The 64,711-nt window shown below is 31.4% G+C and overlaps 2 long non-coding RNA genes across 2 annotated transcripts; one reads left to right on the top strand and one right to left on the bottom strand.

The window, feature by feature from the left end:
- Positions 1–4,171: 4,171 nt before the first annotated feature.
- Positions 4,172–16,467, bottom strand: LOC143053447 (uncharacterized). Its single transcript, XR_012971351.1, has 3 exons — positions 16,409–16,467; positions 6,677–8,234; positions 4,172–5,476 (listed from the first exon to the last, which is right to left on the bottom strand). It is a non-coding gene; the product is annotated as an uncharacterized LOC143053447 (long non-coding RNA).
- Positions 16,468–38,178: 21,711 nt separating this feature from the next.
- On the top strand, positions 38,179–43,387 carry LOC143053445 (uncharacterized). The gene is made up of 3 exons (XR_012971350.1): positions 38,179–38,228; positions 39,665–40,127; positions 41,357–43,387. It is a non-coding gene; the product is annotated as an uncharacterized LOC143053445 (long non-coding RNA).
- Positions 43,388–64,711: the final 21,324 nt, after the last annotated feature.

The following is a 64,711-nucleotide window of genomic DNA, read 5'->3' as shown; positions in this document are numbered from 1 at the left end:
ATATTGAAATATTTTCAATATGTCAAGGCCGTTTAACCCTTACAATGCCGTAAAGCCTATATTTAGGCTTTCTGTACTCCTTTCAAATGCCAACGGGCTTTATTTAAGCTTGGCAACGGTTGCCTATTTCGTCTGTTCTGTAACAATACACGGTACGTCACAGATTTGTAGGGTATTACATTGAGGTTCGACACGGGGTTTAAATACTATAGAATATTTCAGTTTATTACAACTATCAGACTTCTCATTGCCGCCGTCATAGGACATTGACGAAATCTTCAAATATGACGTCAGAAGTGTAGAAAGCATCGTAGAATAATGGCCGTTTCAAGAAAAATGTGAAAGAAGCAAGCAGGACAACTAACCGTCAGTCTTTTTAAAGCACTCATAATTGTTCTAGTCAAGTAGAGCAGGGTTTTATAAGTTAAAAGAAAATATAGAATTTGTTCGGATTTTAAATGATGACAGATTGCGATGACCCGTATAGTCATGATAATTGTAAATTTCTGTGTCATTTGGTCTGTTGTGGAAAGTTAACTTAATGTTTACATAGTCAAGTACACCATTAAAGACATACTAGGTCAGGAATGTGTATTTAATATATATAATATGCGGAAAATATGCATTTTACCTCGAAATAATAGGTTTTTCTATGTACGAAAGTGATCATTATTTGGACTGAATTGTGACAGACAAACATAGAATGAAAAAAGACATGTTTGTGTGTGCACTCCTCCCTCCCCCACATAGGACAGTGGTGAACCGGCACACAAATTATAAAAAAATGTCTTATTATTGACAATTATAACAATGCAGTATTACAATTTAACAGGAAATTCACTATGGTATTCGGAAACAAGTTGGTAAAAACTTTTATAAATCTTGGTGCTTTATCACTCGTCATATTGAAACCAAAACAATTAACAATCAACAACAAAAAAATAAGACACAGTGTAGATCTGACAGTATTCGCACACTGAAAGCTAGTTCAAAACCACACAACATAAACTGTTCATGTCATTTCCGAAATCCCCAATAAATTTAAATGTTTTTATGATAGATATCGCATGCATGTTCAAAATCAGCTTCTTAAACTGTTTATTATATACATGTACATTTTAAAATAGTTTGGATTTCAATAACATATACTTGATATCAAAAATAGGCCTAAATGTTTGATTTTTGATATTCAGGTTTAACTGATTTTTTTTATTAGGTTAAATTTGAAATAAAAATGCATCGCTTAAAATAACTACGGAACCCCTCAAATACGAAGAACCCGCATTTAATTCTTCTGCTGCACCTCGGATCAAAACGCTTTAAAAAAAACCAAGATAGTTGTTGTTAGCACGGTACATGCTCGTATACCTCTAGCTGTGCCCCTCTCCGTGACGGTCTCTCATTGTGGACGTCATAAGAGGTACAGTTGTTTTTTGAATACCCAACGTTTTTCTTGGCAAAGTATGGAATTGGCGTTGCAGCGTAAGGGTTAAAATGTTAATTTTGATAACAAACATTACGCAGTTACGTTAGTGCACATAGTTCATTGAGCTACGGGTGCGTTTTGTTTAATGAAGACAGGTCAGTTGAATTATTTGATTTGATTTGGACACAAAAACTTAAAACCGATTTGATGCGTTTTCGAGATGATGTACTCAAAAAGACCAAATATATCCATTACCTGAAATTACCTATTGAATGACTGAATGAAGAAATATCTTTTAATGAATGAATGAACGCATGAATGAATGAACGAATGAATGAATGAACGAATGAATGAATGAACGAATGAATGAATGAATGAACAAATGAATGAATGAATGAAGGAATGAATGAATGAATGAATGAATGAAGAAAAGCAGGAAGGAAGGAAGGGAGGAAGGAAGGAAGGAAGGGATAGATGGATGGACGGACGAAAGAATCGGCATACGACGAATAAAAATCAATCCACAGAACATGTCTTTTTAAGTTATTCTATAATACAAATGTTGGCGTTACATTCTGTATGCAAATATTTTTCAAAAGCAGTAACTTGAGACTAATTAAAAAACTATTTTGTGAGCAAAAATCATCAAATATAAAGCTTTTACAAAAATCAAGGATTCAAAAATGACAAATTCCAGCTATATGCATGCCATTTATTAGATCGACAGATTTTAAAAATAAACGATCAGTGGCAGTATACAGTCATTTCATACTGACTTCTAGAAGAGTTACAAGGGTTATAAATAACCATCTTATTACGATTCATCGGATAAATTTCCCCATTTTGAACTTTCCAATTTTCCATGTAGCAATTTTATAGCAGCAACTGCACATACAGTATATATATCTCAGCTGAAACAATATACCATAGCTTGCTTTTACTATAATTTTTATGCCCCACCTACTATAGTAGAGGGGCATTATGTTTTCTGGTCTGTGCGTCCGTCCGTCCGTCTGTTCGTTCGTCCGTCCGTCCGTCCGTCTGTCCCGCTTCAGGTTAAAGTTTTTGGTCAAGGTAGTTTTTGATGAAGTTTAAGTCCAATCGACTTCAAACTTAGTACACATGTCCCCTATGATATGATCTTTCTAATTTTAATGCCAAATTAGAGTTTTTACCCCAATTTCACGGTCCACTGAACATGGAAAATGATAGTGCGAGTGGGGCATTCGTGTACTGAGGACACATTCTTGTTTAATGAATGTGTTACCTACGGGTGCGGGAATTCTCGCTACATTGAAGACCCTTTGGTGGCCTTCGGCTGTATGCTCTATGGTCGGGTTGTTGTCGCTTTGACACATTCCCAATTTCCTTACTCAATTTTATTGCTCACAATGAAACTATAAATCAAGGATTCTTAGTGCTAAAATTGAACTAAACCTCCGAAAAATTTACACACACCATCACTATTTGGTTGACTGTTACGGAATATCAGTTTCGTGTGTATTGACGAATTTGTGGCAATTGCCGGAACTGCAATCCTATTTTCTTTGTGTTTTCTTGAATTTACCTTCCAGAATAAGACCTTTCACTGGATTTCTTCTGCTACATATTACACAGCATTTTTGTATCCCCTTCTAAAACCGCCGGATTTTAGTATGTTATGTGTTGCATAGTCGGCATTATTATTTTGTGTTTCGTAAACTGTTGTTCTTTTTTAATTTTTTGCCATGGTGTTGTCAGTTATGAGTTCTGTGTTTGAATATTACGTTTGGTTTCTGTTGTACGTGTTATGTAGTTATTCTCAGCAACAAACATATTTAATGATCTTTATGGTCATAACGGTTAAAGAGTTAATGCCAAAAATTAATTTGACCTGTACTATAAAATTATGACAATTATTACAATCTGGAATCAAGAATATGTCTTGGAAATGATAGAAATTCTGATATTAGTTAATAAAATGATAAGTATTAAAAAGTAAACGTTAAAAGCAAACATCATTTGTAGTGTATTGGTCAAAACAATGTGTTGAATTAAAAAGATTTGTTTTTAAAACGGCCCTCTTATTATTACCCAAAAACAATTAAGAAGCAGATGTCATATCTTATTGTACGATCCTTGACATTATGTTTGATTCTATATATTGGATAAAGCAATACCCTTAGTTTACCAAAAGTCATAACAAATCCCCTCTGTAAGGTCGCAATTTGGAATACATATTGAATGTGAATTTCGAAACCATCATTTTTGGAATAATATGTATTTGATAACATACGTCATAACGTTAAAAGATCAAATATATGTTCATGCGGTACTTGTTTCATTATCCGGTGACAAAATGTGCGAGGAATCATCAAATAGATGAAAAAATTAGCAATTGAATAGTATATAACTGATAAGCTCCTCATCCAGAGAGTACATGTAGGTATCATAATAAAAAATGTTCACAGTTGTCTACAGTTTGAGTGTTTAATGAACGTTTTGATGTGTAATATATGTAAGACCGTTGAGACACCTATTTGATTTTGGAAAAACGAAATAACAGATATAATTGACTGTTTGTGTAGCGATCAATAAAGTTTAAATGTTAAATAAATACATCAATACATGTTTGATCGGTATTACAAGAAGGTAATAATACTTATGCAATCATCATGATCATCATGTTCAAATTTCTTGTATTAAAAAGGGCAACAAATTTCCTATCAACGCAGGTTATATATATACACAAACACATAAGGTATTTTATATTCTCATATGTCAACCATATATATCCTCATACAGAATTTAATGTATTCAGGATAAATACAAAGTGAAAATTTAATGTTGAATAATCAAATAACTATTTTCATTTATCACATGTTTATAAATATATAAAGGCACAAATATAACATAGCATACGAATTTTCCAGACTAAGCTCCTTATTCACAACAAAAATACTAAACAAATAACATGCTGATTAGGAAAAAAGTAAAATCACAAAAATACTGAACTCCGAGAAAAAGTTAATTGGAAAGTCCCTAATCACATGGCAAAATCAAATGACAAAACAGGCCAATAGTGAACGGACAACATCTGCCACACCCCCGACCCGGCACAGGCACCCTCAAATGCAGAAAACGGCCTAAACTGACTCTACAGCGCCAAACCTCTCACTCTGCACGAAATTCTCACCGAATTCCGTTATATTTACAACGATGCGTGAACTAAACAGACATACTAGATAGAATAGTCAAAATAAGTGTACAGCAGTCATCACCGTGTTACAATTTTAAAAGAAACAATTTTACAAAAGAGCACAAAGCATCTATCAAATTAAAAACACATTCATTGCTTCGCGTGTCTGGTGTCAGTTAATTCATACGCCACACGGGAAGACATTTTGTCGTTCAATGATTATACAAAACAATTTTATAATTTCACATGGAGAATGTTATTATACAGGGTTAAAAAATCAAAAGTATGTTAGAATTAATTTTAGAAATAGACCGAGATTTAGAATTGTCACGAAGTTCTTTAAAATTTATAAGGAACTTACACTAAATAGTTTCAAATAGTTTTGAACAATACTTTCCTGTGTAGCCAGCATCAGCCATTCTTGTTCAACGCAATCAAAAACAAATTGAATTTCAACCACCAACAAAAACAAATAGAACAGAAGTAACACTATCACAACAAGTATGAGAATTGCAGCCAGAAAATTAATACATTTCCCACCGCAATTTTCACATTGCTGTTTTCTTTCTTGAATAACAATAGGCCTTTGTTGTGGCATAGGCTGTATTGAAATAACAGCTGGTGGTGTTGGTTGCGGTGGAGTGGTTGTACAAGGTATTGCAAAGGCAATACAATTTCTGTCACATATCAAACATTCGCGACATTTACATTCAAACTTTGCTGGAAAACACCCTAGAATACAACATTTACAAGACTGGTTACAAGATAAACACTGTTCACATTTACAATCACAAGCTTGTGTGTCTTGGTCCGGGCAACATCTCAAAATGCAGCATTTAAAAGATTGTTCACATTGCCTTTTTTTTCGTGCCCTGAAAAGAGAAGGTGTGGTTTCTTTTTACATTTTGGTATATTTTTCTTAACTCAACACAAAGTGGGAGGTTGTTCAATAACATCTCATATGAAAAGTTGTCGTGCAATATTTTGTAGATCATAATAACGAACAGGGAATGGTGCCTGTAAATGGAAATATGATACCTTCAATAAGGTCCACGACTATGCCTAGTTAACGACTTCATACGGACAGTCCAGTATCAACCATTGGTACCAAGTATCGAATACGGACAAGATACTTGATGAATCGGTTTCTTGATATAGGCCTTTTCCCTTATTTTACTAACGAAATTCCTCTGTATATGTTTTCATGAAATTCGCATTCTGCATGTCGGTTGACACTAGATCTAGACGAATTTCAGAAGTTTGGCTGTTTTTTGTTGTTTTGTTTTTTTTAGGGGGGGAGGGGTTAATGTTTTTTATCATATTTTTGCATTGATAACAAAACAATTTGATTTTGATCAAAATTACAGTATTCATTTGTTTAGGTATTACCATTTACTTATGTTTTTTTCTTTTTTGATACTTAGTGTGTTGCTATGAGCATGTTTTCTCCAAACAGCAGACTTGATACCTATAGTTGTTAATGTCTGTGTCATTTTGGTCTTTTGTGGATAGTTGTCTCATTGGCAATCATACCACATCTTCTTTTTTATATATTGATAAATGAAATAGAAAATATTTGCATGTTTCATTCATGTTATCTTTATCCAGGGCCTTTACTACGCAATTATTATCAATTATCACACAATTACATTGACGCTAAAGTAGATAGTTACTTATAACACTTTGTAATATTCAACAAAACCAAATACTATGACTATGCCTTTCTATCATACTTACTCCTAACCATAACGTTTAGAATGTATACTTGTCATTTTTTTTTAAATTGTCCGTTAATAAATTTATAAATTATTAAGAAACTAAGATTTCAACTCCCTCAGGCAAAATTGACTTTAGATGAATTTGGCTATTTATTTTAGGTATTTTTTACATATATCTCTTCAACGAATTCGGTACTTATACATCCTCGGATTTCAAATGTTTGGCTTTGAGCGTAAATCCAGAGCTTCAGACGCATGAAATTACTAAACTTGTTGTTTTCAATTTGTCACCAATTTGACCTGTTGAAATGTTACAAATATTGTTTTTCATGAATGAAATATCTAAATATTTACCTTTTTTGATCGCCAACTTTCGATTCACAAACATCACAATCACATTTACAATTCTTGGCGATGTAGTAAACCAGTATGCAGGGCGAAAAGGGGATTAGTAAGACAATAAACGGTAACAGAATTATCTTAAGGCATGTTTTGATGTATTCACTGCAAGATCTGCGACAATCTCTTTCTCTTCTAACGATCTGTCGTGGACTTCCGGTTTTAATGGGAGATCTTGGGACAGGCCTAAGGTGTTGACGAATTGGATTTTTTCGATAAACAGTACAACATTTGCAACTTGTGAAAAATCGCCATGATACCTTAGAAAAGGAAAATAGTCCGTTTAGGGCAATTAATAAGTCAGTTAAATCCATAGTACAGTCCAATGTACAAACATCATAAAATCCCATAATTAACATTATCTGGGAAATTTCAATGAAAAATAAAAACACAAACGTTTCTACATATTCGAGGTTAATCTTTGTATCTTTCGGATTACCTTTTATTTCGTTATAGAGTTGGTATATAATATGTAAAATCTGAACCACCGATAAAATCGTTGCTACTATGATAAAAGTAAGGAAAATAAATTGTATGGTTTTACCAGTTCCTTCGCATTCGATAGTAAATTCTACATCTTTTACGCTTCGGTCTGCAGCGATTGTATAGTTTCCTGTTTTGTTCATTTCAGAATATTCCATCCAATCAAACACCAGATCGAGGATAATAAGCACAATAGAAATTATATGTTTTGCTAGGTTAAACATCCTACGTCTTTCAAAATGAGGCTTCTTCTTCGATTCATCATTTTCTTCTGCAATTTGTGTATTAATCGGCGATTTTTCATGTTCTTGGTCTACGTTTTCTGGTATATGTCTACGTTTTAGAATATTAGAGTGTCCTGCTGACTCTGCTGATAAAATAGCTGATGTAGTGCTTGCCTCTTTGGTCACCTCTGATGTTACCCTTGTTTTCAGATCTGTTGTCTCCAGATTCTTGTCTTCTGGTGTACTGCTTATCTCTAGATCTGTTGTCTCTATTTTCGTCAACGAATCTAAATTTATAGATTCTGGTGCAATGCATATCTCTAAAGCCATTGTGTTTGATGATGCTATTTTTTCTGTGTCTTTTTCCTCTAAAGTCCTTTTTTCTCTATCTGGAACTGGATTAACTTCAGTTTGAAATTTATTAATTTGATTAGTTTCAGAGAAGCAATCGGCTGATTCCAAGTCATAATTGGCAACGGTCTCTATCGACTGTCTTTCTCTATCAACTGTGGTCTGGTCTAATGTAGTGCTTTTCTTGTTAATCCCCTTGTCCATTGTTTCTTTATTCTGTGTTATTTTCTGTTATTAACACCAATAATTTGTCTTTAAATCTTGATTTGCAGAGGAGTTCACTTCCTTACTTCAATTTTCCTTCTTAAAAACAATGGAGATATCATACTATTGATTCACCCATAAGTATGCATATCATCCTCTTTCATGTTATAAATTGCAGAGAGAACTTTTTTTCTGTTTGATGTCTGTAGTTGTGAGATTAGGATGTACTATGAACATTTGAATTATGCTACCTAAAAGTAAATACAATAACAGTTTGTATTGCCTTTTTTAGTATGTGAAATGTGGTAAACACTTAGGCATCGTTTATGGTACACAATCTACGTAATACGAATATGATCGAGTGATATAGTTTGTTTGGGTGATAAAGGTACTTATTTGCGTCTGTTTGAAGTAGGTTTACTAACCCTGATAACCAAGAAGTCTGAATGGTTCATGTACAGAGATTAAACTAGAATTGAGAATGGAAATAGGGAATATGTCAAGGAGACACCAATCCGACGAAAGAGCTGGCCTTTAAGGGATCATATATTTATTCTTACAAGGAAGCTCCAAGCATGCTCGGAGGATGCTCAGAGCTTTTAAGTATGATTACCCTCGGCAGTTTATGTGACAATAGTTATCTTGATCCATTAAGATGTCAATCAAATCTATATCAACTCTATAGTAAGGAAAGTAAGCATTTTAGAGGAAGCTCAATAAAAACCAGTGTAAATATCTGGTCTATTCAAATACATTTTGCATGAAATTCACAACTACAAATAGATTAGTTATTCTTCAACAGTACTGTGTAATGCTCGGAAATTAATCTCAAGTATCCACAAAGAGTAAAAGTATTTTCAATATTTCTTATTTATATTTAATACTCATTCCTTTTTTTGTAATAAAAAAATTCTTCAATCTCAACATTAGACGATACGATTTAAATATACTTTGAATTAAATAATATGCCATCAAGACAGATTTGAGGCTCATCATAAATGACTTGTAAGTTTTATTAAATAGGTCTATGTTCTTTTCATGGACTCTGGCGTCTTTCACTTTCGAAACAAATGTGCAGAAAATGGCGTTACAGGGGAAATTTTGATATTTAATTCATCCTAAATAAATAACCTTATTCAAAGCATATTTTTAAAACCGACTATCAGTTCTTTGCAAGTCACCATCTTTACCGAAAAGTCCTAGTACGTAGCATGACATGTCCGTTTATCGTCAGTGTTAAAATTACTTGTCAAGCTTATGGATGTTCTACCCGCCCAAGTAATGAAAGAGGCCTATATTGTTTTCTTAAGCTTTACTCAGCTTTACTAAGATTGATTAAAATCTTCAAAAAATAATTTAATACAAGACATCTTTATTTTTTAGTGGGTTTTGTATAATTATAAGAAATATTCTGCGTATAATCATTAAGGGCATACAATTCAGTTTTGATCCCGTATTTCCAGTTTGATGAAAATTTCCATATAGGCTATTTTTTGCCTGATGAAATCAAATATGTAATAAAAAATATACCTTCATGTGCTACTTATTGAGTTAAATGAGGTCGAAATTTCATATATCTGCTCAAAATTCGGAATGGTGGCCGTATTATCCCTTTCGAAAGAAAGCCACAACTTTTTTGTTTTCAAAGATAAACACAAATTGTTTTTTGTTAAATAATTTGTAATATCTGTATTTTATAAGTATCCTAAAAAATTTATGCATTTTTTATTCAGAAATAACTCGTATTTATCAAATGGTCATGAATTGATAAAAACAAAAACGTATTTGTTTGCTGTATATTTATCAAAATCAAAAAAAAATGCACTTTTTACAGTTTTATAAAATTTGGTCCACGTAATCTCCCTGCAAAATGAAACAAAATGTCGTTTTACAAAATAGGGGTCCATGCACTCGTTTTCAAATTAAATCAGTTTGAATGATAAGAATCAGTCGAAAAATGCATCTTTTTCTCGATATGTCATAGTTTGACGTCGCGAAAATAACATTTTACGTTAGCAACGTCATTACCTCCCCTGTAACTGTATTGTATGCCCTTAAGTCAGGTTTAAGACCTGTTAATGACAGAAGATCGAACATAGGTTTTAGCTCGTTGTTAAATTTACATATTTGCTGTGAGGAGATATAGTATCAAGTATTATATAGGAACTATTCTATAATTATGTCATAGGAGTCGGCTCAATAAAGTGAAAAAAGTCCGGAGATACTTATTCTGGGGGAATTATTAACTGAGATTTATCCATGTTATCGTTATGCTCTTATTTAGATTTTAAAAAAAAAAGTGTTGATTTGAAATCTTTTAACAATATCTTTTTTGTAAATTCTTTTTTTCTAACGCATAGTTTTTGTTTATTTAGAGATTTTTCCAAATTTGACCAACATTCATATAAATTGTCTGAGGTAATCATCATGGCTTCATAATAACCAGGGTTTTGTAAAAGTGACACATTATGGTATAATAACGGTCGATTTCCTGGCAGGCTTGTTAATTTAATGCATGAACAAGGTACATGAATAACGTGCGTGATCGCGAATGAACCAGATGTGCACAGGTAAAATTTATATATGTGTAATACCAATAAACTCTCCGTGACATACATCCTGTGTACAACTGTGTGTCACGATTGTGATAGTAGTATATAACAAATACGTATAATAGTATTAAGATGTTATTTCAAGTTGTTTCCCGCGGTTCAGACCACTCAGGGGAACAAAATTTAAGAGTGGTTAAGAATAGGCATAGGTCTTATCCAAATGTTATCTATTTTCAATTCTACTATTATTTATATTTCAGCACCTATTTTTCCGATTTCTATATTTTTTGGTCCCGTTTTTTCAAACCAGTACATTTCGTCTATACCCTCACATTATGATAACGGAAATAATTTTCATTGATCAAAGTCTTGGACTTTGTGTCTTGTAATTATCTGTGAAACATTCGGAATACATTTGTGTCATTCAAAATGTATGAAAAGTTCAATATCACAGCTGCTCACCCTTCCACGAATATGTTGAATTGCTCCCTCCTCTTTTTCCGATTTTGGGAAGTCAAATTAAAGTACGACTTATTTCTCATTCTAGATAAACAGTTATATTTCGAAATAAATGTGCCATTTTTTTTAAATTGTTTATTCATTTAACATGTGAAATAAGAATATTAATAAGTAAACTTCGGACTATACAAATCCAGAATATACCGCGAAGGTTTGCTTTATTCTTACAAGAGAGGAGCCATGAAAAAATTGTCAAATAAAGACAAGCACGCTCAAGTCAAGAGAGAGAAAAAGTAAAATAGTAAAAAGTAAAATCACAAAAATACTGAATTCAGAGGAAAATCTTATCGGAAAGTCCATAATCACATAGCAAAATCAAATGACAAAACACATCAAAAACGATTGGAAAAGAACTGTCATATTCCTGACTTGGTACAGGCATTTTCAAATGTAGAAATGGTGGATTAAACCTGGTTTTAAAGCGATAAAACTATCACTTTGATGACAGTCTCATCAAATTCCGTTATAAACTTAAATTTGGACAAGCAAAATTAACAACCTTTGATCTCGAGTGTATTGGTAATAAATTAACGTGTTTTAAAATATAAATCAAAATGATATCAGATAATCTTATTTGGCCTCCCACTGATTGATACTTCAACACAATTTTTTTGTAGATAAGATTGAAGCAACAGCAGAGGTCCAGTTTTAAAAATGATAATCTATATAATTTTATTAAATTAACCCCGGACCTCACTAAGTTTTAATGCCAAACGCTAGTAGTATTTATTTGGTCATCGCTTTCAAATGTCTAAATTTAAGTGTACCCGCACACTTTTTGACTAATAAGGACAAATGCTTTGGTAAAACTAGTTGTATTTTCCCTTTTTTATGAGACATTAATAAATGAAAATAGTGTATATAATTTCATTGTGACACCTGAATTTAGTTTCCTTACTTTAACCGAAAAATTGTTTATTAACTAATTTGGATTCAAATAAATTAAAGCACTAACTATAATTATAATTCCACGGCGATTTATTCGTTATTATCACCTTGAAAATGTTTTGTATATTAAACGCGACCTCTTGTCTTATAATCCACTGATCCAAATAGACAGTCACACCTTGCACGGTTGGCCCTAGAGGACATCTACAAATAACATTTTATCTTTTTACAAGCCTCCAACGGGTATTGCCAGAGAATAATAAACACACCGTATAAACCTAGTCATAGCAGTAAAAGGTCAATTAGCGTTCACCTATATATTGTCTTTACAATTTAAGTTATATACTTTCATTTTTCACCATATCAGTCTGAAAAAGCATATATTAAAACAAAGAAAATAATAATATTTGTTATCATGGTTATGCTGTCTACAAAAATAAATCGTAATTCGGTAAACATTGAAAATTTAGCTCATGAATATAAACAGTTGCATTTCTGTTCGTTTTATTTTCTTTTATTCGGGTGGTAATTATATATGAAATAAGTCATCAGCGCGCTTACGATTATGTTTTAGAATGATTAAAGACATAGACTTTAAGTGTTTGTATTCAAAATCCCGTCATGCAATACAAGGAGAAAACGTCACGACCTACAGGAAGTAGCCAATATTATTTTTGTTATCAATTATTGATTTTCTTCTTATTACTGCACATATAGCGAAAAAAATTTGTGAATATGTATTTTATGTCATAATGAATATATTTAAACTATAAGTAAACAAATCGCGAATTTTCCTTTTAAACAACTAGCTTCAATGATATTAATGTCAATCTAAACTTTGAGATAACAATCCTTTATGAATTCTTCAATCTCTAACTTCAATTCAGAACGATTCTATATTGCACTCAATTTCCAACAGTGTATATGTATCATGTTTATTTGGATATACTTGACAAAGGAGGTTTAAATATACTTTCATCACAACATCAACACTTGTTAAAAAATGTTTTTACTTTTATGTTATTAGACAATTGTTAAATATTAGTAATTAGTGTAAGTTTTCACATTTTGATAAATTTGAATCCACCTATTTGCATAAGACAATTTTTTATTAAATCTATATGTTAAAATTGTACCTTGGATGGAGAGTTGTCTCATTTGCTCTCACAGCACATCTTCCTATATCTATTATCTTTTTTATTAATGTTTGAGTAAGTCTTAACATATAATTAACCGTACACATTCACACCAAAATCAAACAAAGCCGTAGAAAAGACATAAACTTCTACGAAGTGTATTTAATACTTTCTGCTACTTTACAGTCAATATGTGGCAGATGATCTTCATTAATCCAATCAAAACAATTTTATTGATCACTTTCACACCCAAATCAAACAAAAAATCGTGGAAAAGACGAAAACTTCACCGAAGTGTATTCTTAACTTCCTGTTACTGACCGATCAGTATTGATCATATGATCACAGCCTAACCAATCAAAAAGTATAAAGTGAATGTGATATCATTTGTATGAGACTCTGTGAATTTTGTATCACTTCTCTTTTTAATAAGCTGTATGGTCAATAGTTAGACGTTAATAGACAGTTTATTCTTGCTATTATTTTTCTCGTTTGATATGTTTTACATTTTTCATTTTTAGATTTTTATATCATACACGTAATTTGCGATCCGTTATGCTTATTGTTGAAGACAGCAGTGTGATTTACATAAACTTATATCAATGCAATTTTGGTATCTGTTGGATTACTAGCATTCATGCCATGTTTTCAAAATTTTATAATGAAACATATTTCTGACAGGCAAACCTAAGACAACAATTCTATTAAGAGAGGGAACGGTGTTTTCATCGAGATTCGCTAATTCAATTTTTTTTTATAAAAGTGTGATCTTTTACACGACTTAAATGGAAGAAATTACAAAACCCCTGAAGATCATGGAGGCACAAGTAACTTATAGCTAAGAAAAACTACAACATGTAGATTATTTACTTTTTTATAACATTTAAAGTCGATCAGTAAATATAGTCTACCGTCTATCATTTCTGAAATAAACACGTAGTTATGAAGATAACAAGAGAATCGCCGAAACGTCATATTACTTCCTAATTCTCAACAAACACGTTTGATAGATTTCAATTGATCTAATCGAACAGTATTGATAAAATCTGATAATATAAAAGTAGTGTTGTGTTTTTATCTAGTAACTATCGTTTTAAATTAAATTGGATAAAAGTAGATTATATGGGCTACTGTATGGAGTTTAATTCACGAAAAAAATTTCTGACACACATTTAGAAACGGCCAGAGAAGAACAACAATGTTTCTCATGTTTTTTCCATATTTCATCGTGCTGCCCTTATTCACAAAAAAAAACCGCACTAACACTTCAAACGTTAGCAATAGTTTGATTAGTCTTTGAAAATATAATGCGATAATGTATATTCACACGACGGACATGAATGATTGGTGGCTGAACGGATGAAGGAAGTATACCTTGAAGTGCAAAGATATCTCAAATTGATCTCAATGTAAAAGACAAAAATAATTTTAAAATATATTTATTTTTTTACCGTAAAACCCTGTTTCAGTGTTCGATTGTTTCCCTCCAAAATGTTTCATTACTTAGAATATTTCGACAGATCGGGCGGAGGTAATGTTTCAATTTGCATAAGGACAGTCAATTCGAAGATGGGTGTGATAAGGATGATTGCTGTTATATTATTGTTACTGATTTCGAAACACCCATTAGTGTTACCAAACAGATATATACAGAAAAGAACTAAGTGTATGATAAGGGATGAAATAGTTTTAACTTATAGCATTAACATGCGCTAAGGCAGTTTTTTTTTTTTTTTTTGAAGTATCGGCTATTGTTTTATTTTGGTTTGAAACTTTTTCTGATTGTGAGATTTATTTTGAACGTGTTTTATAAAAAAAAATATATATATATAACAAACGAAATATTTAGACCCTTCATGTCCTAGCTTAAATATGATCAATTTCATTTGCAGCTTATCCCCATGCATCCCCTTACAATCATTCGGAATATAATAAAGCGAAAACGTATTGCAAAACGTAATAAAATAACGACATATGCATTTAAACTGATTGTGTCAATGTTTTACACTCAATTTCACAAATTCCCAAAAGGTGACAAATTTTACAGATTTTTAAACTTTGCTTTACAAGAAAATCAATGTTTTTTTCTCATTAATTTTTATTGCGAAAACATATAATATAAGTGTTTACATATTTTAATCGGATGATCTATGACCATAAATGCACACTTATTAATGAGTTTATCCTAAAACTCCTGTCCCTATATGGACTGGTCTATGGTGTACGAACTAGTTTAACTCCGGCCAGTCAAGTGAAATAAATCTAGTAGTACATGAAAATTAATTTCGACAACTTTAATTCCAATATTCCAACAACATTTCTTATTTTCTCTTTTATTTTTAAATTGTTGTGATTTATCCATTTAATCAACAGTTACATCTTATAATAAACAATTTTGATAAAAATTTGCTGCTTTTTTCTTTCATATTTTTAGTGGTCATTGATAAATGAAATTTAAATGCCATATCCTTTACTATGTTATAGGCATTTTATAATTACAGAATATCTAATTGAAGAACTTGAATTGAGAAAAATAGTTGATTTTTATTTCTCATGAGTTTTTCTTCTACTTTTTTTTTATTGTTTTCAAAGTTTCTCATGCTTCTTTTTTAACATATTTGATTTTATATCTCAAATTTTACCGATTGCAATATGTTAAATGAGTATGCGTACCGGGTAATTCCAGGATCTTACCCATTAGACACACCCTGAAGCACCTTTTTTGGTGTCGTGCAATGTTCAAACTTGGTGTATGATACCTTAATTAGTATTTTCAAACAATGCATTTGAAAATCCAGTTGTTATGATCGCACATATTTTATTCAATTTCAAATTCATTTTTATGCATTTATCTTAAATTTTAAGTAATGAGTTTTTAAAGAGTAATAATAACCCACCTTTTCTTTAGAAACAATAAGTTGTCTATTTTATTGATAAACTCAGTGTTTAGAGTCTTATACAAAAATTATTAAATATTGTATTAAATTGTACGGACTGTATTAGTATTGAATTAGTTTTCCATCCATTCTAAGATTTTTTATCTTTATAGTCAGTCTTCTTGTGTATTTCAGATTAATCTAGTTTCATCTATCTTTTAACTGTACAATTTTTTATTCATGAGTAATTTTCTCCCAGATATTTTTTCAATGAAAATCACGTTTAACAAGTTCAATACTAATATATCAATTTACGCTTATGAGTCCTAGACTCATTATAAAAAAATATTTAGTTTTTTCAGAGTATTTAGATTTTGAAAATTGCAACTTTCTTAAGAATCTAAAATATACATAAACACATCTTTTTACAAAATGAAGTGTAGTAACGTCTCACCTTATACATTAGATATTGTCCATGCCTCAACTTTATCTGTTTTTTAAAGTAAGAAGTTGATCTTTAGATAATGCAATCATTTCACTGTTTTGTAGAAAATAAGAACATTTCTCCGAAAAGCAAAAACTACTTCCTTTTACTAACCAATCATGTTTGATCAGATTTTCGCTTAACTAATCAAAAGGTTTACAATATATATAATATTGATTTTTGTAAGTTCGAACTGTTTTCAAGCTACAGTAGAGTTATATAATTGAACCTCATGAAATTATTTACCCATTCTTTGAAAACATACAAATTTTTGTACATTTCGAGTAAAGAAACTCAGTATGTGTACGAGTAGTACAATTCTGAACGCCAAACGTGTGAATCAAAAAAAGAAAAGCACATGTAAGGTACGAAGTACGATGTTAAAAGTTTAAACACATCAAACAACGGGTAAACAACTGTCAAATTCCTGCCTTGTCATTTCTGTATGTAGAAAATGGTAGATTAAATCATGATTAAGGTAGATAGGGTGTCTTCTTCCATCTTGGATTTTGAAATACTAGAAAACAAGGTCTAGATCTTTGATGAAATGTGCAAATTTTTATAGTAGTAGGTAATTTATGTGTAAGAATTTTCATTATAATATAGAAAATGCCATGTTTGATCATATTTATGATTGTATTTTACAAAAATAAGAATTCTTTTGTTTAATTCATTTTTTTCCAACTTTGTCAAATAAGGGGAGGCAACTCAAATGCAAGGGCAGATAATTCAGATAGTGTTACTTTTACAATAGAATGTGTTAGGAATTTACCCATTTTTACATGTAGCAAGAAAACGAGTCCGGTGACCCCATTTTTTTCTTTTTCTTATCTGAAAGCATAATATTGAAGCTATCTTCTCATATTTTATCACAAAATTCTATGGTGTGGTTTGCATTTTATGGCGGAAAAATGGGTTTTCCATACATAATCTATACAAAATCTTGACAATTTTGAACAACCTGTAGCGTGAAAATAAGTCCGGTGACCCATTCTTTTTATTAATGTTTTTAAACAAGCAGGATATGAACTACATTTTGGCAAATTATTAAAGGATTCTATGGATTATAATTTAGACACCCCATCTACCTTAAATCTGAACTAAAAGCTAGCTAAATATGTCACTTGTATAACAGTTGCATTTAATCTATTTTATTGGCAACATTGTGTTATCAAAACAAACAAATATAAAACGTACAATTGTAAAAATTTTGGGTCCAGCAGTCAAGTTTTAATCATACACTCTGTAGATAAAGTACATTCTGTAATCAAAATTGAAAGAGAAGAATACAAGAAATGACCATAAAACAATACCACAATGGCTGGATGTATAAACAACGAGTTACGTTCAGAGCATAGTTCTTAAAAATACATGTAGCTAAAGAGCAAAGGTTAATGATAAAAAGAAAGTTACACAATGACACGTAATAAGGATGATAAACAACGCCATTACTTTAAGACCATCATGTACAAATGTACTTATTGTAAATTTGTTACGAAATATTTATGAACAAGATCTTGGTATAATCCAAAGCCAAGATTTTTCTTGACATAACCCTGGTTATTGGTGGTACGTTTATTTTCGTGTATATTGATAATTACATGAACGTTACCAATTTCATATTTAACGAATCTGTATGACCGAATACATTTCATATATCTGACGAAATTTTCTTATATCAAATGCGCAAAATGAGGTTATCGGTAACTGTACAAATAAGTAGGTCACCGAATTCTGGATAAAAGTTAAAGATATTATCCCCATTTAAGATTCATTTTTGGGTTACTAAGAACGATTCTCTTAAATGAACAATATTTCGGTCTATTTGCTAATCTTCTTTCGTTGATAATATGGTAATGGAAACATAGTATCAACAAAACTAGCAGATCTTCTCTGTATTAGTTCAATAGTTCTGAAATTTGTATGTAGAAAATCGTACCTATGGTTACGAAAAAAAAACAATATTTTTTTTTCAATTCATGTTTCATCTTTTACATAGTCACAGATAATACGAGACATGAGGAATAATTTCGTATCTATTGGACTTTGTTTTTAAATGTAACACTATGGGACATAGTTTGTAAACTTTCTTGAGGAAGATGTTAACTGATAAGCAAATATAATCATAGTAATAGAAATGTACGTAAGCGTATTAGCGCCACAAAACTTTTTTAGATATTTTTTCCTATCGTTATAACGCAAATCTCTTCCGTTACAAAGCTAACATTTTCGATATAACGGAAACCTTTGCGTTATGACGCAAGTATTTGAAAAATAACGCAAACATCAATTATTCATTAAGTTTTGTATTTGTCCGTCTGTCATTAATTTTAATTGTAATTTACTAGTAGATAAGAAAAGAACCACAAATACAAGGCGAATCATTATATTAAATTTGCATAGTAATAAGAAGTGCAATTATACATATATTAAAAATGATGTGTCCATCAGAAAAGTATATGATTTTATAAGAAAAGAGATATGGAATAGGCATATTTTTATGTTCCTTACGTCGTAACTACAATCCCCTTCTCTTTCATGAATGTGACCTACCGAATTAGACTATTTACCGGATTTTTAATCACATAAGCAACACGACGGGTGCCACATGTGGAGCAGGATCTGCTTACCCTTCCGGAGCACCTGAGATCACCCTTAGTTTTTGATGGGGTTCGTGTTGTTTGTTCTTTAGTTTTCTATGTTGTGTCATGTGTACTATTGTTTTTCTGTTTGTCTTTTTCATTTTTAGCCATGGCGTTGTCAGTTTGTTTTAGATTTATGAGTTTTACTGTCCCTTTGGTATCTTTCGTCCCTCTTTTAATTGAAAGAGAAAAATAATGTCATACAATTGGGAAACTTTCAAGTCCTATAGACACTCTGATATTTCTGCTATAAAATTAATTATTAATAAAAAAATATTCAGAACCTCAGATTATGATATAAAGATTCTTTAATGGAAAGTCATGGAATTTTCATTTTAATCTGGTAAAGTAACTTTAAGATGATTGGGAAACAATTTGAATGGAGAGAACATAATTTTAATAATAAAACATGTTTTATTGCAAAAAGGTAGCTTGTTTGGATCTAACAAACCTTACACAACCCTCAAACTAAAGCTTACTTTGGAAGTATATTTATATTTGGCTATAGCTTTATAAGCAGGGTTGATTTTTATATTCTTCGATATAACTTCCATTTACTCTTTGTTATATTTATACATGTATTATCAATTATAGCTTGCTGTTCTGTGTGAGCCACAGCATTACTTTTAGAAATGGATGGAGAGTTGTTTCATTGACAATATTACCACAACTTGAAGAGACATGTATTGTCGAAATGCGCATCTGGTGCAAGAAAATTGGTACCGTTAATTTTATTACTACCACTGGGTCGATGCCTCTGCTGGTGGACTATTAGTTCCCGAGGGTATCACCACCCCAGTAGCCAGTACTTCGGTACTGGCATGAAAATACGGATTTTTTTGTGTTATTAGAATTTACTGTTACAAAATGATAGAAATTATTATAAATTAAGGAATGTATCTCCCTCATGCAAAGCTCTGATTCCTTTCACGGATTTGGCTATTCTTTTTGGACCTTTTGGATTATAGCTCTTCATCTTTTATATAAGCTTAAGATTTCAAATATTTTGGCCACGAGCATCACTGAAGAGACATGTATTGTCGAAATGCGCATCTGGTGCAAGAAAATTGGTACCGTTAATTTTATTCTTATATTTATTACCCAACTCATTATTTGTCAATGATATGTTCTAAATATTCTAGCATTTTACTTTGCAATGAGTACAAAGGAACATAAATTTTAATATAAGCAGCCTCCTCCATTTATTCTTAAATAAGAAATCAAATAAAACAACTGATTGCGGTTTTTCGCAACAACAAAAAAGGAAGAAATATCAAAAACAAACTGTGTGGTACTTATACGCTTCCGTAGAAATGCGTACATGAAACAGCAAAACAAATGAAAATAATAAAAACACATGAAAAATCTTTAGTGCATCATGAATATTTATATATAATTTGACAGTTTAGAAATGTATTTCTACAACAAGGGTTATCATCAAAGAAGATCTGTTCATGTAGATATAGGAAGATGTGGTATGAGTGCCAATGAGGCAACCCTCTACCCAATTCATACGTTGATACACTATTATTACGTATTCCCCTTGTATTTATATATTTTGAATATTTGTTGAAAGGTGTCTTAAAACCTTATGATTCTGTTTGAAGACGCCATCACGAGTTGGTTGCCCTGTTTCCAAAATATAGCAGCAATGTTCCAAACTAAATAATGTCGTCAATGCAATGCGTTCTCAAGACGGATACACATGGGGTGAAGGATCTGCTTATTATTTTGGTGGACCTGCGATCACGCCCAGTTTTTAGTGGTGTTTGTGTTTGAAGGTCTTTTAGATATATATTATGTTTCATGTTCTACTGTTGGTCTTTTCTATAGGTCAAGATGTTCTTAGACTTTTTTATCGATTTTTTAGTTTGAATGTTCATTTGGTACATTTTGCCTGTCTCTGAATATACTTCATCATCTTATCTGAACTTTTACCGATTACGACATTTTGAATTATGTGGTTGATGCATGCAAATCAGGAGTCACCTTAAGGACATATCTCAGTTTGGATTTATATGATTGTCTAAGTATGTGTATGCTTCCTTAAATAGCCTGTCTTCTTCTTTTATCTTAATTCCCTCCTGTTTATAAGCACTCGAATGAGACTGACAATATTTAAAAGTATCTTTTCATTAGAACACAATAAATCCATTGCAAAATATGAATAAATAGTGTTCTCCAACATAATATCCTGTGTATACTAATATACAACAAGTCGTGAGTTGATATTAAAGCACCGATATAGGGAGTAATGTGATGATAAAACGGCAAAAGATAGAAATAAATTGTATGTTCATTATTTTAAAAGTAAGTATTTAATCAATGTTTAAGACAAAGACAAAGGTTCGTTAAAGCTGTCTTAATTGAACAAGTTTAACTAAGAATTTCATAAACAGCAATTTTGTTTTAGGTGAAAGGTTGGTAAACTAACGTACTATATTTATATGTATTTCATTCATTCAAAGTAGAATGTTTCTTTTCCGATTTTGCACGATGGTTGTGTTTCATATTTTTTTTTTCAACTTAACCTATTCTTTTTCTTGAATGTAGAATCATTTTATCCTTAATCAGTTTTCCTTTCCTATTATTTAGATAATTAGTTTAATATATTTTATTAACTCGCTTAATTCTAAATCAAATTCTAACACTAAAATATAATTTTACAATAATTTGGGATAATAAAAAGCATTATTAATTCAATTTTAAGGTAGCCAAACTTTCTTAAGAATTTAAGTCAGATCAAATGTTCACATTTTACAAGCAAAAGACAGGTTTAACGAATTGAAGTAAAGACATTGAATACCTTGTGTTTTGCACTTTCCTAATCAGGAAATCCTAACAAGTTTCTCAATGTCTGTCTATAAATAAACCTTGGTTTTCACTGTTACATCGAATCCAACAGCGATTTGAACAGTAGAAATGAATTTAGTCGAAAGTATTTTAATTCTACCCTTTACTTACCAATCACATTTGACAAAGTTTTGCTCAACTAATCGAAAAAAGTTTAAACAACTAAATTGTCGAATTCCGTCAAAATTTGAAACGGAAAGACCATTATCGAATTACAACATAGCGCAATAACACATTGAGAGGATGCGTAACTTAGTCTATGAGGTATGCAATGGTATATGTTCTTTGCCCATAGGGTACGATCTTTTTTTTATCGTGGGTCGGGAATGGTGAATGTAGGGTACCAAATGGTATATGTATTTAACCCATCAGATACGAAATGGTTTTAATCGTGAGTACGAAATAGTAAATGTTTGGTAATAAATGTTATTTTTGGTATGAAATGGTAGAGGAACGAAATGACTTGCTACCCAATATTCGTTGATTATGTGTTGAGAACTGCGCAACCAAATAAACTCTGATTTAAAAAAAAAACACACAATTTATTTGTTTATTTTATCTGTTCTTTGTTCATTTTTAATTGAATTTCCTTTTTGAATTTCTAATTTTATTTTATATTTTCATTTCTAATTTTATTTCTTTTTTAAATTTCTAATTAAATCTCCTTTTTGAGTTTCTGATTAAATTTCCTTTTGGAATTTCGAATATAACTTTTTTTTCATGTATTTTTATTTATTTGATTTTTTTAATATATTTTTGCTGTCAGAAAGTATTGTTTTATAGTATTTTGATTTAATACAGTCCTTGGATGGTGTAAACTTCCCACTAACACCATACACCATTACACCATACACCATACATCCTTTATTTCAAATATAAAGATTATTAATATTGTTTATTTTTAAAATCAGAAAAATTAAAATAAAAAGACCTATGTTTTCAACTAATGAACTGTCGTACACCATTCATTCACACCTTTCCCTACCGCACGTTACACAATCACACCATTCCTCATACACCATACTACATAGCACCATACACCTTACACCAATGCACAACATGCTATACACCATTACACCATACACGGTTTTTTGGTAAGTTTACACCATCCAAGGGCTGTACATATAAATAAAGTGTGTCTTATCAAATTAATATAGATTCTACCACTGCGTCAAGCGGGATATGATATTATCCTTTCAAGGCAGTTTAGTATCAAAATTTTAAAGGTTAAGCTCGCCAAGCGTTTAAATATTTACAAATTGATTTTCGAGAGAGGATAATATCGTATTGCACTAGATTTGGTGGTGGAATCGGTTTCTGTAATGATTTCAGGACGATATATAGACAAATTTAACTCGTCTTTTCGAATCATCTGTAAAAAAAATGTCTTTCTTCAATGTGACGTCTTTAGACATTGTCAACTATTTTCATGACGTCACAATGAGAGTTTCAGAGGATAGTAATAAAATTGGACGACATACATGTCATCGAATTTTAACCAATGAGGGATCAAGATCAAATGATCCACGCGTTGATTTAATAAAACAAAAAAAGGGAAAAGGATAAATCCCTTTTATAGTAGGTGTTTTATAAAAAAAAATGCCTTTTTTAAATAGTATTAAATAAAAAAAAAAAGGATAAATCCCTTTTATAGTAGGCGTTTTATAAAAAATTGCCTTTTTTAAATAGTATTAAATAATAAAAAAAAAAAAAGGATAAATCCCTTTTATAGTAGACGTTTTATAAAAAAAGTCGCCTTTTTTAAATAGTATTAAATAAAAAAAAAAGGATAAATCCCTTTTATAGTAGACGTTTTATAAAAAAAAAATCGCCTCTTTTAAATAGTATTACAGAAGTGTTATTATCAAACACAGTACAAATGACTAACAATAATATAAAATACAAATATTAATGACTATTTTTAAATATAACTTTATAGTTAAAGAATAGTGTATATGTTAGCATCTATCAAATACAAGATGTTTATACAGGTTTTTATTCACGAATACAGACAGATGTGATCTGCCATGTTATTCTAATGTCTACGCAATGTTGTCCTCCAACGTTTGATTTTCACAAATCCTTGTAAAATAAATTCATTATAAAATTATATTAAACTTTGAAGCCATGTACTTGATAGATTTGGATATTCAGATTCTGATTAAAGACTAAAATCAAAGGTGAAATTGGACTCTTTTAGAAATAAGCTTTGAAGCAGTCTGACTTTTCCACGTTTGTCCTAGATTAACTGTCTTTTATATCATTGACCACAATCTTTCTTTAAACCGACTTCGATCAATTTTGGAATTATTGTCACGTGCAAAAAAAACGATTATATACTACATTTTTTTCAATATCAAACCTTTTTCAAATTGATTGTTTTTTGGCATTGATGAATTATAACATGGTATTTACTATTCTCAATTTTTTGTGTATAACACGACTAATATATATTTTAATTATGATTCTACAGATGGTCCAGTATTATAAAATTGTTAATACATAACTCCGACACGCTTTACACTCACTTTATTTGATAGAACTATGTCGTGTACATATTGTATACGTACTTGAAATTAAATGTACTCAGTACGACACATGACTTATCACAATCACGACACGAATCTAAACATTGACGACAAGCACAGAACCTATCTTACCAACGTATTGTGTAAAGAACGTAGAAAAATGTAACTTAATTTTATATAATTGTCTATAAAAAAAACGGAATACCTAAATACGACTTACAGCATTTGAAGCATGCAAATTTCAATTTAGCATCAATATTGTTTATAAAACAATTAAAATGTGCATTACATTTATAATGTTTTGTCTTTTTCTTGTTCCTTAGGAACTGTAACTATAATCAATGGGATTGATTTACAACCGAAGGACGTTCTGATGTGTTAGACTGGATGATCTACTATTGTGCCAGCAATAGGTTTTCATAAACCTATTGATGTATGTTTTTCTTGTAAACAAACGTTTGTAAATACTTGTGCCCTTGTCCTAACACTGAAGACGCAACCTGGTCTTTTCCCTGCAGATGCTGTGCTGTATTATACTGAACTCATAATCAGCAGTCAAACTTTTACAAAAGGATAATAACTAAAATCACTGTGCATGTACTTTATACAAAATGACCATTGAAGTAGGAAATCATATCAATAATAAAGCTCTAATTCTGAAGTATCATTTTCGACCCTTGAATTAATCTTTTACTTTAAATATTTTGTCACAGAATATGAAGACAAGTCAGACTGAATTGAAAATGTCCAGCAATGATACTTACTCAATGTGCAAAAACCGGAATATTAGATAAGGTGATAAATATGAAAGTAGAGAATAGGAACATTCATACACCTCCAGAAAGCCATCGTATTAGATGAGTATTTTTTTCAAAACCAAAGTTACCAACTAAATTTTATTGAATGTGTCATAAACTTCTAGTCTTCAAACCGGTCTCAACGAAAAATTCAAACATTCTAAAATCGTTCTCATGTTTCGCGTTCAACCACCCCTGAAAACATTCCAAAGATTGCTAACAAGACATCAAAATGAATTTTTAAAACGTTGAAAACGCCACTGATTGGGATATCGCTGATATTAATACCTTTTTACTTCGCACACCGCTTTCCTGCAATATATATAATTTATCAATTGAACGGCAAACAATTTAATGGATTCTAAGATCAAGACTAAGAAAACGTGACACGTGTTCATAGTTTGCGAGGTATATGTATAACGTGTTTGCCTTGTGTTTCTTAAATTCGTATTGACTTATTTTCAGTTTAACATAAACAAAACCTCGTGTTTCGAGTTCAATACAAGTAACGTCAGATCTTTAACAGGGCAAAAACAGAAACATAATACATATAACATTATCACTTTCAATAAAAGTTTGTGGTTTTTTCTCTTAAATTTGATTTCAAAAGTACTAGAAATAAATAAAATAGAAAAACTTCTTTAATTAAATTATTGATTCACAATTGAATGACGTTTAGGTGATTAAATAGTTTGAATATCCGTTTTAGAAACAATAAAGTGCAATTTGTACATCTTTAATAGAGTTACGAATTAACTGCATAAACTTTAGACTTACACCAAATTCATATGTATCTGCTCAGAAATTAAAGGCAATTGAAATACAAATCAAAACAAAGCTGACTTGAATAATGTAAATTCAGAAATTATTGCGTGAATTTTGAAAAAAATAGACATTTTAGTTTCTTGTGTATTTACCTCAGAAGCTTACAAAATTTTAAAATTATTGAAAGAAATTAATTTGGGAAGAATAGCTGGTCCATTTAACAATATACCACTTTTTAATCTAAGATTGTCTCCGATTGGCTTATGTCCTAAAAAGGATGGTTCTTGGAGGCTTATACAGCATTTATCATACCCACACGGTTTAAGCGTAAATGATTATATTGATAAGGGCTTGTGTTCTGTGACTTATACGCCGTTTGACCATGCACTAGATATGGTGGGTAGCCAAGGAAAGTTCGCCCTAATTGGAAAAAAAGATATCAGCTCGGCATTTAGGCTTTTACCAGTAAACCCGGATGATTTCGAGTTATTGGGTTTCAAATTTTTGGACTTTTACTTCGTGGACCGCTGTTTGCCTCAAGGTTGTAGTCTGTCTTGCGCAACGTTTGAGAAATTCTCAACATTTCTAGAATGTATCTTTAAGGACAAAACTGGATCGGAAAGTGTTATGCACTACTTAGATGATTTTTTGTTTGCAGTCCCGGGGACTGATTTAACTTGCCTTAACCTGATGAGTGAATTTGATTGTTTATGTGATCGTTTAGGAGTTCCTTTGGCACATGACAAGACCGTCGGTCCAACTCATGTTCTTACCTTTTTGGGGCTTGAAATTAATACAATTGAAATGTCTGTAAAAATTCCCAAAGAGAAATTGTTGAAATTGAAAACAATAATTTCAAATTTGTTAGGCAAAAAAAGAACAACATTACGTGTTCTCCAGTCTTTTACAGGCATTTTGAATTTTTGTTCGAGAGTGATCCCTACGGGTAGGGCATTCAAGAGACGTTTTTATGATGCAATGTCAGGAATATCAAATCCTCGGCACCATATAAGGCTCACTGCGTCAATTAAGGAAGACATAAGGTTGTGGTCGTTATTTTTAGATTGTTTTAATGGCAAATTTTATTTTCCCGATTCCGATTGGATATCAAATGTTAATATGGAGTTATTTGCTGATAGTGCTGGGAGTGCGTTTGGTGGATGTGCTTCGTATTTACATCCTAATTGGGCTCTCTTTCCTTGGCCGTCATATTGGTTAGGTTGCGATATATTAAAGGACATTACATTTTTAGAGTTATTGCCTATTGTTTTAGCCTTTCATTTGTGGTATGCGATCTTTGCGAATAAGAAAATTATCTTACACGTTGACAATAAAGCACTTGTTCATATCTTGAATTCTAAAACGTCTAGATCAAGAAGGGTAATGCATATTCTTCGTCCTTTAGTCTTAAAAGCTATGGTTTATAATATTCAGTTCAAAGCAATGCATATTACATCAAACAAAAACTGTATTGCGGATGCAATTTCTCGTCAACAGTGGCCACGGTTTCGTCGCATGTCACCAGAGGCGCTACAAGAACCAGAAAAGGTCCCACAGTCTTTTCTTCAAGTGATCTCAAATTTGAATCCAACAAGTTGTTAACGGCGTCAATCTCACCAAACACAAGTGACACTTATGAAACTGCTGTCAGGTCATTTGATCAATTTAGATCTTCACACGGACATGCCATTGTTTGGCCACCCTCACTTAACGTTATCTGTAACTCTATAGCATATTTATCTGTGCGAGGTTATGCTCCGTCTACTGCCAAGTCTTATATTTTTGGTATAGCCTTTAAATGTAAAATGTTAAATATTACTGATAACACTCACAATTTTATAATTAAGAAAATGTTAATTGGAATGGAAAGGCTTGACAAACGAGTGGATTCAAGATTGCCAATTACACCACAGATTTTAGATAAATTGATTTCACTATTACCATCTGTATGTCTCTCACAATATGAGACCTTATTGTTTTCGGGGTTGTTTAGTTTGGCGTATTTTGGTTTTTTCAGGATAGGGGAATTAGTAGTCAATAAATCACTGGCACATTCTCACACTTTGTCGTTAGATGATTTTAGTTTTTCAGACAATAACGTTTCTATCAACCTTAAATTTTCAAAAACTGATCAGTTAGGCAAAGGTAGTTTAATAATTATACCTTCAATTAATTCTCATGTATGTCCTGTTCATTTATTAAAGAAATATTTTATTGCCAGGCCCAAAACCATTGGTCCTGCATTCATACACTTCGGTGGAAACTATGTTACACGTTATCAGTTTAACGCTGTTCTAAAGAAAGCTATGAATGTGGCGAATATTACATCGGATAATTTTCAAAGTCATAGTTTTAGGATCGGAGCTGCATCTCAGTCTTCGAAAATGGGGTTTTCTGATGATGAAATTCAGGATTTTGGTCGTTGGGAATCAAAAACTTATAAAAGATATATATCAGAATACCAACGCTAAAGTTAGCAAGTCAAATTTAATATGTGTCATCATTTATTTGTTTGTATATATTGTACATAATTGATTTGAAATTTGAATACTCACCTGATCGTCACTTTAAGACTTTCAGGTCAACAAACGAGTGTTTGGTTGGTGGGTTCTTCAATCATCAAACATGCATTTGTACATGCTAGAAAGTCTGTCGATGGTGTAAATTTAGGTTTGGAACGAATAAAATCTACAATATGGTGGCAAGGAAAAAGTGGAATGAGGATTTGTGAGATAATACCCAAAGTCAAACATTTGCTTACACTTGAAGAACCCCCGCAAGTATTAGTATTTCACTGTGGTGGAAATGATATCGGACAAAAAGTGTCATGTGTATTAGGACACGATATTTTAAAAGTAATTGATTGCCTTCGGGTCTTACTACCAAAGTCAAAATTTGTTTGGTCTCAAATTTTACCCAGATTGAAATACAGGAATGAGATTGTACATAGATCTTTGAACAGAACTAGAGTTAGATTAAATAGTTTAGTAGCTACATATATCATCAAACATGGCGGTGCTTATATTAGATATCCAGAAATATCTGAAGACAACCCAGATTTATTTTTAGACGGTGTTCATTTATCAGATATCGGAAATAATTTGTTTTTGTATAGGTTACAGCAAGGTTTATTTGACATTATAAAATTTTCACATACAATTTGTCCACAAAACGGCGAAGTAGGTACATGGCTTCGGGAATCTGTTAGCTTGTAGTCACGGCGGTCAGATTCTTTAACATACAGTTTTTTTATTTTCAAATAAATCACCTTCATAGTACTGGTTGGCGGTAACAATTTTCGAAACATTCTGTTATGACAGAAAATTTCGAATTTGTTTAGTGGCGGACTTTATAGGCTGCACCAGTACCGATAAACTTAATTTATTATTATTTAATTTAGAACATTAATCCATTTCTTCATTTACACTTCAAACGTAGTTTTTCATGTTGATTTTGGACACCTGTTGCCAGGGTTCAATTCAGCACACTATTAATTCATAATTTCATTACATTTTAGTTTTATTTCAATTTTAATTATCTATTATATTTTGAAGATTTGATTTATAATTTTAATTTACGGTTACCCAAAGACCCTTTGTTCATGGGTTGGTAACCGACAGAAGCCGTGATCTTACTTCGCCAATAAATATATATTATTTTTAACATGTGTTATCTCTTATAATTCGATTTAAAGGGCTCGACCATTAAATCGCGTTATCAGAGGAAGACAAGCAATAGTTCATTAGCAGGTCAAAGCAGACGCGCATGTCTAAATTTATTACACTACATATAAATTAACTGCTCGTGCATTCTCATCACAAATATTGCAAACGCTATCTTCAAGGATTTATATTGATCTAAGGTCAGACTATTGATTTAATTTATTATACACATGATTACTTGATACCCACCCAGCCTCTCCCCTTTTATTTTCGATACTGCTGTTTTTGTTCTTATTTTACAGATTTATGTGTGTCGTCTGTACATATACTTCAACTTTAAAGAAAACCTGTCACGGCTTCTGGATTCGTTTGTGTTTATGTAAACACAATTAACCGAACTACGACCTCCATATGGTGAAGTGATAATGTCTGACAATAATAATGCACTGACCAAAGATGATTTTATGACCGTCTGTCATGAACGGCGGACTTTATAGGCTGCACCAGTACCGATAAACTTGATTTATTATTATTTAATTTAGAACATTAATCCATTTCTTCATTTACACTTCAAACGTAGTTTTTCATGTTGATTTTGGACATCTGTTGCCAGGGTTCAATTCAGCACACTATTAATTCATAATTTCATTACATTTTAGTTTTATTTCAATTTTAATTATCTATTATATTTTGAAGATTTGATTTATAATTTTAATTTACGGTTACCCAAAGACCCTTTGTTCATGGGTTGGTAACCGACAGAAGCCGTGATCTTACTTCGCCAATAAATATATATTATTTTTAACATGTGTTATCTCTTATAATTGAATTCTGGAGTTGGCATGTCAGTTAACTGCTAGTAGTCTGTTGTTATTTATGTATTATTGTCATTTTGTTTATTTATTTTCTTTGGTTACATCTTCTAACATCAGACTCGGACTTCTCTTGAACTGAAGTTTAATGTGCGTATTGTTATGCGTTTACTTTTCTATTTGTTAGTCTTTTATTATTTTAATTTTAGTTTCTTGAGTACAATTTGCAGTTTAGTATGGCGTTCATTATCAATGAAATAGTATATATATTTGTTTAGGGGCCAGCTGAAGGACGCCTCCGGATGCTGGAATTTCTCGCTTCATTGAGGACCTGTTGGTGACCTTCTGTTGTTCAATGGACGGATTGTTGCCTCTTTGACACATTCCCCATTTTCATTCTCAATTCTACGCGATATCGGAACGCGAGTTTTTATTATTGCGACAATTACCAAGTCGCAGTATTTGCATTTATATCAAAGTCTCAAAATTTTTGAAGCAAAATATATTTGTATAGAAACTAAAATAATGTTCAAAGCAGCCATAGATATGCCAAACCGAACTGACAATAGAGCACTGTCAACAACAAGTGACGACAAAAACTTCTACTAGTAATGAAGTATTTATGTTGAACTGTCTCTGAGTATTGATGTGTTTTGAATGGACGGAGTACAACGTTGTCCCTCGCGGCTCAATGTCAACTCTTAAATAGCCATTCAGGATAAATAAACTTAACTCAACCCCCAGTTTGGTACAAAGGTGTCTCTGAAAATTTGTCTTTCTACAGATTTTTAGACACATTTCCATTTGTTCCTGTGACGACTCGTGCATAGGCGCCTCTTATTCGCTTTCTGGAAACAGATTGTATTTTTATGGCACCACCACTAAGTGGTAGGGGACATATAATTTTACCCTTGTCCGTAATTCCGAAATTCTGTAGTTCCGAAATTCCGAAATTCTGTAATTCCGAAATTACGAAATTCAGTACTTCCGTCATTCCGCAACAAACCATTATACGCAGTTTTTTTTCAAAACGCCTTCAGATATTGGGCTGATTTTTGGTATGTAAGTTAACCATGATGAATTACAGATTAAGTTTAAGTTTCGTTCCGCTCCGCTAATTTTTGCCGAAATTACGGGCTTTGAACTTTGATAAATTGTTGAAATTCACAGTTATACAGACATTTTTTCTGAACGCTTTCACATATTGGGCTGATTTTGGGTATTTGACTTACTTATGATGAGTTACAGATCTAGTTCAAGTTTTGTTCCGCTCCGTTAATTTTTGCCAAAATTAAGGGTTTACAACTTTGAAAATTTTGAAAATCAGTTATACAGACTTTTTTCTATACGCCTCCACATTCTGAGCTGATTTTGTTTATATGCGAGACTACCATCATATTTGTGTCCACATGTGTTATTGCAATTGCAGATGTTTCAACTTTTTGAGACGGGGCCATTCGTGTCGCTTTGACGCATCTAGTTTTTCTAGTATGTCAACATTAAAGCTTACACGTATTCAATAAGATTATATCAGCCTATTTTTACCATGAATAAAAAGAAAAACAACAATAACATTATGTAGAATAGTGGCATTTTATTTTTGTTAATGACTTGATCAAACGAAAATCAAACGAGATGATGAAGTCAGTACAAAAATAATAAAATATAAAATGTTATTGCTTTAGTCACCACATTTGGTGACCCTGTTTTCACATATTCTTCATCCGCTAGGGTTAAATAACATGAGAACTATTGTTTTCTACTGCCTGATAATTTTCTGAAATCATATTTGAGAGATAATGCAATTGACAAAGGATGCAACGTTGTTCATCTCAAGGTTATAATAACTTTAGTTCCACTTATATTCAAAATCAGTCTGGTATTTTATTGTATCGTACATTTACAACACTGAAATATATACTGAATTATATTGTCTCATATAATACGGCTTACCCCGGTATTCATAAATTGAAACAATGTGTGAACATGGTGGATGATCGACTAAAGTCTGTTTTCAGATAGAAAGCAGATATATTTTCAACCATCTCTTCATGATAAGATTGTTGTTGTTCCTGCAAACAAAGCTTACAATAATAGTGTATGTAAATCATCTACTACGAGTGTCTTGTAAAATAATTACGAATTGCACTCAGCTTTTTTACATAAAAACAGATATCACTTGACAATGATGAGATGTTGTAAAATACAAAAAGTCCGTTATTACTTCAATGAACATTACATTGGACAACAAATCGGTGGACTTACTTTGTTTGTATTGGGTACCTAAGCGTCACATAACTCCGTACAAACAACGGTAAATTGCCGGATCATCTGGATGCTCCACAATTAATTTGTCCATTAGATTGACAACAAAATGCATTGAAAGAGGAACTTCAGAAATACATGTACTGTACAATTTACTCCTGTAGTTGTATCAATCACTCGTGGATTCTATAAAACTCGACAGAACTGATGGACAGTCTTAAATCTCGATCTATCTCTGAAATTAGTTTTATCAAAACTTTAGATTTTTCACCCTGTATATCACCCTTTCCCATGTGAAATTGAAAAACAATCGTCTAAAAGATTTAATCCACATAATTATGTTTTTTTAACATAAAAATGGTCGCATACGGTATAAGTTTAATTACTTTGGGATACTGAACGGCGTAATTCGTTTAAAGTGAACCAGGTTAAAACGTGATACAATTAGGCACAAGTGCTTAGTATTCTGAAGTTTCTTATTGACAACAAATTTGTTGAATGAGGTTATTGAACAAAATTCAACCATATTCATGATTTCTCTTCCTCTCTATCAATTCAATTTGAGACCCAAATAATACAAATGCAAATTTAAGGTTAAATCAATTCAGCTGAATAACCTATCAATATTTTCAGCTTATTTTTTCCCTAACTAATGCTCTTTCGACTTGTAGTATCAACTATAAAAAGGTTGCATTTCTGTAAATATTGACAATGCAATTTCCCATAGGAACTCCTTTTACGGCTAAATCTGTACCACTTTTACTATGAAGTTTTGAAAAAAATCTTATCCTAGAATTGAAAGTTCATATGCACCACAATTTTTTTCAAAGGTCAAAATATAGGGCTGTGCGGCATATTTTCAACGTTTATAAGCCCTGAACTTCTCAGAGTTTAAACTAACACTAATTTTCTTAATTATCCCTACCTTGAATGAAAGGTTACCACAGATTTCAATGTAAACAATATGCCCATGTATATTTACTAGTAACATTCCCAAGTTATGTCTCTGTGAGAAGGAACACAGAGAGCATAACTGGGAACCAGTATGTAAACAAAATTATTTAACTATGAATATTCAATATTCCCAAAAAGAGGCGTGTTTTGAGAAACAGCTGTATTTACAAAGTGCAACCTATACAAATATTTATTCAAATAGAAAACTATCTAAAATCAGTTATTCTTACATAAATACTCATTTATCCGAATTATAACCTAACAGAAATCACTGCGTATACTCTAAGTATTTCTTACCTGTACATTTTATACCCCCTCCCCTGTTTCATTTTTTAAAAGAATTTGAAAACAAGATTTTAATTATTGCCAGTTACCCTATTTGAATATTTTCTTATAAAAAATGACTAGAACCTGTTTAAACTGTTTTCATAACGTATTGAAAGCATATCATAATACTATAAATGTAATGTTTAGCATTAATATATTCAATCATTACAACATGAAAGATTATATAATGTATCCAATCAAGCCTCTGTCTCCATTCCACATCTTACTGTATGCCTATTTGTCAATATAAGTACACATTTTCTGCCTCAAATGGTCAATTTAGAATTCCTGTCACAACAGTATCATCTGTAACCATATGACTGACACAATTTAGCTAATATATATACTAGAAGTGTTCAAACAGAGCCATATTTGCAATAGTTGTATGTTTACAGATACCAGTCTGAGATATAAATTCACTTTAAATGTTATAGAGATAACTGCTAACATATGATTATTGCATAACTTCCAAGCATAGTTATTGTTTTCTATATCAAGAACTTTAAAATCATAAAATCATAGCATTTACAAGTATAATTATTTGTTTTATGACCCAGGCGTAGGCAATTTTCTATGTTTTTTGCCCCTGGGGCCTCAAATTTCCTAAATCATTTTGCTGTTTCTAGCAATTTAGAATATTTAGTACATATTCAGGATAGAACACACTATTGTAATTTTTGTTGAGATATTTTTGTTTTTCTAGCTTGTATTTATTATGTCGTGGTGACATAAAAGCAGATTTAGGTGTTGGGGCTTACTTTTGGGTTATCTAAAGGACACAAACACCCCATGAAAAATGTTCAGGAAGGATCTATGAGTTTCATTGACTGCGAAGAGTAATTATAAGCACTTCTTAACAATTTAACTTACAAATATGCAAATATTATGAATTAATTTTGTATCCAGGACTATGCATACTGTAAACTGTGAATTTATGCTGAGTCATCATATTTAAGGCCCAGGATTCTATCAATCTTCATTAAATATTCATAAAACTTCATATTTGAGTTAATTTCCTTAAAATCTTGAAATAAAATATCTTGAAATAAAGCAAATTAGGTTAAATTCTGAATTTTCCCCTTTTTCACCCTATATAGGTTGCATTTCTGTAAATATTGACAATGCAACTTCCCATAGGAACTCCTTTTACTGTCGGCATCCCAATGGGAACAAACTGTGCCCCTCTACTTGCCGACTTGTTTCTTTATTATTATGAGGCTGACTTCATGCAGGAACTTCTTAGGAAGAAGGATAAGAAGTTAGCAATATCCTTTAACTCTACTTTCCGCTATATAGATGACGTTCTTTCACTAAAAAATTCAAAATTTGGTGACTATGTGGAACGCCATCGAATTGGAGATAAAGGATACTACAGATACAGTTAAGTCGGCTTCATATCTTGACTTACATCTAGAAATTGACAATGAGGGTCGGTTGAAAACAAAACTTTACGACGAAAGAGATGATTTCAGCTTTCCAATTGTGAACTTTCCATTTCTAAGTAGCAACATTCCAGCAGCACCTGCATACGGGGTATATATCTTCCAATTGATACGATATTCCCGTGCATTTCCTATCATGATTTTCTTGATAGAGGGTTACTGCTCACAAGGAAGCTATTAAACCAAGTGTTCCAAATTGTGAAGTTGAAATCATCCCTTCGTAAATTTTACGGACGCCATCACGAGTTGGTTGACCGTTATGGAATAACCGTTTCACAAATGATATCGGATATGTTCCTTACGTCGTAACTACAATCCCCTTCCCTTTCATGAATGTGACCTACCGAATTAGACTATTTACCAGATTTGTAATCATATAAGCAACACGAGGGGTGCCACATGTGGAGCAAGATCTGCATACCCTTCCGGAGCACCTGAGATCACCCCTAGTTTTTGGTGGGGTTCGTGTTGTTTATTCTTTAGTTTTCTATGTTGTGTCATGTGTACTATTGTTTTTCTGTTTGTCTTTTTCATTTTTAGCCATGGCGTTGTCAGTTTGTTTTAGATTTATGAGTTTCACTGTCCCTTTGGTATCTTTCGTCCCTCTTTTACGGCTAAAACTGTACCACTTTTACTATGAAGTTTTGAAAAAAATCTTATCCTAGAATTAAAAGTTCATATGCACCACAATTAATTAGGGCTGTGCGGCATATTTTCAACGTTTATAAGCCCTGAACTTCTCAGAGTTTAAACTAACACTAATTTTCTGAACTACCCCTACCTTGAATGAAAGTGTACCACATATTTCAATTTAAACAATATGCACATGTATATTTACTGGTAACATTCCCAAGTTATGTCTCTGTGAGAAGGAACACACAGAGCATAACTGTGAACCAGTATGTAAACAAAATTAATTTGCTATTCAAGATCTCCACAAAAGAGGCGTGTTTTGAGAAACAGCTGTATTTACAAAGTGCAACCTAAAAATAATTTTATTTTTTTATTTTGAAAATTTCTATTTGATTTCTTTTTCAATTGGTAAATTTCATTTCAATTCGTTTCATTCTTATGCCGTTTCGCACTTGTAACAGGCATCTAATTTTTAGTCCCTTCCCTATTTGTATATATTAATCAAAAATAAAATTTGAACTTTCAAAAAACCAAATAATCCAAACTGCACTTTATGTTTGTATTTTAAAAGATTGAATACATTTCTAAACTTATAAATTTTGAAACGAATTTAAGAATTCGAGAATTATAATTATTTGATGAGAATTTCATCATCCAAAAAAATCTAAACAGAAATAGACTGTGGATATATAAAACTTTGAAGAAAAATCCCTAAAAAAATCATTTGAAAACTATTTAGAATTTAAGATTGTTAAGTATGTATCGCCATGTTTGACAAATATACCTATCATGAATGGGGTTTTTTTTCACAATAATGGAATTTTACGTGATTACCATAGATGTGAGAAGTTTAGCTAGCTATAAAACCAGCTTTAATTCCTCATTTTCTACATCAAAATAATGCCTGTACCAAATGAGGAATATGACAGTTGTTAACTTATCATTTGATGTGTTTGAGCTTTTGGTTTTGCCATTTAATATATTTCTATTTCGCCTTTTTTATGTTAGTCGGAGTTCCTTCAGACAATTGTCAAAAACAAGAAAATCAACGAAGGCAGCTAATGTAATTTCACATTTAGATATATGGATGCTGTTTTTTTCATTTACAATCCAAAAACTTTTTCTGATTGGGTTCCCTTGATATATTCTCCATAACTAGACATTTATGAAACAACAGACACTGCTTTCTTTGTTTCATTTTTTAACTTGCCCCTAATACCTCGAATGTGACATAAGCGGAGATCTCTATACCAGAATCTATGACAAATGAATATTTTTTATTTTGAAATTTTCAATTTCCCTGATCTTTGTAGCAATATACCAACCTCTTGGCATATAAGATATACATTTCACAATTTATACGGTATTCATGAGTATGCAACTGCTACTCAGATTTTGTAAAACGTCACAAGTGTCTGCCCAAAAAAGTAAAAGAAAGTTTCGTCTACTTTTTAAAATGTTCACCAAAAATTACCAAGACAATGTTGATAAATATTCTACATCAACTTCACAAATACACTTAATATACGATGATCTTGAGGTATAAATTCTAGGTAATGTCGTTGCTTATCATCATAATTTTGTGTTATAGCGTTCATTTAAGTTGTTAGTCTACGTAAATTATTACTTTCACTGTTTAGTCTATTGTTGATTATATTTATTTGCCTTGACAATGTACGTATACATCCTTTATGTTTTGTTGCTATCGAAGTGTTCTGTTGTTGTTTGATTTTTTTTTTTTTTTTTTTTTTTTGGCGGGGGGGGGGTTGCTTACATGCTTTGTTTATATTTTACGTTTGTCTTAACTGTATGTGCCTAATATTTTTAAAGTAATAAGTCATGTCCCTTAATTTTTTACTGAAGGCAGTGAGATTAAATGAAAATGTACAAATTGCCGATCAATATCAGTTAATTACCAGTACAGTTTAGGACACTCACAAAAAGTGAAATACCAAAGCAGGAGCATCATGTAGACGATTAACATGACAGCTTTTGACCGGACAAAATTTTTTTTTTTTAATTTATTTATATCACACATAAGCTTCCATACAAATTGATAGTTATTATCAACAAGGAAGTTATTTAAACGATTTGTAGCACGATAAATAAGGTAAGAGAATACAACTTTATTTAAGATGTTACTTTGTTTCTAGTCCAGATATAAGTTCAAGTACATGTCATTAAGTAACTGAAGTATGTATTACAAAGCACTAACGGTACTTACGATAGTTGGTTATAAGCATTACACGAGTACTAAAATTGAGAACAGAAATAGGGAATATGTCAATGAGACAACAATCTAACCAAAGAGCTTACAACAGCCGAAAGCCACAAATGAGGCGTGCTCCAGCTGGCCCCTAAAACAAAAATGTATACTAGCTATAGTACAATGATAGTGGACGTCATACTAATCTCCGAAATATATAAAAGAAACAAAAATGAAAAATCATACGCTTAGGACAGGCGCAAATATGCGGATTAAATACATATGATTAATGTGGTCTAAAAACTGTCTGACATTGCGTAGTAATTAGAGAATCATTATTTGAATGAGGCCGGAATATTTTGTATTTTTATGATATGACATTAGATGGTTTGTTTTCTAGATCTAAAAAAATAATTTACCTAATAAATCGCGTTCGAAATTCTTAGTTCAGTTAAAATGTATCTAAAGCCAACCCAATCTGCTCATACTACTTATATAGTAAAAGAGTTTAATGTATAAATTGTTATTGCTCGAATCGCCGGTACATACAAGCACAACAGACCAAATCAACCACTTATCTAAGATTTATCCAAATAGATAAAAACAAAGACAAAATAATGCAAAAAAAAGCAGGGCATATAAATACTAGCAGTCTGACTTTATTCTGACACTTATTAAGATAGAGATAAATGTTATAAGTGAGAACAAACATTTCTCCCTGCTATATTGGACCATATTTTGTAAACTCTTAGAGGCTTATTTAACAACATATACAGTGTCCCAATTACTAGAATGGCTAATAACTTGGGCGTAGACAAATAAATCTAAAATACTGCATAATTTGGAAAGTAAGATCAAACTCTCAGTGCTAATAAAGAAAGTTTTTTCATGTAGCGGATTTACGTATACTGCAGTTTGCAAGATACTGACGATGAAACAAAATATGCATATTTAGTAGTCATTTATCCACAAATTTTAATCTTTCAAAGATTCAGCATATCAAACATTTCCCTTCTTACGTACCAGATTCTAGAAAAGAGGTTGCTTTATACAGTCTGTGTATCTCATTGTTTAGTTGTTTTTGTGTTGTGAATTGTGAACTGTTGTCTTCTTGAGTACTATTCATAAGATCTATATATTGTCAGTTTTTTTTCGCATTACGTTTTTGTAGAGTATGTAACATTAAAAAAGGACAGAGGGGACAATGAAAAGTCATCCAAAGGTCGATAAGAGGATGACAAAACCCATGAAAAATCGAAAAACATTATCTGTTGGTTATTTTTGTTTTAAGATAATACTTATTATAATAAGACTGTGAACAAATTTGTATTTCTTTCTAGTTATCGTAGATATGGCACAGGTTTTGGCAGTACCCGGAGATGTAAGACATGGATTTTCGTACATAGGCCAATTTAACCACGACTTCGGTCGAATTACTGGAATAGCAGCTACAATAAAAGGGAATATTTTGTTATGTGACTATGTTAAGAAGAATTTGATATTAGTTGATACTCTTGGAAATTGTTTACAGAAGCTAGACGTTGACAGTGAACCATATGATTTGGCTATCACGAGTCAAAATATAGGCTATATTACACAACCTAACTCAAGAACTGTCCTACAAATTGACCCTGATAGAATGATGGTACTCTTCAAAGCAACCTGCGATGAACTGAACACAACAGTGTTTTGTGTTTCAGCAGTTTCAAATACTGGAAGAGATTCTCCGAAAAACGTTCCATGCTATCTTGGTGTTAACAAGCATGGTATGTCATATAAAGTTCCTGTCAATTACGAAAACATGTAAGTATGTAGCTGCAAAACGTGTTTAAACTGTAGACCTAAATTATGATCACACAATAAATCATATAGAAATTTGTATTATAGAGTTTCACACTTGTTCATGTTGTTTTGGTAGTTGATACTTGATACAAAGTTGACCGATGATCTTGCGAAACATCATTTTTAAAGTGTGTAATCGGAACAATGCATTTTGGCCAGTTTATTTTGTCTGATATTACGAGAAAACTCAGTGAAAAGTCGTTATCACATATAGCATTGTAAAACCGAGCAAAACTAAAAACAAATCACTTGCACAATATAATAGTTGAAGGCTAGAAAAAGCAAAATTGCCATTTTAGTTAAATCCTGTCTGTCTAGACTTGGATATATATAAAACTGAGAAACGAAATGAGGAATTCGGAACTTTCCGACCAAAGTGAAGAAAATACAGCCGGAGGACAACAACAAGTCTTCAACACAGCATAAAAATATCGCACCTGAAATACCGCTACATCTCGCCCTAATCAAAAATGTTTCTTAGTTCAGTGACAATGAACATTATACTAAACTACAAACATATACATGTAATTGAACTGAAATTAAAAATCATATCAGACCAGCAAAGGCCATATGCTTTTGACTTGGGACTGACGCAGAAAAGAGGCGGGTTCAAATATGTTTTGTGAGATCTCAACCGTCCTATACATCTAGCCAATGTAGAACAAACAAACTGCAAAACGCACAGTAACATTCAATTAGAGAAAGTAAGAACTTTATGTCCGATGTCAGAATAGATATAAACAAAAAAATGTAATCAAAATGATACATAAATAAACAAAGGACTACTAGCAGTTTCTTACATTCTAGCTCCAGACCGCACCTAAACTGATTGAAAGATTATGTTTTCATCATTTTAAATTCAAGCACAATCCTTCCTTTTAATGGTTCGGTATCATACCATCATAAAATATATAAAAATAACATAACCCGTATCATGCAAACAACTGGTACAGCATAAATGTGTCAATTTCCTATGCAAAGACCCTATGAGTGAATCAATATTAATACCAAAATATGCAATCCTTAATAACCTGACATACACTTTTACATAAGTCATTGTCCTTAAACATGCAAAATGCTTGTTTTAGTCCCATTTTTTTTTTTTTTTTTTGCAAGAGTACAGCTAATCTATCATACACAAAAGTCCGTACTTTTTTTCAATGTCAGTGATTTATTTTTTTCTATTGCAGCAGCCTAGCCAGCTGTATTAATTATCCAAAAATTGGTACACGTGCTGTAAAATTCCATGTCTTAAATGAAAGTATTTACTTATCTTGTATAGGAGGCCAAAATTATATCACGTATAACAACACATTGTACGGCAAACAAGGAATCGTTGCTGACATTACAACCATGGATACGCCCACTGACGTATGCTCTGATGACTACGGACACATATATGTCAGTGGACAGGGATCAAACAATATACATAGACTTACATACTATGTGTCACATAGTTATGATACTGAACATGTTTGCAAGGTTTTAGACATACCATTGGATTCACAACACGGAATCAATAAACCTGTCGCCTTGTGCTTCAACCAAGACTATAGTAAACTGTATGTTGTCAACGAATGGGGGAAATCAGTTTTGGCTTTTGATGTTGTTTAATGATTAATACAAGTACTTTGGTTTCATATATGTAACACTCAGAAACGTGTCCTCCCCTCCCCCAAATGTGTTCGATTCCCCAAAACGTATCCGCATGACGTTACTGAACTGCAAAACATGTCAAAGTTGTAAAACAGCGCCAAAGCATGTCATTTGTATAAACGCCCAAACGTGTTCATTTTTAAGAAACATCCAAACGTGTCCAATCCCCCTAATGTGTCCATATTTTTAGTTTTTACTGGAAATATCATTCGTGTCAATATTATAAATTCTTAGGTTATTTGGTTATTGTTTTTTTATTGACGTATACTCATTTTGCTATTTCATTAAAAAATAGAAAATAACTTTAGGTCTTTTTTTTCTAAAACGGCAGAATAACCTGGGTAAAAGTGAAGACGTTCGTTAAGCTATGTTGGATGTAAATGTTAGCAGTCATGCTCAGTTAAATTGTAGATATAAAATCAGAAACATCGTGTAGGGAAAATTTCCCATTCAATTCTAACTGAAGTCATAATAAAAAAATTGTTTTTATTCAACTAGTGTTATTCCCAATTAACCGAAAACATTTAGGTCCAATCCTTAATTTCTGGTATGATAATAAACCCTATTTACAGTATAAAAAGAAGATGTGGTGTGACTGCAAATGAGAAAAATCTCAACAAATGACCACATGACACATAAATTAACAACTATAGGTCACCGTACGGCCCCAAACAATTAACAAAGCCCATACCGCATAAACAGCTATAAAAGGCCCCGAAAGGACAAATGTATTTTTACTAACATAATATCGTTCAAAGAATGCATGAAATATTTGACACTGGACGTTATGTCTCTTGTTCGTGTGTCTTTAGTGAGGCTCGAAACCTAAATTTTATTTTTTTTAAACCTGACAACCAGTTAATGATTTGAGGAGCTTTTGCAATACCAGACTGAGAGTTGAAAGAAAAAGTCAATTCTGCTGAAAGCCCGCCATGCAATAGTCGGGTTATTATAAAAGCATCATCGGATTTTATTAGTACAAACTATTTTACATAGTAAACGATTAGTTCAACTGTACAAAAATTGTTTGTATGTTCACTCAAAATGAGCATGAAATACTTGCAACTAGCCAATTAGCAAATACAGTCAAAAAATTCATATGTTACAGATTAAATTTACAATTATGATAATCATCAATAACCGGCATTAAACAAACTAATGCTAATAAATGACCACTTCATCAACTATGTCCCTCATCATAAAATAGCCGTAGACGTTATTTCATTCGGGAAATGAGTGTATTAATGCTAAAAGACGTGATACGTTCTGGCGTGTAATAGCGGACACGTTTTGGCGAATACCAATTATCGGACACGTTTGGGGGAATTTGAAAACGGACACGGTTGGGGAAATTGAATATTACGAACACGTTTGGGAAAAATAGACAAGTTTGGGAGAATCGGACCCGTTTGGGGTAAGGACACGTTTGGGATTGTTATATATCTATGCGTGGAGTACCATTTTTGTGGGATTTCGTTGGTAACATTAACAGTAGGATTTAGATAACAAACGCAGTATAATTTTTTTAGTCTTGTATAAAACTACGAAATCAATATTCCCGAAAGGGCAATAAAAAATTTTGCTGTTTAATATAATATTATATTGTGTTAATTTTACTTGATGTAAATATTCTGTCGTTAACGTTTTTGGGATATAGTCGTGATATACACTATAATTCAATGAATTTCGGATGTATGTCTTCTACTGATAAGAAGTATACTTAATTTCTACTGACGAATCGTTTTAGCACTGCCTCATACAATTGTGCGCCAAAAGAAAATGTAAGAATGATTATTTGTGTAACATAAGTTTACTGAACGATGTTCCTAAACATTTTTGACTGAGACATTTGGTTAACAATATATGTTATCGTGGTTTATTTTTAAAGTAAAAACTATATTTATTTCCCTACATTAAAAAAGTCAAATTGGAGTACATGAGTGTTAATTTAATTCCACTAATGTTTCGTAAGATAAAACAAAAGCAGTGCTTTTAAGAGTGGGACTTTTCAAGTACGTATCAGTTTAAACCAATTAAACAACTTCCCTGTCTAATTGCATTTTGTAAGCCTGTGATAACAAAAACGGATAAAGCTTTGTATCGTTCGCCTGATGATGTTCATGCATATGAATTTCATTATCAAAAATCTTGTAGCAAAATCAAACCATGCAGAAACTGTCCCTGTTGATGATTAATCATATTTCTCTAATTGTTGTGCTATTTTCACATTTCCTGGCCGGTGTGAGAAATACATTTCTCCTCACTAGAGAAATTCTGTTCTCGGCAAATGATTGGTTGAAATTGAATTGTGACGCTAAATGTTCTTGTTTTCTTCTGAATTTTCTTTTTGTGACGTCATGAAAAAAGGCGACCATGCCTGATGACATCACAGCAAAAGTACACAACTTTCCTCAAATCTTTAAAAAGGAAGGATAAAAATAATTAGAGAAACAGATTCCACCACTGTAACTCGTGTATTACGAAATTCTACACTCTCAACAGTTAAATTTTAATTATTTAAAAAATTAACTGTCTCGAGTGGAGAAATATCGTAATACACTTGATGCATTTGTGGAATCTACATGTTTCTAGTCTGTTTTATCAGATGAGTGCCCAAGCTTTTGACTGGACTTCTAGTTTATTTTCTATAGAAATCTAATAAAAGCGACACACATCTACTGATAACTGAAACAGACGAAGGACTAATAAAAAAGGGACAAAAGATACCAGAGGGACATTCAAACTCATAGATCGTAAATAAACTGACAACGACATGGCTAAAACAGAAAAAGACAGACAAACAACATGAACAATAGTACAAAGAACGCAATATAGAAAACTTCAGACCAAACAACACAAACCCAAGAAAAACTGGGGATGATAGCAGATGCTCCGGAAAGGTAAGCATATCCTACCTCACATGTGGCAGCCGTCGTGTTGCTTATGTTAATACAAACCAGGTAAATAATAAGCATAGTAGAAATATTGGACAAATGAAACATAGAAACAGAATCGCTACTTTTTTACAAGAATTAATAATAATAAGGTCACTTATAAGTTTTAGACTTTCATAGTTATGTTTTTCTTAGCATTCTTGCAAAAAAAAATGACGAGTTGAATGATGAACGAAAATGATGTTCAAAGCCAAATTTGTAACATCCGTGACGACTTTAAGTAAAAACACTATTTCATATCGTTTTCTTTTGGTAAATACTGCAGCATTTTATTTCACAAACTGGAACAAAGTTTGCGTTGGTCAAACTACAGTGTAGGTTTGAAGAATGTTATGGAAAATCAATCATCATACGGAAAACGAATCGGTCTGAAGAGTTTTGAATGTATGGTTCGGTAGTTTAATATTGATTTTCGAAACCATTCAACAACCTAGCCATTTCAAATCTGGATAAATGCGGACAATAATTGAAACCGACAGTTATATTGAGACAATGAATGAATACCAAAACATTACATGGATTCAATTTAACAGTTCCTAGTTGAATACAGTCCTTAGATATATCAAATATTTGGTCTAACACTGTAAAAAAAAATGTCTATGGCTTATTCCCCACATCACCATCTTTGCCTATTTACCAATTGTTCGTTCTGTCGTTTGAGATAATTGATACTAAAGCTAACAATTGTGAGAGTAATGCTACTGATCCGCATATCGACAGGGTGTGACAACTCTTGTCAATAACAGATGTATAGTTAAATAAGCAGCTAACCCTTTTTTTATTGATATTTTTTTTAATTGGCATTACATGAGGTTTGATCAAATATGAGATTGACAATCAAAATGTATACGGCTTTTGTGAATCATATTCGGAAATATGTAAGTTAAACACTAGCTAAAACAATTTGGAAAAAGACTATATCAAAAGATGTCATATGATGAAACAAAGGTATATTCAGCAACTTTTAAAACAGCAAGTGTATTGAGTTGCCTGAAACATAAATAGCCTATGACAAACGATTTATTCTCCGACCTTAATAGAATATGAGGACTGCGTGGCATTTCATCTTTTTTTTTGGAACTGTTCTGACTATATAATTCAATATTCTTAAAACAGTAAACAGATTGAAATCTAAATTCTGGTGTTCCAGTATTAACGATGACCAATGACGATATATTCATCATAGATACCAGTATCAACATTTTATAGTTACGCCAGACGCGCGTTTCGTCTAAAAAAGATTCATCACTGACTCTCGAATAAAAAAATGTTTAAAAGGCCAAATAGGGTACAAAGTTAAAGAGCATTGAGGATATCGTCGTTTCTTTATTTAAATCATTTGTCAATTGATTCATAGATATTAACTGTATAAAAAGTATTATTTGTTAAAGAGCACTATCCAAAGGGTCATTAATATGCTTCTGATTTAACAATTTCTAGGCATACAATCATAGTAGTCATAACACACAAATATACGCTATGCTATCAGTACTGCATTCAACTGTTCCATTCTATTAACTGATGAAATATTTGCAGCTGTCCACTTGCATAAAATTGAAACAAAATCTAAATCAAATTCCATTTTTTTTTAATAAGAAACTGCTTAAAAATCAGCAATATCAAAACATTTTGATATACATTTAATGTACAGCATCGATTGAAAGCATTGTACTGTTTCAACAATAGATTACGTCACTATAAACAATGAACGTGATGTCATCCACTCCTTATGTAATTTACTACATGTAACCTACTACGGATCCATAGTTCCCCACGTGAAGGCGTTCAACCAATTACAACATCATAATTTAACCGAGGTGCTATAAAATCAATCGCAAACCATTTCCTGAATTTTGTCACAAAGTTTGACACTGTACAAAGTTTTCTGATTGACTCGAAAATGAATTGCTATTCTTTCTTTGAAAGAGTTATTTCTTGCCTAGTTCAAAATTTAGATATGATTTTAATACTTTATACAACCCAATATGATTTTTTTTAACAATAATGAAAACTTCAACTACCGAACTTCCGCTTTAAAACAAAAATCGATCCACCATGTATAGATTCTACGACCAGGTAAACATTAAAACTTAAACATTTTTCCACACAAACAATCATACTTTAGCCTGCAAGAAGGGAAGTCCATCTAAGTTGTGTTGCCTTGTTCACTCTAATAAGGGATGAGTAATGACTCTACACAATACAGACAATCGATAAAATATATCATAATAAACTCATCATAGATACCAGGACAAAATTTAGTTTATACGCCAGACGCGCGTTTTGTCTACAAAAGACTCATCAGTGACGCTCGAATTCAAAAAAGTTAAAAAGGCAAAATAAAGTACGAAGTTGAAAAGCATTGAGGACTAAAATTCCTAACAGTTTTGCCAAATACAGCTAAGGTAATCTATTCCTGAGGTAGAAAAGCCTTAGTATTTCAAAAAAATCAACAAAAATTGTAAACAGTAAATTTTTAAATATAACCATATAAATGACAATTCATGTCAGCACAAAATGTGCTGACTACTGGGCTTAAATCATTTCACTTTTTTCAATGTACCATTGATGTATTCACTTCGCATTGCATTTACTTTTTATTTGGAAGACATTTATGTTGGTCATGATTTTTTTGTTTTTGGTATTTGATATCAAAATAGCGTAAAATAGATTATAGGAAGATGTGGTGTGAGTGCCAATGAGACAACTCTCCATCCAAATAACAATTTTTAAAAATTAAGCCATAAACGTATTAATAAAATCATACTTCAAAACTTGATTGAAAAGGAGAGGTTCATATAACGTATATCAACTAATGGATCGATTTGCAAACAACTGGCATATTTGTCTTGAGTTAATACATTATACTTGCATTTCATATTTAGATAAAATAAGAAATGGCTTTTTGTTGTGAACAGTTTATAAAATGCGACATGTTTGTTTTTAGTTATCCTATGCGAGCTGTTTGCTTAATAGGAAATTTGAACTACAAAGGAGTATTATCCTTCTTTAACATTATAAGGAAATGGCCATGTCTTATATATATAAAATATAAAATAAAATATCAACATTTTAATTCTGAAATTAAGTAAACTTTAATTTTGATTTTATGTTTCCCTTAATTTACAACAAAACGTCACCAATAATGATGATCATAGAGGCACATTACCAAAACTGATAGAATCTGCGGGAAAGTATTAAATACATTCGTACAAATTTTCAAAAACAGTGGTGTTGTTTCCCGTCTGTATGAAAAAAATCCATTATCATTATAAAACTACAGACCAATATCTTTATTTAACGTTGATACTAGGCTTATGGCTTATGTCTTAGCACAACGGTTGAAGTTTACTGCACTCCCTCTTAAAAGAAGTTTAGTCTCATACCTTGATACTAAACGGTGTCTGTCAAAATTAACTAGATCTCAGAAACCTTCTGTCTTCACCGTGGAATAGATTGAGGATATCCTTTAAATTCTTATTAAAGAGTTATCAAAGGTACCGTGATTATAATTCAATACACCAGGCGCGCGTTCCGTCTACACAAGACTGATCAGTGACGCTCAGATCAAAATAGTTAAAAAGTCAAACAAGTACAAAGTTTGAAGAGCATTGAGGACCAAAAATTCCAAAAAGTTGTGTCAAATTTTAAAAGCAGTTTTAACAAAATTCTTACATAAAAGGCATTCAAATCAAACTTGATGATAAAAAACAAATAGGTTAAACTCAAACACTAAGGAGTCAAAAAATTAAGGAATATCACTGGACCAAGAAAAACGTTGTAAGTGTAAGATAAAAACAAATGTGACCAATTATATATTAACATGATTAAAAATTAAATGATACAGTAAAACACATTGTCATTTGATTGGAAAAACAGAAACATAACAATAAGAGGTCGAATAAAAGTTGTTAAATTTCTTATCTTACCCTCTCTAAATTTCTTATCTTACCCTCTCTAAATTTCTTATTCTACCCTCTCTAAATTTCTTATCTTACCCTCTCTAAATTTCTTATCTTACCCTCTCTAAATTTCTTATCTTACCCTCTCTAAATTTTTTATGATCAGTTGTTTCTACATTTCAAATCTACCGAGAGGATTTCAAAACATTTACGTACAAATTTAATCGAAACCAATAAACAGGATAAAGGGGGCGTTGAACATTTAACAAAGATCACACAAATGGGGGTTCTAAAAATGACAGACATTGATAATTTTGTAAATATATTACAAACTTTATTAGATAAAACTATTAACTTTGTTTATTGGAAAGTCATTCAAACATATAAGATTAACAAATTATATTTCCTACGACAGGTATGATGCCAAACAACACCCAATATTTCAGAAATACATTACCCATATTTTGCTTAAACAAGTTATAGAGCTGATACAAGCAAATAATAGACCAATAAGTATCACATTCATGACAAACTATTTTAACTCGCCACATTATGTATGTATGTATGTGTCTGTCCAAGTCAGGAGCCTGTAATTCAGTGGTTGTCGTTTGTTTATGTGTTAAATATTTGTTTTTTTTTTTGTTCATTTGTTTATATTAATAAGGCCGTTAGTTTTCTCGTTTGAATTGTTTTACATTGTTATTTCGGGACCTTTTATAGCTGACTATGCGGTATGGGCTTTGCTAATTGATGAAAGCCGTACGGTCCATGGTTCTTAATATCTGTGTCATTTTGGTTTCTTGTGGAGAGTTGTCTCATTAGCAATCATACCACATCTTCTTTTGTAAAATTGAGTTTTTATCTTTCTAATAATAAAATAAAACTGGAAATTGCAAAAAGCTAAATATAAATGAAAGAATGAACAAGTCAGCATAAAAATGTACATTCTACTGCAGCCTGTTGGTTAGTTCTTACACCTTATCGCTATTTGGAAATCTGCACAGTTGACATGAAATTCTCCGCCAGTTAAACTATCGAATTTATGTAACGAGCACGTTGCTATTGTGGCGTCATATAGTATCTTTTATGACGTCAAAATTTTACCGAAACCTTCGTCAAGTCCGGTAAAGACGGACTAATAGCTATAATGTGTATTATCAATGGCGTGCTCAGAAATTGTTGGACTGTTTGGAACCTACTGAAATGTAAAAAAATATTTCAAACCAAACCGAACGTACACACGAATCGGAAAAATCAGTACAAAATTACGCAATTTTGCAATTATAAAATGCATCATTGCTTCACTAGCAACCTATCTGTAAATTTCAAAGGTTCACATGAACCCGTCTTTAAGATAGAGTTGGCAATATTATTTGTATTTTCCCGACCGTATATTGATATTTTTTGTTTTGCAATAAACGGTTAATAACTTGTGAGATTCTTTGAATGGTCAAATTGTTATGTGCAGTATAATTGTTCCAATTGTCTATTTTAATTGGCTATACTTTCTGGACCTTTTGGATTATAGCTCTTCATCTTTTATATAAGCTTTGGATTTCAAATATTTTGGCCACGAGCATCACTGAAGAGACATGTATTGTCGAAATGCACTTCTGGTGCAAGAAAATTGGTACCGTTAATTTTATTAAAGCATATATTACACACTTCATAGATACCAGGATTAAAATTTTAAATTTACGCCAGACGCAAGACTCATCAGTGACGCTCGAACAAAAGAAATGTTTAAAAGGCCAAATATAGTACGATGTTGAAAAGCAATGAGGACCAAATATTCCTAAAAGTTTTGCCAAATACAGCAAAGGTAATCTATTCCTGACGTAGAAAAGCCTTAGTTTTTCAAAAATTCGTTGAAGTGTTTTACATTGTTATTTCGGGGCCTTTTATAGCTGACTATGCGGTATGGGCTTTGCTAATTAATGAAAGCCGTACGGTCCATAGTTGTTAATTTCTGTGTCATTTTGGTCTCTTGTGGAGAGTTGTCTCATTAGAATATTACCATATCTTCTTCTTTATATTAAAATAAAAGGCAGCAAATGTTTTTGGATAACGAAAATATGAATTTAAAGGAAATTGTAAAGTGTATATTAATTGGACATGAATAACCACAAATCTCACAAAAACTAACGACTGAACAAAACAAACATCATACAAACTGGAAACGAACGCAAGCGTTGCAGAAGAGTAACCAGTTCCCAGCTTCATGTATGGCAACCATTGTGTTACATTTTTTTTAACATGACACGAACTTTACAGAAAAAGTAAAATTAATTTTTTTTCTTTTCTATTAATAAAATAAAACTGAAAATTGCAAAAGGCTAAATATAAATAAAAGAATGAACAAGTCAGTGTAAAAATTTACATTCTACTGCAGCCTGTTGGTTAGTTCTTACACCTTATCGCTATTTGGAAATCTGCACCGTTGACCCGAAAGTCTTCGCCAGTTAAACTATCGAATTCATGTAACGATCACGTTGCTATTGTGGCGTCATATAGTATCTGTGATGACGTCAAAATTTTACCGAAACCTTCGTCAAGTCCAGTAAAGATGGACTAATAGCTATAATGTGTATTATCAATGGCATGCTAAGAAATCGTTGAACTGTTTGGAACCTGTTGAAATGTAAAAAATATTTCAAATCAAACCGAACGTACACACGAATCGGAAAAATCAGAACAAAATTACGCAGTTTTGCAATTTTAAAATGCATCATTGCTTCACTAGCAACCTATCTGTAAATTTCAAAGGTTCACATGAACCCGTCTTTAAGATAGAGTTGGCAATATAATTTGTATTTTCCCGACCGTATATCGATATTTTTTGTTTTGCAATAAACGGTTAATGACTTGTGAGATTCTTTGAATGGTCAAATTGTTATGTGCAGTATAATTGTTCAAATTGTCTATTTTAAAGCATATATTAAACACATCATAGATACCAGGATTAGAATTTTAAATTTACGCCAGACGCTCGAATAAAAATAATGTTTAAAAGGCCAAATATAGTACGATGTTGAAGAGCAATGAGGACCAAATATTCCTAAAAAATTGCCAAATACAGCTACGGTAATCTATTCCTGACGTAGAAAAGCCTTAGTTTTCACAAATTCAAAGTTTTGTTGACAGTTAACTTCTAATTATGAACATATCAATGATAACTCAAATCAACAAAGAAATGCTGACTACTGGGCTGGTGATACCCTCGGGGAAATAAATCTCCACCATCAGTGGCATCGACCCAGTGGTTGCAAATAAACACATCATAGATACCAGGATTATAATTTTAAATTTACGCCAGACGCGAGTTTCGTCTACTGAAGACTCATCAGTGACGCTCCAATAAAAAAAATGTTTAAAAGCCCAAATATAGTACGATGTTGAAGAGCAATGAGGACCAAATATTCCTAAAAGTTTTGCTAAATACAGCTAAGGTAATCTATTCCTGACGTAGAAAAACCTTAGTTTTTCAAATATTCAAAGTTTTATTGACAGTTAATTTCTAATTATGAACATATCAATGATAACTCAAGTCAACACAGAAGTGCTGACTACTGGGCTGGTGATACCCTCGGGGAAATAAATCTACCAGCAGTGGTATCGACCCAGTTGTTGCAAAATAAACACATACACATCTTTTCTAAAAAGTTATTTGATTGATATCTGTAAAGTTTACAAGTCTGCAAACAGGAATTTACGTTATAATCCCATTTGCAACATTTTGCCTGAGTGTGAATAAAGATGACAGATGCACGAGATGCAAGTGTAACAGGAAACGTATCGTATGTTGTCGCACCAAGTTTTGTCTATTTTGGGGTTCATGCGATTCAATAAAATAAGTGTAAAGTGTTGTTTTCATTTTGTTTTCTGCCTTTGGTCGATGCCGCTGCTGGTGGACTGTCAGTCCCAACAGCTATCATAAACTAAGTGATCAGTAAGTCGGTACTAACATTTTCAATTTTTAAAAAGACACACCTTTCTTTAAGGCCAGTCTTTGTAAGAATCAGGCAATTTAGGTAAAAATCAAAACATGATCAGAAAAAAACCACCAAGCTAATCATGCTTTTAATACTAACCATCATCCTGGTCTTTCGTTTGTGTGTGTCTGGTAATATCAAATAACTTGATTAGAAAATTAGTTAGAATGATAGTGAATTACAGAGTTATCTCCCCTTATTCGTTAATTTCTAGTGCATTTCAACCAAATTGTATATTCTATTACCAGAACAGAAATGAATTTAGTTTTTGTGCATAACTACATTTTATGAACTGAAATCAATGTCAAATAGGGTGGGGTTTTTTGGTCATGTTTTCACCACTGCCTGATTCTTAGGCAGACTCTTAATTGTCCGTTTATGAATTTACAAATTATAAAGAAATCAATCATTTCAAGTAACTCAGGAAAAAATGATAAATTGCCCATTACCTAATGCGGGGTTCACACATTGCCGATTATTGCTCCCGTTTGAGATCAGACAGCGATACGACACGAAAAGTGAAAAAGTCGGATTAGTATCCTCAATTATCTGGAATGTCCTATTATTGTCTGAACGCAGTCGTTTTAGTTCGTAACAGATTCCTACTGGTCGGGAAGGGTCCGAATAGTTCGGCAAAGCACCCCGACAGTTAGGTGCGTCCCGTAACATTCGGGGAAACTCAGCCGATTTTGTCTAGTCAGATTACAATCGTGCCTATGTCGTGACAGATTCTGCTGTATCGGATCGAATTCCTAACAATGTTCTGTGTATTCGGGACGGTGTCCTGTGGAACGGGAATGATCTGGAGAAGTCCCGACAATAACAGAATACAATACGACTGAGACCAGACAAAGCCGTTTGCAATGCGATAGAGCGGACCGTGATAGGATTACGTTCCGACAGTACCTGATCATCCCGATTATGCCGACAGTTTTCGAACGGATAACTCCCGTAAGCGTCGGTTCACTGTCTTGTCACTATCTGATCTCTGTCGGATTACATTCGGTAGAATCGGGACGCAGTCGTGACAGACTCGGTCGAATTTTACCTGGCGAAAGATACAAATCGAATTTCCATCCACGATTCACAGGATCTTGATCAGACTTTTGACAAATTTTAATCGGGAATGGTCCTGTCAAGGACGGCAGTAAAAATCGTGAATATGTGACCCCAGCTTAAAGTCCTTTTAATATAGCTCATATATGTCTTATTTTGTTTTGGTTGTCATTTTCCATGTGAACGTAAATCCGAAAAAAAAATCTCCGGACGCATATAATTTATAAATGTTGTCTTCATATAGATTCTACCACAGCATCGATTGCGATAGTTAATCATGTCGAAGGTGGATTGAAATGATTATTATTGTATTGCAAGAGATTTGGGGTGGAATTGGTTTCCCGCATGATTTATCGACGATATGTAGATGATCGTAATCCTCTTTTTTGAATGATCTGCCAAAAAATTATTTCTTTCTTCACCAGTCATGGTCAACTTCTTTTCATTGTCATAAAAGGAGTTAAGAAAAAGAAAAAAAAGGTTAATTTGTTTTCATAACCTAGTTTTGTTAAATGACAAACTGAAATCAAATGAACCACATGTTGATTAAATACTTGTTCTACCACTGTTATGAGTGTAATACGATATTTATCCAATCTAAACAGTTCCATTTTCAAATTTAAAACAAGAGCTTTTTAAATATTTTGTATATTAAACTGTCGACAGTAGATAAATACAGTTGGGTGCAGACCAAGCATTACATGTAGACGGGCCGAAAAAGTTAACGCGGCGTTTACTCGCGTGCACTTCATGTAAACGCCGCGTTAACTGTGCGTTAACTCCGAAATTGCAGTAGACATTAAAAGTAAACGGGCGTTTACTTTCGCGTTTACCTCCGGGTTAACGCAAAACCAGCGCGTCTTCTAATTTTGTAAAGAGTAAACGGGCGTTTACTTTCCCGTTTACCTCCGCGTTAACGTGGAAAAATGCGCGTCTTCTATTTTCCTAAAAAGTATAAACGCGCGTTTACTGTTTGTAGTAAACGGCCGTTAACGCAGATTGTCATCGTAACCCGGATACACTGACCTAAAATATGAAATGATAAGGAACATCAAAATTAATTGACCAACCGGTCATTTCTGCTTGACATATTGACGATAAAAGTTATTTAAAAATGTCACACATTTGTATTTAATTGAACAATAATTATAGTAAATTTCTTGTTCATCTTAGACAGACTGACTCGTAAAACAAAATTATTTGATATCATTAACCAAAATTGACAATATTTACCTCTTAACAAGTTATATCTTATTCTATATAGAAGTAATTCAGTTATATTTTCATGCCATAATTGACCATATAATACGTAACAATTGACAGCAATTTTTGTACCAGCCTGACGGACATGACCTCTTTTTATTTAAAATATTGAATAGTAAACAAAATTCAGTAGTTTTCATACATCAGACTAACTCGTAATATATAATTATTTGTTTGCAACACCAAAACTGACCATATAAGCAATTTATTATGTAAATCTATATAGCCGGCATAGTAAATGAGTTATATTTTGATATAAAGATTGATTGTATAATAAAAAAGGAAGCAATATTTAAATATTATGACATAATTTTTTTTTGGCATCAATTTAGAGTGACAGCATGTCCTTTTTCATTCAAAATATTGAATCACAAACAAAATTCAATAGTTTTCTTACCTTAGACTGACTCGTATAATAAAATTATTTGTCCGCAACACTCAAAACTGACCATATAAGCATTTCATTATGTAAATCTATATAGCCGCACAGTAAATGAGATATATTTTCATGTAAGAATTGATTGTATAAGAAAATAGGTAGCAATATTTGAATATTATGACTAAAAAATTTTGTTCGCATCAATTTAGAGTGCCAGCATGTACTTTTTTATTCAAAATATTGAATCGTAAACAAAATTCAGTAGTTTTCATACCTCAGACTGACTCATATAATAAAATTATTTGTCTGCAACAACCAAAACTGACCATATAAGCATTCTAGTATTTAAATCTATATAGCCGCATAGTAAATGAGTTATATTTTCATGTAAGAATTGATTGTATAATGAAAGAGATAGCAGTATTTGAGTATTATGACTAAAAAATTTTACTCGCATCCATTTAGAGTGTTAGCATGTCTTTTTTTTTTCTTCAAAATATTGAATCGTAAACCAAATTCAGTAGTTTTCATACCTCAGACTGACTCATATAATAAAATTATTTGTCCGCAACAACCAAAACTGACCATATAAGCATTCTAGTATTTAAATCTATATAGCCGCATAGTAAATGAGTTATATTTGCATGTATGGATTGATTGTATAATAAAATAGGTAGCAATTTTTGAATATTATGACTAAAAAATTTTGTTTGCATCAATTTTGAGGGCCAGCATGTTCTTTTTTTATTCAAAATATTGAATCATAAACAAAATTCAGTAGTTTTCATACCTCAGACTGACTCATATAATAAAATTATTTGTCGGCAACAACACAAACTGACCATATAAGCATTTAATTATGTAAATCTATATAGCCGCATAGTAAATGAGTTATATTTTTATGTAAGGATTGATTGTATAAGAAAATTAATAGCAATATTTGAATATTATGACTAAAAAATTTTGTTCGCATCAATTTAGAGTGCCAGCATGTACTTTTTTATTCAAAATATTGAATCATAAAAAAATTCAGTAGTTTTCATACCTCAGACTGACTCATATAATAAAATTATTTGTTCGCAACAACCAAAACTGACCATATAAGCATTCTTGTATGTAAATCTATATAGCTTCATAGTACATGAGTTATATTTTCATATAAGGATTGATTGTATAATAAAATAGGTAGCAATATTTGAATATTATGACTAAAAAATTTTGTTCGCATCAATTTAGGTTGCCAGCATGTCCCTTTTTTATTCAAAATATTGAATCGTAAACCAAATTCAGTAGTTTTCATACCTCAGACTGACTCATATAATAAAATTATTTGTCTGCAACAACCAAAACTGACCATATCAGCATTCTAGTATTTAAATCTATATAGCCGCATAGTAAATGAGTTATATTTTCATGTAATGATTGATTGTATAATAAAATAGGTAGCAATATTTGAATATTATGACTAAAAAATTTTGTTCGCATCAATTTAGGTTGCCAGCATGTCCCTTTTTTATTCAAAATATTGAATCGTAAACAAAATTCAGTAGTTTTCATACCTCAGACTGACTCATATAATAAAATTATTTGTTCGCAACAACCAAAACTGACCATATAAGCATTCTTGTATGTAAATCTATATAGCTGCATAGTACATGAGTTATATTTTCATATAAGGATTGATTGTATAATAAAATAGGTAGCAATATTTGAATATTATGACTAAAAAATTTTGTTCGTATCAATTTTGGTTGCCAGCATGTCCCTTTTTTATTCAAAATATTGAATCGTAAACCAAATTCAGTAGTTTTCATACCTCAGACTGACTCATATAATAAAATTATTTGTCTGCAACAACCAAAACTGACCATATAAGCATTCTAGTATTTAAATCTAAATAGCCGCATAGTAAATGAGTTATATTTTCATGTAATGATTGATTGTATAATAAAATAGGTAGCAATATTTGAATATTATGAGTAAAACATTTTGTTCGCATCAATTTAGGTTGCCAGCATGTCCCATTTTTATTCAAAATATTGAATCGTAAACCAAATTCAGTAGTTTTCATACCTCAGACTGACTCATATAATAAAATTATTTGTCTGCAACAACCAAAACTGACCATATAAGCATTCTAGTATTTAAATCTATATAGCCGCATAGTAACAGACTTGGGGTCAATTACATTGAAATGTAATTAATTAAATTACACATTACATTGCAAAAATGATCAATTACACTAATTACACATTACACAGTTTTTGAAATGTAATTAATTAAATTACAATTACTTTACTAAAGTAATTAATTAAATTACACATTACATTTCATCATATTTTTAACAATATTATACATGCATCTGTTAAATATTCATGTAAGCATAGTTTAAGCCTTGCATTTGATAAGCATTAGTTATTTTAATGTTTTGTCATTTAGTCTAAATCTCTCTGGTCTGAACACTTTGACAGCAATTCTAAATAGTCTTTCGACAGGAACACATGTATATTGATATTGCTTGATCAGAAGATCATCATATTGATAGGAGAGGGAATTTTTTCCTATTAACTTGTCAATACATCAAGGGGTATTTTGACATCTCAAACATAATTCAATAAAGAAATTATAAATAAATTAATAATATTTTTTTTTTACTTTAAAAATATTAAAAAGTGTGCTTGTCACAATATTGAAAATAATTTTAGTACAAACAATGTATATAATGTCTAAATATTAGCAATATTTTGCTAATTAGATGAAATACATGTAATAGTGGCATTGCCCCTGGACATTTTAATTTGATTAGTTGCTGTTTGTTTTCACAGCTGTTTAATTTTTATTTCTATAATCCTTTTGTGTATACTAATTAGACAAAATAATTGTGTGCAGTGATTTTAAATTCTAAATGAAGTATCTAGGAAAGATTTTTCAAAGTGGCACATTTTTTTGTTTTTGTTTTACAAGGTGATTAATTACTTATCAATCTATTTAGTTAAAATATCTTTCTTAAAAACTGAATAACACAAATATTTGATCCTCACTTTTATTTTTAACTATAAGACTATTCAAAATAATTCTGTCATGTATGTAGGTCAAATAAATAATATAAAAACTTCAGAATGAATTACCGACTTCATATATTAAAAAAGTATGTGATATCAATATTTGAAAAATAAATATAATTTTGCAATTTATATTATTAAACACAAATCCTTATCTTTAACACCAATAAAGTACATGTAATTGAAATGTAATTCAAAAGTAATTGAGCATTACATGCTTTTTTCAATGTAATTAATTAAATTACCATTACATGTAATTAAAAAAATGCTCAATTACACATTACATTCAATTACATGGAAAATTGTAATGCATTAGACTTAATTACCATTACATTTTCAATTACCCCATCCCTGCATAGTAAATGAGTTATATTTTCATGTAATGATTGATTGTATAATAAAATAGGTAGCAATATTTGAATATTATGAATATAAAATTTTGTTCGCATCAATTTAGAGGGCCAGCATGTCCTTTTTTTATTCAAAATATTGAATCGTAAACAAAATTCAGTAGTTTTCATACCTCAGACTGACTCATATAATAAAATTATTTGTCCGCAACAACCAAAACTGACTATATAAGCATTTAATTATGTAAATCTATATAGCCGCATAGTAAATGAGTTATATTTTCATGTAATGATTGATTGTATAATAAAATAGGTAGCAATATTTGAATATTATGAATGAAAAAATTTTGTTCGCATCAATTTAAAGGGCCAGCATGTCCTTTTTTTATTCAAAATATTGAATCATAAACAAAATTCAGTAGTTTTCATACCTCAGACTGACTCATATAATAAATTTTTTTGTCCGCAACAACCAAACTGACCATATAAGCATTCTATTATGTAAATCTATATAGCTGCATAGTAAATGAGTTATATTTTCATGTAAGGATTGATTGTATAAGAAAATAGGTAGCAATATTTGAATATTATGACTAAAAAATTTTGTTCGCATGAATTTAGAGTGCCAGCAGGTACTTTTTTATTCAAAATATTGAATCGTAAACCAAATTCAGTAGTTTTCATACCTCAGACTGACTCATATAATAAAATTATTTGTCCGCAACAACCAAAACTGACCATATAAGCATTCTAGTATTTAAATCTATATAGCTGCATAGTAAATGAGTTATATTTTCATGTATGGATTGATTGTATAATAAAATAGGTAGCAATATTTGAATATTATGACTAAAAAATTTTGTTCGCATCAATTTAGGTTGCCAGCATGTCCCTATTTTATTCAAAATATTGAATCGTAAACCAAATTCAGTAGTTTTCATACCTCAGACTGACTCATATAATAAAATTATTTGTCTGCAACAACCAAAACTGACCATATAAGCATTCTAGTATTTAAATCTATATAGCCGCATAGTAAATGAGTTATATTTTCATGTAATGATTGATTGTATAATAAAATAGGTAGCAATATTTGAATATTATGAATAAAAAATTTTGTTCGCATCAATTTAGAGGGCCAGCATGTCCTTTTTTTATTCAAAATATTGAATCGTAAACAAAATTCAGTAGTTTTCATACCTCAGACTGACTCATATAATAAAATTATTTGTCCGCAACAACCAAAACTGACTATATAAGCATTTAATTATGTAAATCTATATAGCCGCATAGTAAATGAGTTATATTTTCATGTAATGATTGATTGTATAATAAAATAGGTAGCAATATTTGAATATTATGAATGAAAAAATTTTGTTTGCATCAATTTAAAGGGCCAGCATGTCCTTTTTTTATTCAAAATATTGAATCATAAACAAACTTCAGTAGTTTTCATACCTCAGACTGACTCATATAATAAATTTTTTTGTCCGCAACAACCAAACTGACCATATAAGCATTCTATTATGTAAATCTATATAGCTGCATAGTAAATGAGTTATATTTTCATGTAAGGATTGATTGTATAATAAAATAGGTAGCAATATTTGAATATTATGACTAAAAAATTTTGTTCGCATCAATTTAGAGTGCCAGCATGTACTTTTTTATTCAAAATATTGAATCGTAAACCAAATTCAGTAGTTTTCATACCTCAGACTGACTCATATAATAAAATTATTTGTCCGCAACAACCAAAACTGACCATATAAGCATTCTAGTATTTAAATCTATATAGCCGCATAGTAAATGAGTTATATTTTCATGTATGGATTGATTGTATAATAAAATAGGTAGCAATATTTGAATATTATGACTAAAAAATTTTGTTCGCATCAATTTAGAGGGCCAGCATGTCCTTTTTTTATTCAAAATATTGAATCATAAACAAAATTCAGTAGTTTTCATACCTCAGACTGACTCATATAATAAAATTATTTGTCCGCAACAACAAAAACTGACCATATAAGCATTTAATTATGTAAATCTATATAGCCGCATAGTAAATGAGTTATATTTTTATGTAAGGATTGATTGTTTAAGAAAATAGGTAGCAATATTTGAATATTATGACTGAAAAATTGTGTTCGCATGAATTTAGAGTGCCAGCATGTACTTTTTTATTCAAAATATTGAATCATAAAACAATTCAGTAGTTTTCATACCTCAGACTGACTCATATAATAAGATTATTTGTTCGCAACAACCAAAACTGACCATATAAGCATTCTATTATGTAAATCTATATCATGTATATAGCTGCATAGTACATGAGTTATATTTTCATGTAAGGATTGATTGTATAATGAAAAAGGTAGCAATATTTGAATTTGCTTATGACTAAAAAATTTTGTTTGCATCAATTTAGAGTGCCAGCATGTACTTTTTTTATTCAAAATATTGAATATTGAAACAAATTTTAGTAGTTTTCTAACCTCAGACTGACTCGAATTTTAACCAAAACAGACCATATTAGCACTATATATAGCTGCATAGTAAATTAGTTTATTATATCCATGTAAAGATAGCAATATTTGAACATTTAAATTGACGAGATGACCGGTACAAATGTACATACTTATATTACCCTTTATCGATATCCCTTTCAATACACTGTACAATTTATGAATGGGGAACGAAACCATAAAAACCATGATGTTTATATCCCATCATATTGAAATATTCTCCCGATGTCTCGGATAACCTTTCTTTTCGTATCGATATTTGCACATGTAACTTTTGGAAGAAAAATATAGAAAATCTGCCTATCAGTAAAGTTAATGGACTTAAGGAAAGTGATTTTGTGTAATTTAATATTTCGAATTAAAAGAGTTTTTGAATTGTTCTGGTTTGAAACACGTAAAATATTAAGACTAAAGGTCGTTTTTATAAAATAAATGTGCAAACGAACTTGAAGTTTATTTCTAAATTTACCCAATCAGTTAACGCGAAAAGTAAACGTGCGTTTACTTTCAAGTGCACGTAAAAATATACTTGTAAAATCTGTACTAAACGCCCGTTTACTTTTAAGTGCACGTAAAAATAAATTTGAAGAATTCTGAAGTAAACGCCCGTTTACTACTGACTAAACGGACACATAGTAAACGCCCGTTTACTAAGGTAGACATTAGAAATTTCCATTTCAGCCACGTTAACGTAATTATAGTAAACGTGCGTTTACTAGTAAACGGGAGATTTGAAGTTAACTAACGAAATATGTGCACGCGGCGTTAACTTGCGTTTACTTTATGTAATGCTTGGTCTGCACCCAACTGTATCACATTGCTAAGGATTTGGTAGTGGAATCTGTTTCTTTAGAGTTTGTAAATGATACGCAGACAGATTCAATCCTTTCCTTCAAATTATTTGCAAAAAGATGTACGTGTTCTTTCTATGTGACATCTTCAGGCATGGTCGTATTTTCTCATGACATCACAATGAAATATTCAGAAAAGAATGATCAAATTTGCAATCGATTAATGACGTATGACGTTAAAAAACTAATTCCTAGGATGCGTTTTAGGTGAATTTAGTCTCTGATGCATGATTTTGTTCATGAAGGTAGTTTGGTTTGGTTTTATTATTTATTTATTTTTTGGGGGAGGGGGCGGGGGTTTACTAGCTTTAAGTAACTACGTGTATTCTCAAATCGTACTTTGTTTTAATTTGACCTGTTGAACATTTGATAATGTGTTATTCAATGTTTACTTATTAAGTGTTATATCTCGTCTCAACTTTTGTAATATATACCAGCATTGATATGAATATTCATTTTCACTTTTGTTCTTGTAAAAAGTAAAATCACAAAAATACTGAACTTAGAGGAAGATCAATTGGGAAAGTCCATAATCACATGGCAAAATCAAATAACAAAACGCATCAAAAACGAATGGACAAGAACTGTCATATTCCTGACTTGGTACAGGCATTTTCAAATGTAGAAAATGGTGGATTAAACCTGGTTCTATAGCGCTAACCCTCTCACTTTTGTAATGACAGTCTCATCAATTTCCGATATTTTTACATTGATGCGTTAAATAAGCAGACACAATAAATATAATAGTCAAAATATGGGTACATCAGTCATCATATAAACACTTTATTTACTTTGTAAAAAATATGTCTGTACTCTATGACTGTATATATACCTTACAACAAACTTATTTTTATTTACCTGTGTACGTTATTTTATTTCGTGGCATTTGGTCTAAAGTAATGGTTGTCATTCTTATATTGTTTAACATCTCAATCTTTATTTTATTATTTTATATATATATTGTGTCATAGATCAAATTTATTCGTTCAGTTTATGATCGCTTGTTTGTTTAAAATATGTCTTTCAATTTATACGTTATAGTGTGTCTTTCTTTGTTGCTATGCAATACTATAAGTGTTGTTTTCAACTGTTTTAAGTCAGAAACCTGATGTTCAGTGGTTATCCTTTGTAGATGTTGTTCAGAAGTGTTTGTCATTTCTCGTTTTTTATATAGATTATACCATTGGTTTTCCTGATTAAATTGTTTGCACTAGCCATTGCGTGGCCTTTTATAGCATGCTGTTTGGTGTAAGCATAGGCTCGGTGTAGAAGACCATACTTTGATCTATAATGAATTGCTTTTACAAATTGTGACGTGACTTGGATGGAAAGTTGTCTCATTGGCACTTATACCACATCTTCTTACATACATCGTCTACTATTTTTATGTCCTTTTTTAGTCATATATATGTAGCATTTAGGTTTATATATATATTCAAATCTTTTGACACATGAACATCATAATTGAATTTAGACTTTATTGGTGTTTTTCCTTTAACTTTAAATTCGTCAATACAAAGTTTTGTTATTAATTTTAACGAAGAATACGAAGATTAGCAACACTTTATAAAATTATATGTCCGGAGCGCTTTTTTGAATTTATCTTAATCACCGAAGCCGAACAATTGAAACCCAAGCAGATATATATCGGTGATTACAATAAATTCAAAAAAGCGAATGTAAAGTAAAACACCAATAAAGTCTAAATTCAATTATTATGTACATGTGTCAAAAGATTTGAATATAGGTTACGCAATGTTATTTGATAAATGCTCATGGTTGCTATTTGTATTTTACTTCGTGAACAAATGTATTGATTCCGTATCGAAAATCGTTCTGAATATAAATGAAATACGTTTTATAGACGTTAAACAAGTTTTATAATAACTCATTTGAATACGAATTTGCTTAAACGTACAATATGCATAAACTTTACAAATATTTTTCAATTATAAGTTTTTGTATGAAAAAAATATCAGCAGTTTTATGTCTTTGTTTAGAATATCATTTCAGACTTGTAAGGAGGTCAATCATACAAATGACCTAATTCCTAAAAAAAAAATAACGAAACACATTTAAATCCCATTTCTTTACTTTAATTCTAGTAATTACGTTGTTAATATCTTGTGAGGGGTTATATTACAAATGACCTAATTCTTCAAAAAACGAAACAGATTTAAATCGTATTTCTCTCATTTATGTTTAGAAATTGACTTTATTTGTTATTAATCAAACAGGTATGTAAATTTATTAAAACTGTTACAAAAGATTTAAAAAGCAGTATTCAATAAATTTAAATTCTTTACCTTGTACTATATTCAATTTGTCAAGGTAGTTTACAATATACGTTTTAATAACAAAGAAATTGCGCAGTCTAGGGAGTGCACAAAGTCCATTGAATTGAGTGTACATGTATTTGATTTAAAGCATACATGGAAATTAACTGATTGATTTGTTAAGAAAAACGTAACCCAATTTTAACATGCGATGCCGACATCAAAACATGGCACTAATCAAACAATTATTATTAAAAAAAATTATCACCTTTTTTTCAA

The sequence above is a fragment of the Mytilus galloprovincialis genome, chromosome 12 (assembly GCF_965363235.1).
Source record: "Mytilus galloprovincialis chromosome 12, xbMytGall1.hap1.1, whole genome shotgun sequence".
In the NCBI taxonomy this organism is placed as follows: domain Eukaryota; kingdom Metazoa; phylum Mollusca; class Bivalvia; order Mytilida; family Mytilidae; genus Mytilus; species Mytilus galloprovincialis.
The sequence above is the reverse complement of the archived record's forward strand: the minus strand, read 5'-3'. Positions and strand labels throughout refer to the sequence as shown.